The 72089-nt window shown below is 37.4% G+C and overlaps 1 protein-coding gene, 1 long non-coding RNA gene and 1 other non-coding gene across 3 annotated transcripts; all 3 read right to left on the bottom strand.

Moving 5' to 3' along the window:
• Nucleotides 1-5685: 5685 nt before the first annotated feature.
• Nucleotides 5686-5791, bottom strand: LOC148213241 (small nucleolar RNA R71). The gene has a single exon (XR_015793062.1). It is a non-coding gene; the product is annotated as a small nucleolar RNA R71 (small nucleolar RNA).
• Nucleotides 5792-23491: 17700 nt separating this feature from the next.
• LOC148213240 (cyclin-dependent kinase E-1-like) lies at nucleotides 23492-39875 on the bottom strand. Its single transcript, XM_088124664.1, is given in 17 exon segments — nucleotides 23492-24065; nucleotides 25286-25355; nucleotides 25536-25766; nucleotides 33701-33771; nucleotides 33774-33808; nucleotides 33918-33950; nucleotides 34560-34607; nucleotides 36275-36352; nucleotides 36487-36571; nucleotides 36653-36686; nucleotides 36810-36904; nucleotides 37360-37429; nucleotides 38257-38355; nucleotides 38447-38489; nucleotides 38571-38674; nucleotides 38914-39024; nucleotides 39367-39875. Coding segments are annotated over 16 exon segments (1476 nt in total). The 5' UTR covers nucleotides 39637-39875; the 3' UTR covers nucleotides 23492-24065; nucleotide 25286.
• Nucleotides 39876-40351: 476 nt separating this feature from the next.
• On the bottom strand, nucleotides 40352-44960 carry LOC148213239 (uncharacterized). The gene is made up of 3 exons (XR_015789930.1): nucleotides 44526-44960; nucleotides 44296-44426; nucleotides 40352-40611 (listed from the first exon to the last, which is right to left on the bottom strand). It is a non-coding gene; the product is annotated as an uncharacterized LOC148213239 (long non-coding RNA).
• Nucleotides 44961-72089: the final 27129 nt, after the last annotated feature.

Below are 72089 nucleotides of genomic sequence, written 5' to 3'. Positions count from 1 at the left end.
TCGGCCCACTGGTGAAGTAATCCACAGCAACCACAGGGAACTTGGTCTGGCCCTTGCCCAAAGGGAAAGACCAATGATATCTACCCCCCACTGCGCGAATGGCCACGGGCCGAGATGGGGGTGAGCAGCTCGGGAGGTTGGTGATTATGGTTCCGTAGCGTTGGCAATTGTCGCAAGTTCTAACGAACTTCTTGGCGTCCTGGCTGAGGGTCGGCCAATAGTATCCTTGTCGGATCACTTTGGCTGACAGCGACCGGGCGCCTGAGTGATTGCCGCACACTCCTTCGTGGATCTCTCTGAGGACGTACAGGCCCTCTCAGGGGTTAGGCATCTCAACAGAGGCAGGGAAAGCCACGTCGGTACAATGCCCCCATCTCGGACCACGAACCGAGCTGCCCGCCTTGCCAACTTTCTGCGCTCCTGGGGTCTTGTGGTGAGTTGCCCCTAATGAAGTCCGCGATCGGGTCCATCCATGAGGGTTCTGGAGCGCCGATCTCCATCAGATCTGGCTCTAAGATCGAGGATTATCTAGGATCTCGACGGGACCGAACTGCCCAGGTCAGTCCTCGTACGCCGATGCTAACTTGGCCAAGGCGTCAGTATTAGAATTTTCTGCCGCGGAATCCGGCTTACTTCGTAAGTTCGCGAAACTGGCGAGGTATGATCTGACCTTGCCCAAATACTTCTCCATTCGGGTATCTTGGCTTGGTATTCGTCCTTGATCTGGCTCACAACCAGCTGGGAGTCACTGAAGACCTTAACACAAGAGGCCCCCAATGCTTGAGCGACTCGCAGGCCGGCAATAATGCTTCATACTCAGCCTCGTTGTTAGAAGTCCGGAAGCTGAACCGCAAGGCATACTCAAATCGTTCACCCCCTGGTCCGAGCAAGAGGACCCCGGCTCCGCACCCCTTCTCATTGGAGGATCCGTCGACATAGACTGTCCAAGGCAGTCGTACCCGCTCAGCTCGGAAGGTGGTGTGAGCTCGGCTATGAAATCTGCCGCTGCTTGTCCTTTCAAACAACGCAGTTCTTGGTTCGAACTGGATGTCGTACCACTTAGCTCTATTGCCCACTTTCATTAGCGCGTCTGGAAGCTTCCGGCTTGTGGAAGATACTTTTAAGGGGCAAGTTAGTGAGCACCACCACCGTATGGGCTTGGAAGTATGGTCCAAGTCGTCGGACCGAGGTGATCAGCTCGTGGACGCCACAGCCGGGCACGAACTGCTCACTTTCATGGACGCCTCAGATGGAGAAGTTGGCTCTCGCTTTGGTTACCTCGGCCTGACGACTTAGACCATACTTCCAAGCCCATACGGTGGTGGTGCTCACTAACTTGGCCCTTAAAAGTATATTCCACAAGCTGGAAGCTCCGGACGCCTAATGAGTGGGCAATAGAGCTAAGTGAGTACGACATCCAGTTCGAACCAAGAACTGCGTTAAAGGACAAGCAGCGGCAGATTTCATAGCCGAGCTCACACCACCTTCCGAGCTGAGCGGGTCCGACCTGCCTTGGACAGTCTATGTCGACGGATCCTCCAATGAGAAGGGGTGCGGAGCCGTGGTCCTCTTGCTCGGACCAGGGGGTGAACGATTTGAGTATGCCTTGCGGTTCAGCTTCCGGACTTCTAACAACGAGGCTGAGTATGAAGCATTTATTGCCGGCCTGCGAGTCGCTCAAGCATTGGGGGCCTCTTGTGTTAAGGTCTTCAGACTCCCAGCTGGTTGAGCCAGATCAAGGACGAATACCAAGCCAAATACCCGAATGGAGAAGTATTTGGGCAAGGTCAGATCATACCTCGCCCAGTTTCGAACTTACGAGTAAGCCGGATTCCGCGGGCAGAAAATTCTAATGCTGACGCCTTGGCCAAGTTAGCATCGGCGTACGAGACCGACCTAGCCAGGTCGGTCCCCGTCGAGATCCTAGATAATCCCTCGATCTTAGAGCCAGATCTGATGGAGATCGGCGCTCCATAACCCTCATGGATGGACCCGATCGCGGACTTCATTAGGGGCAACTCACCACAAGACCCCAAGGAGCGCAGAAAGTTGGCAAGGCGGGCAGCTCGGTTCGTGGTCCGAGATGGGCATTGTACCGACGTGGCTTTTCCCTGCCTCTGTTGAGATGCCTAACCCCTGAAGAGGGCCTGTACGTCCTCAGAGAGATCCACGAAGGAGTGTGCGGCAATCACTCAGGCGCCCGGTCGCTGTCAGCCAAAGTGATCCGACAAGGATACTATTGGCCGACCTCAGCCAGGACGCCAAGAATTCGTTAGAACTTGCGACAATTGCCAACGCTACGGAACCATAATCCACCAACCCTCCCCGAGCTGCTCACCCCCATCTCGGCCCCGTGGCCATTCGCGCAGTGGGGGGGTAGATATCATTGGTCTTTTCCCTTTGGGCAAGGGCCAGACCAAGTTCCCTGTGGTTGCTGTGGATTACTTCACCAAGTGGGCCGAGGCCGAAGCGCTCTCCCACATAACGGAATCCAGGGTCACGTCCTTCGTATGGACGAATATCATATGTCGCTTTGGTATACCACAGGCCATAGTGACAGACAATGGGAAGCAGTTTGACAACGCCAAGTTCAAAGACTTTTGCAGCAAACTTGGCATAAGTCATCTCAGCTCGTCCCCCGCACATCCGCAAGCAAATGGGCAGTGGAGGCGGTCAACAAGTTCATCAAGCGAGGCATCAAACTTAGACTGGACTCCAAGAAAGGCAGGTGGGCCGAGGAGCTACCAAAGTTCTATGGTCCGTACCGGACCCCCAACGGGGGTCGACGGGTGAGACCCCGTTCTCCCTGGCCTTCGGCTCCGAAGCTGTAGTCGCGGTTGAGATCGACATGCCATCTAACAGAGTAGAGCATTACGAGCCTTCGACAAATGAGGAAGAGCTGCTCCTCAACCTCGACTTGTTGGAAGAAAGAAGAGCAATGGCCCAGCTACGCCTGGCGGAATATCAGGGCAGGATGGCCAGACATTACAATGCCCGCATTCGACCTCGGCCTTTCAGGTCGGACATCTGGTCTTAAGGAGGGTCCAAACGCATGTGGGTGCCCTTGATCCGGCCTGGGAAGGCCCATTGAGATCAAGGGCATAGTCCGACCTGGGACGTACGTATTGGCCGATCTGAAAGAAGATGTCCTCTCGCACCGTGGAACGCGGAACACCTGAAGCGTTATTATCCTTGAAATGCCAAAAGGTTTTCAATGAATTTGTAACGACTGTTCCAAAAGCATTATGATCGGAATAAATGTGATGATTTAATTTCATGCTTCCGAGTTCGACCAGAATTAAATGGGGCCACGACTCTCACGCGATCGCATTCCAGCAGTGGTTCAAATTCAATGCTTCGAAGCCTAAGGATACCAGGAACGATATGAAGAATAGCTACTGATTACGCTTGTTTACATGCGTAAAGAAGGTTTTAGATGCTGTTTTTACAATGTTTCAGCTTTGTTTCGGATTTTTCTCGATCGTTTGAGTTCCAATTCATGCAAAATTCTATGCTATGGTTTGTGGATGGCTTATATTGTATTTATGACATTTTAGGACCATTTGGGAGTGCAAATTAATCAAAGAAGCAAAAGAAGACGAAAAAGTTACATGGGAGGCGCCAGGCGCCTGGGAAGCCTGCAGAACAGGTTTTCTTCCAACTTTGCCCTTAATGAAACGCGTCTTCCAATGCGTTTTGGTGGTTCCAACCGATGCATACGTGTAGAAGAAGTGTTCCACTATCAGTTTGAGCACGATTTGGTCAGTCAAAAGAGTTGGAAATGGGTGATTCACCATCGTTTTAGGACCTACCTAACCAAATCTGCACACTATAAATTCCAGCAACTTCTCCACCACCAAATCATCAAGCCTGCTGCTTCCTTCTCTTGATCATTTTTAGTGTTTCTTTGTTGCTTTCTAAGTACTTTTGAGTTGCTTTCATTAGTTACTTTTGGTTTTTAAATCCCGAGCACTTTACATTCCTTTATTGAGCTTATCTTCCCTTTGCCTTTACTTTATTTTTAGTTAAGAGAGTTGTGTTTTTGGAGGAAAGAGCACGTGACACTCCCCCTTGCTTGAAAGAGAAGGGCGAAGCTCTCAATCCCGATAAAAACTCTCTGTTAGTTAACTTTTGTTTTTCACACATGCATTCCCATTCAACCATTTTACTTGCTGTATTTTTCTTCAATATGTCTTTCTAAATTCCCGTCTCTAGCCCAGTTATGGATAGTTAGCCTTTATGTCTAAAAAGGGTTGCTAAGAAGTAGTGTTTTTGCTTTCCATTCATTGCTCAACATGTTTTCCCAAAAAGTTAGAATTTAGAGAAGGCCACTGTAAGTCTTAACAGTCAATACTGAAAAGGTTGCTTATTTGCATTGTTGAGTGGTTAAACCGAGGAGAGGAGCGCCTTAGACATAAGGGTTTCGCTTAAGTAGCCTAGACATAGGACCTTAACCCGAGGTTGCGACTATTTCCATCCTAAAACTAAGATATCTCTCATAATAGACATATTAGGGAATGTCTTAGGACTTTGAACTTGCTTAGACATAAGTCAAGTGAGAAGCGTAGTCGTTGGTTTCTAAAGTAAAATGCATATTATCCTTAGCATGTCCTTGATTCTTTGTTGGCTAACTTGAAGTAATTCGGGCTAGTTTTATCATTATAAGTACAAATCCCAAATCCAAAACCATTATTTGTGACCACTTCCCATTTTTACAAGAATCACTCATTTCAACAACATTCACTATTTTTAAAACTTTAGAGTTTGGAAATTATTTAGAAGTCCTTGAGGATCGATACTTGGATACTCCATCCATTTTATATTACTCTGACAGGTGTGCGCTTGCATCTATATAATATTACCACGCTTAGTGCGTGCGTTCAGCATAAACTCCCAGTCAAGTTTTTGGCGCCGTTGCCGGGGACTTAGTTTTAAAATTATTTTCAAATTCTTTTAGTTTTTATTTTTGTGAATTGTTGTTGGGTGTAATTTCCATCCACCGTTTTTGTTTTATATTTTTGTCGTTTTTTCACAAGGGTAAGTTAAAGTGCATGAGCACAAGATCTTTTCTTCTACCCCTTGACCCTGAGATTGAGCGGACCCTTCGAAAACTCGAAAGGAGCAAAGACTTCGAAAACAACTAGAAAAGCAAAAAGAGAGAGAAGGTGAAATCAGTCCTGAAAGTGAGGTAGAGAGTACGAGCACATCAATGACAGATATTCCACCTCGTGATCCGTTGATCCACCTGCTGTTAACGGTAATGAGGGATCATGCGAGAAATGATGAATTCAACCATGTCCAGATGGCGGACAACAGAGACGTGGCAATGCGAGAATATGCCGCCACGGCTTTTCAGAACTTTGATTCAGGGATAGTCAACCCTATTCCAGCCCACGCAAACTTTGAGCTTAAACCAATGATGTTCCAAATGTTGCAGACAATTGGACATTTTGGAGGGCAGGAACATGAGGATCCACATGATCATCTGAAATCATTCATTCAAATTGCAAATGCATTTCGATTACCTGGTATAACAGACGATGCTCTGAGACTAACACTTTTTCCATTTTCTTTGAAGGACCAAGCTAGAGCATGGCTCAATGCATTTCCACCGGGATCCATCACCACATGGGGGTCGTTAGTGGAGAAGTTCTTAACAAAATTCTTCCACCTACTCGCCACGCTGATATCAGAGAGGAGATCATCTCCTTTAGACAGTATGATCGTGAACCTGTTCACGAGGCGTGGGAGAGATTTAAAGAACTAATCAGGAATGTCCGAACCATGGCTTGCCGGCATGCATCCAGATAGAACATTTCTTTAGAGGTTTAGATCATCCTACTAAGATGATGCTAAACAATGCTGCCAACGGAGCCTTTACAAAGAAGACATTCAACGAGATAGTTGACATCCTAAATGACTTAGCTTCACACAACGAACTATGGTGTTCGCAAAGATCTAGGGCAGCACCAAAGAAGCAAGATCCAGCTAGAGTTTTGGCTCTGGACATTGCGACCTCGATGCAAAAGAGATGGTTACAAATGAACCAAAGCTAAAAGAGATGGCATTGGGAATAAAAAATCCATTAGCCACGCCGATACAACCTGTGCAGTCGGATTATTGCACTCCTGCCCCTGTTTGCCAAGTCAACGATCTCATTTGTTTCATTTTGCAGTGAAACCATATTTATGATAATTGTCCACATAACCCTGCTTCTGTTTTTTATGTAGGACATGGGAACAATAGGAACTTTAAACCCATATTCGAACACCTACAACCCAGGTTGGAGGCACCACCCTAATTTCTCATGGGGAGGACAAGGAGGTTCGAGCGGTTTTAATCAAAGGCAGAGCCACAGAACAAGCAGCCCTATGTTCCACCTACACAGCAATACATCCCACCACCGCAACAGCAGTACAATCAGAGAACACAGACTCCACCAGTTCAAAATAACAACTCAAATCTTGAGAATATGATGAAGGAGTACATGGCCCGAACCGACGCAGTGATACAATCCCAAGCGGCATCAATGAGGAATTTCGAGACCCAATTGGGACAGCTCGCCAATGAATTGAAGAATAGACCACAAGGTTCTTTTCCAGGCCATACTGAATTACCAAAACGAGAAGGGAAAGAACAGTGCAAAGCTGTCACCCTCAGGAGTGGACTGGCATATGATGGACCACAATGCCAACAACAGATGTACAGATTCCGTCCACTGAACCAATGTAAAGATACCAGAAAATCCAACAACACCAGAAAAGAGAATATTAGAAAAGGTAATGAGGACACCCCGAGTGTTCCTCCACAGGTACACCACGTACAGCCTTCTTTTACTACTCCTACCCCCGTTTCCACAAAGATTAGTTAAGAAAATATATATGATTCCCAGTTTAGAAAATTTTTAGATATTTTTAAACAAACTGCATATAAATATACCATTAGTAGATGCTCTAGAACAGATGCCAAATTATGCTAAGTTTTTGAAAGATATAGTTTCTAGGAAGAAAAAAATAGGCGAGCATGAACTGGTAGCCATGACAAAATGTAGTAGTGAAGCTGTAGGCAGCCCGCTACCCATGAAATGTAATGATCCTGGCAGTTTTACCATTCATGTTCCATAGGAGGAAAAAACTTAGGTAGGGCATTATGTGATCTAGGCGCTAGCATTAATCTTATGCCATTATCAGTTTTCAAATCTTTAGGCATAGGAGAAGCTAGACCTACTACGGTTACCCTCCAACTAGCAGATAGATCTATCATAAGACCTGAGGGAAAGATAGAAGATGTTTTAGTCCAGGTGGAAAATTCATTTTCCCTGCGGACTTTATCATTCTAGATTGCGAGGCAGACTTTGACGTTCCCATTATTTTGGGAAGACCATTTCTAAGCCACTGGGGATACAGTTTTTAATGTAAGGAAGGGAGAAATTACAATGAGGGTAAATAATGAAGAAGTTAAATTTAACGTTCTAGATGCCATGAAATTACCAGGAGACTTTGAAGAGTGCTCTGCTATAAATATAGCTTGAATCCTGTTATGTTTGATGAGTTTATGACTTATTAGTTACAGAGATTGAAGAAGAGCTTGATAAGATAGCAGAAGGACCAGAAGAATTGGCTAATCCTATTGAAAATAACAAAAGAAGAATGCAAGTCGTTACTTTACTTCCGTCCATAGTGGAACCACCCACGTTGGAGCAGAAGCCATTGCCGTCGCATTTGAAATATGCGTATCTAGGGGATAACGACACTTTACCAGTTATTATAGCTTCCAATTTATCACCGACTAATGAATATTCTTTATTGCAGATTTTGGAGAAGCACAAAAAGGCCATTGGATGGACGATAGCAGATATCCGAGGGATAAGCCCAGCCTTTTGCATGCACAAAATTCTATTGGAAGAAGATGCTAAGAACTCTATTGAGAGTCAAAGGCGGTTGAACCCGAAGATGAAAGAGGTTGTAAGGAAAGAAATTCTCAAATGGCTTGACGCCGGTGTTATATACCCAATATCCGACAGCAGCTGGTAAGCCCAGTACAGTGTGTACCAAAGAAAGGGGGGTATACCGTGGTGGCCAACGAGGAGAATGAGCTCATCTCAACCCGAACTGTGAGTGGGTGGAGAGTTTGCATTGATTATCGCAACTCTCAACAAGGTAACAAAGAAAGACCATTTTCCTCTCCCGTTTATTGACCAGATGCTCGACCGTCTGGCAGGTAAGGATTTCTATTGTTTTTTAGATGGATATTCGGGTTATAATCAAATTACTATTGCTCCAGAAGACCAGAGAAGACAACATTTACGTGTCCGTATGGTACGTTCGCTTTTAGGCGAATGCCCTTTGGACTATGCAATGCACCCGCGACTTTTCAGAGGTGTATGATGGCCATCTTCTCTGACATGGTAGAAAATATTCTAGAGGTTTTTATGGATGACTTTTCTGTTTTTGGAAATTCTTTCGACGCTTGTTTAGTTAATTTGGAGAGAGTATTGGAGAGGATGTGAACAAACAAACCTAGTCCTAAATTGGGAGAAGTGTCATTTCATGGTACAAGAGGGTATTGTTTTGGGGTCACAAAATTTCCAAGCAAGGAATAGAGGTAGACCACGCTATAACTCATTTCATTTCAAAGCTACCTCCTCCTACAAATGTCAAAGGGATTAGAAGTTTTTTAGGGCATGGGGGTTTTTACCGCCGCTTTATAAAAGACTTTGCTAAATTTTCTAAACCCTTGTGTCAATTGTTAGAACATGATAAACCATTTGTTTTTGATGATGACTGTTTAAAATCATTTGAAATGTTGAAAGTTGCTCTAAGTTCAGCTCCTATAATTATCGAACCTAATTGGGATTTACCTTTGAGCTCATGTGTGATGCCAGTGATTATGCAATAGGAGCTATGTTAGGACAACGTAAAAACAAGATCTTGCATCCTGTGTATTATGCTAGTAAGACTCTGACCGGTGCACAACTCAATTACACTACTACTGAAAAGGAACTGTTAGCAGTTGTGTTCGCCTTTGATAAGTTTAGGTTTTACTTGATAGGCACAAAGTCATTGTTTTTACTGACCATTCTGCTTTAAAATATTTATTTGCTAAAAAGATGCTAACCACGTTTGATACGGTGGATTTTGTTACTTCAAGAGTTTGATATTGAAGTTAGGGACAGGAAGGGTACTGAAAACCAAGTTGCTGATCACCTGTCTAGATTGGAATCCCCGCTCTGTGATGATGGAACTGTTATACGTGAACAGTTTATTGACGAGCAACTCTGCGAGTTGATTCAGTTCCGTGTATGCCGATATAGCAAATTATTTGGTAAGTCGAATAGTTCCTTATGAGTTCAACAAGCAACAGGTAAAGAAATTTTTAAATGAAGTTCGATGTTATCGTTGGGATGAGCCTTTTTTATATAAGCTAGGACCTGACAATATCTTACGCAGGTGTGTCGCAGAAGAAGCACGAGGCGATATTAGACGCTTGTCATATGTCTCCATATGGAGGACATTTTGCAGGACACAAAACCGCAGCCAAAGTTTTGCAAAGTGGGTTCTTTTGGCCCACTCTGTTCAAAGATGCACATAAGTTTGCCCAGGTTTGTGACAAATGCCAACGGACAGGTGAAGCGAGGAAGTTACAATTGTTGGAATTAGAAAGAACACAGGCACTTTTCTTAGAATGCTAAGTTGTTTAAGGAAAAACTAAACAGTGGCATGATAGGCGTCTCGGCCGAACAACTCTTCAAGAAGGTGATCTGGTTCTGTTATTCAACTCTAGGTTGAAACTTTTCCTGGAAAACTTAAGTCTAGATGGTCTGGTCCTTTCAAATTTTTAAAGTCTACCCATATGGGGCAGTGGATCTAGTTTGACTCTAAGGGAATGTTTTTAAAGTAAATGGGCAGAGACTTAAGCCGTATTTGGAGAACCAGTGGATAGAGGAAAAACCTCTATTCAACTTTCAGGTCAATAAATTTTTGCGAAAAATGTTTTTTCCTTCTTATCCGTTTTTGAAAGAACAAAAGTAAAGGAAGGAAGTCTTTGTATCTTGTATTTTCTCTTTGTTTCATTATAAAGTTTTTCTTATTAAGAGAATGTTTTTGAAAACGTTGAAAAAAAAAAGAAAGAAGAAAAAAAAAAAAAAAAACATTGAAAAAAATTTACGCAGGCGCCTGGCGCCTACCCTTTGCGAAAATAAATCACGCAGGCGCCTGGCGCCTGCCCTGTTTTTCCAGCATTTCGAAAACTCTCAGGTTCAAGAAGTCATGCAACATATCTACAACTTAAGGGCTTCATTGGATTTTGCGGTTTTACCTTCATGGCCTCCAGCGCTAGCTGCTATCCTTGGTCATCCATCTCCCATTACTGACACTGATCCTAGTCCACAACCTCCGACTTCATGAAGGGGAGGTTCCTTCTTTGCTATTTTTTTGTTTTTATCTTTTGGTTAATGACGTAGTTGCATATTCTAGCATTACTAAGCATGTTTTTTTGTGTATTGATTATGTTTCGAGCTCAGTTGAAGCATGAATAATTAGTATCGTTTATCTTGATCACTTAAATTGCCTTCACTTAACCTAGTTAGCTTTTCACATGCCTATTTTTGAAGCATCTGTGCTGTGCATGTGATTTCATGTCGATGATGATTATAAGAGATGGTTGAGTTTTCTGTTCTATGCCTGACTAAGCTTTGAGCTATTTCCCTTTGTTTATGTGATAAACTCATTTTCTTTTATGTCTTTTTGATCTTTACAGACTTTAAGCTTTTTCTTTGGCCCCTATATAGGAAGTCCTTATCCTTTTTACTGTTAAGTTTTTTTTTCATCTGATGCAAAAGTCTTTTCCCAGTGAGGACACTGTCTCTCTTAAGTTTGGGGGGGACAGTCGTTGTGTCAGTCGTTGTTTCAGAAAGATAAGGTGTTATTTATATTTGAAAATCATGCTATTTTCTTTTGAAAGAGTCAGTTGGAAAAACAAATGCTATTAAAAAAGAAAGTGTAGAAAGAAAAGAGTGGTAAAACAATGAGAGTTTAAAGAAAATGTATTTATGATTCCCGAGTCCTACTGTAGACACCCATTTAGTTTTAGGTTGGGTGTTGACTTTGAAAATAGCAGTAAAGATGGTGATAAGTGACTTCGTGTTTCTCATTGTCGTCGTTTTATGACCTAGCTGTTAGTTCAAAGTCTTTATACGAGTAGCTGTGGTTGAAACCGATGTTAGTGTGTGGAAACCTCAGGGGCTAGTAGCCGGTCTTTCAGATGTAAAAGTCTTAGTGTAAGGAGGGAGTGTGCAGATTCCTTAGGGGTATTTGAAAACGTTTCTATTTTTGAAAGAGAAAAAAGATTTTGAAAGAGAAAGTTTTTATCATTTCAAACTTGGTTATAGTGACTAAGTTTACAAAGGCAATAGAATGGTAGGCTTTGACATCTTTTCCCTGAGACAATTTATGATTGAACATCTCGGTTGCTTTTGCTTTTCCTTGTCCATGTGTTAGAAAGCTGATTAAAGTTGCTAAGTTTTTGCTTGAGGACAAGCAAAAAGTTAAGTTTGGGGGTGTGATTACGCTTGTTTACATGCGTAAAAAGAAGGTTTTAGATGCTGTTTTTACAAGTGTTTCAGCTTTGTTTCGGATTTTTCTCGATCGTTTGAGTTCCAATTCATGCAAATTCATATACTATGGTTTGTGGATGGCTTATATTGTATTTATGACATTTTAGGACCATTTGGGAGTGCAAATTAATCAAAAGAAGCAAAAACGAAAAAGTTACATGGGAGGCGCCAGGCGCCTGGGAAGCTGCAGAAAAACAGGTTTTCTTCCACTTTTTGCCCTTAATGAAACGCGTCTTCCAATGCGTTTTGGTGGTTCCAACCGATGCATACGTGTAGAAGAAGTGTTCCACTATCAGTTTTGCACGATTTGGTCAGTCAAAAGAGTTGGAAATGGGTGATTCACCATCGTTTTAGGACCTACCTAACCAATTGCTGCACAGCTATAAATTCCAGCAACTTCTCCACCACCAAATCATCAAGCCTTGCTTCCTTCTCTTGATCATTTTTAGTGTTTCTTTGTTGCTTTCTAAGTACTTTTTGAGTTGCTTTCATTAGTTACTTTTGGTTTTTAAATCCCGAGCACTTTACATTCCTTTATTGAGCTTGTTTTGTTTCCATTTGTACTTAGTCATTTTCTACTTATTCAATATTAAAATCCAGCACTTTGCTTATCTTCCCTTTGCCTTTACTTTATTTTTAGTTAAGAGAGTTGTGTTTTTGAAGGAAAGACACGTGACACTCCCCCTTGCTTGAAAGAGAAGGGCGAAGCTCTCAATCCCGATAAAAACTCTCTGTTAGTTAACTTTTGTTTTTCACACATGCATTCCACATTCAACCATTTTACTTGCTGTATTTTCTTCAATATGTCTTTCTAAATTCCCGTCTCTAGCCCAGTTATGGATAGTTAGCCTTTTATGTCTAAAAAAGGTTGCTAAGAAGTAGTGTTTTTTGCTTTCCATTCATTGCTCAACCATGTTTTCCCAAAAAGTTAGAATTTAGAGAAGGCCACTGTAAGTCTTAACAAGTCAATACTGAAAAGGTTGCTTATTTGCATGTTGAGTGGTTAAACCGAGGAGAGGAGCGCCTTAGACATAAGGGTTTCGCTTAAGTACCTAGACATAGGACCTTAACCCGAGGTTGCGACTATTTTCATCCTAAAACTAAGATATCTCTCATAATAGACATATTAGGGAATGTCTTAGAACTTTGAACTTGCTTAGACATAAGTCAAGTGAGAAGCGTAGTCGTTGGTTTCTAAAGTAAAATGCATATTATCCTTAGCATGTCCTTGATTCTTTGTTTGCTAACTTGAAGTAATTCGGGCTAGGTTTTATCATTATAAGTCCAAATCCCCAATCCAAAACCATTATTTGTGACCACTTCCCATTTTACAAGAATCACCCTCATTTCAACATTCACTATTCTTTAAAACTTTAGAGTTTGGAAATTATTTAGAAGTCCTTGTGGATCGATACTTGGATACTCCATCCATTTTATATTACTCTGACAGGTGTGCGCTTGCATCTATATAATTATTACCACGCTTAGTGCGTGCGTTCAGCATAAACTCCCAGTCAGCTACGGATTTTAGCCTTTTTACCTTTTTAAGTTAAGGGTGAAATGTTAAAAATCCAGAGTTGGTGCAATGTGTTGAACAATAAGAGATTCAAACTCAAACTTTCAAATTATTTTAATTAAAGGCGCGACCTCAAAAGTAAAGAGGTGCGAGGTGACATTAGCTGCAGTTCAAAGGAAAAGCAAAGAAAAAAAAGGTCGCTAACAACAAAGTAGAAGCAAATGGGAGTCTCTTTATTGAATGAAGAGCAGAGCCAAGGTTTATAGACCTTGCAGCTCTGCCCTGACACTTACAAACAACAAAAGGAAAAGGGAGGGAGAACAGCGAAAAGCCTCGTGAAGGGTGGTCGCCTAAGAGCCTGCTGGGGGAGCGCCCTCCTGAGTGGAGTCGACCTGGTCCTCTTCGGGATCGGAGTAGTCAGAGTCCAGATCCCTGACATACTGATCCACCAACGCTTGGGGGCCAGGGGTGCCGCCAGGCCCAGACGCCCACTTCTCGGCATACCTCCTTTCAGACCACTGAAATCGATCTGAAGGTCGGGCATGTCGGAAGCAATGCCCTTCATGAGGAACTTGAAGCCCGCGTCAGAAAAGTCTTTGGCAAATCCATCGAAGTCAGGATGTTGCCTAAACGATTCCTCAGCAGGACTCCATTGCTGAGGCGCTCCTTCGCCGTCTCCAGCTCGGCAGTCGCATGCTCCAACTCCTTATCCTTCGCTTCGAACGCCTGGAGCATGTCGTCTTCTCCTTCAGGAGCTGGAACTTCTCCTCTCCAAGCCCCTGGTGATAGCGTGGGCAGCTCGGAGTTGAGCCTTGCGCCTGTCTCCTCCTTCTTCAGCAGCTCGACCTGAGACTCCACCTCGGCCTTCAAAGTCTCCACATCGGAGTGAGTCTTCAGCAGCTCATCCTTCATGGTGGAGGAAGCAGCCTCCAAGGCAGCGGAGAACTCCTCTTTCTCCCTCGCTGCCAATGCTTCCCTCCCATCCAGCTCGGCCTTTACAACCAGAGCCGATTGAATGGAAGCAACGAACACCTGAGAAATGTTACAAGGAAAAGTTAGATCGAAACTACCTGTTGGGCGAAATCAAGCAAAAATGGGGCACTAGTCTTACCTCGGCGGCGTAGTCGATGGTCCTCTGCAGAACGGACCCAGGGACGCTCACAAATTTGGACGCCCTCCTTAGGCAGCGGTCCAAACTCGCAGCTGAGATGCGGGTCACCTGGTCCCTCACTCCGAGACTTGACGGCTCAATTCTGAACCGCGCCGTCACGTCGGACGTCCGCCTATCCTGGCCGCAGGATCGTCCGATCAGCGAAACTTGCAGCGCAAGACCCTGCAAGCTCGTCCTCGAAGACGAGATCGCTTCTTTTTCTTCCTTCTTCGCTTAGAGGGGCTTCCTCCCTCGCCTCCTCGCCCAAAGGCGGGGCGTCCGTCGCCTCGGTCTGGGCGTCCACCGCCTCGGTCTGATCCCTGGGGCGCTTCTCCCTCGAGGGACCCCCAGAAGACTCCAGCTCGATCACCGGGGCTGGATCTTCCGAGGCAGGCCCTACCACGGCAGGGGTGGGAGGATTCGAACTCTGGCAGCCTCAAGAGCATGGGCTCGGCCCTTAGACTTGCGCTTCACGCCGCTTGCAAATCCGCAAACCATGGCTACAAGATAAAAACAAGGGTCAACACAAGGTTAGAGGAAAAGGGGGAAGACAAGTTCGGCATACCAAGTTCAGAGTTCGGCCTTGAGGATTCGATGGGACGAACTGCAGGGTTGTAATCTAGCAGCCCGGACTCAAGCAGCAGTTCGTCAGTCACCAGGGTTCCGACCTTCCTACCCCTCGGAAAGCGCTCCTTGTAGTATTTCAGAGTATCGAAGGAGGCCTGCGTAAGCTCGGGGATTGGTCGGATTGAAACTGCACGAAGACAAAATCCGAGTTAGACCTGAATGACAGAAGAAAGAAAATTACGAAAGTAAGAACTACTCCGTACCTAGGTTCCCAAACCTAGTGGGGACGTCAAAGAAGGAACGACCTGACTCGTCCTTTGCGAGCCATCCCCCGAAGCGTAGAACCACTTCCTCACCCATCCCTTGATGGAGGTCGGCCCCTTAACTATACCGCCTGCGCCTTTCCTTGCGCACATATAGAACCGACCAGGCTTCTTAGCTATCCTTTTCGTCTCGAAGCACGCGAGGAGCTAGTCTACGTCCAGCAGCTCGGCCTCCTCACTATCCTGAGCTCGAAGCCAAAAAAGGATGGCCAAAGCGAAAATGTCACCCCACCCATTGGGGGCACTTGAGCCGGAGCCAACCCAGTCCGGAAGAGAAATTCTTGGACAAAAGGGTGAAGGGGAAGTCTGAGGTCGTACTCAACATTTTGAAGTAGAGAGTGACCCATCCCTCTGGAGGATGGTCAGCTCTCTCCCCCTCCTCCGGAAGCCTGAGGAGGATGTTCTCAGGGATAGCGAACCCCTACGAAGGGATCCGAGGTAGTGCTCAGGTATCCTAGAAGGGTATTCCAAACCCTGACCTGAAGTGGAGGCGTCGCTATCCTCCCCATCATCAGAGAATCTAAAGTTTTCTATCTCCTCGAGCTCGGACTCTAACCTACGAGCTAAATCGGATCCTAGGTTGCTGCTAATAGAGGACGACATGGCAATTATGTTCGAAAGAGAGAGGGAAGAGACCGACCTATCAAGGGTTCGAGCTGCCTTCAGATCGAACTCCAAGAATTCAAGGAACGTAAGGTATGATCTGAAGGATTGGGGGCATTTATAGCCCGTCGGAAGAATTTCCCCACCGTACACGTGTAATCAACGAGCGGCTGGGATCCTCTCTGAGATCCGAAGCGTCGGAATATTTGAATATTCCGACGATAAATCTTCCGCGACGGTTGTATTTTCCCACGAATAGGAAGTCGCCACGTGTCCAAAGCAAGTCGAATGAACTTCTCTGCCAGGTCGAGATCGGACCAGACAGAGAGGGGGCCAATGTTTGGGGAAGGGAATACTCTGGACACGTGGAAGACCCCTATTGGTGCTCCAAGATGACTCATGAATCATGCCCAGCTCGGAAGGCGAGATGGCCGCCACCAACGCCGACAAATGCCAAGTGTGAGGGCCGAGGTGAGCCTGGCCCAGGTCCGACCCACCGGGGAGCTCGGTATGGGCCGAGATGCGCAACTGTCTGCGGCGTGATTATCGGGCGTAACCGTCGGTCCCGAGATTACCGGATGTAACCGACGGTCCCGAGATTACCGAATGTAACAGTCGCTAGATTAGCGGGACCACCACCCATAAGTAGGGGACCTCACTCCCCGATCAGGTACGATGATTTCTGGCTTCGAACTAGACTTGGAATCCGACCTATACTGACTTGATCGTCGAAGTGCTCACCTTTTTGTGCAGGTCCGCCAAGTGTTCAGGTCGGTCCGGAGGCCGGGTTCGAGCTACAATCAGGAACACACTGTTGTGCACATCTTTGCATAAACAACATTTAATTTAATAAACCATAAACAAACAACATTACGAGATACACCATTTTCTTTGATGTATTCAAGCAAGCCACTATGTTGCTTCTGTAAAATTTAATTTTCAATTTGAAGTCCAAGCAACACCCTTTGTTTCCTTGAAAACATACCTACAATGAAAAAGCTCAACCAAAAGATTTTGGTACCCATTTCTTGGGTCCGAGCATAGATTTTTTAACCAGCCCATTTCAAATTTATTCTAACATTTGTAGCGTTAATTTTTGGCAAATAACAAATATCAAATTTATAACAAATTTTGCCACATGACATGACATTAGATTTCTTAACATGTTGATTTTGCACTCGGGAATTATTTGTTGGAGCATTGTTTAATTTAAAACAATTAGACCTAATATGACCTTTAACTACAAAAATGATCGGTAGGTAACAATTTGACTTTATACATATAATTTGATTTTCCTTGAACATGCTCAGGCACAAATTTTGATTCTACCTGCATATTTGTCTTTTCATAAAAATTAAGAGCTTTAAAATAAAAGTTTATCATAACTTAAAGTCCTGGGCGGTTAATGTCATGTTTGTGCAAACAAAATTTATTAAGGTCAAACCTGGTTAAGGTATGACAGGTAGGAGAGCTTGAGCATCTTTGGCAAGGAAAGACTTGCACAAGAGAGGCAAATACTCCAACGCTTCAAGTCAATTTAAGGCCCGTCTTTAGTAAGGAGTCCAAGATAGAATGTGATACCGGATGCAGAAGTGAGACCCTCTAGTTATAGGTTGGGAGTCTGATAGACCATCCGAGAGGCGGCTATTGGTGTCGTCCTGAAGGTCGAGTTTGTCGGGTGCCTATAGTCAAACTTGAGTTATACCTTCGCTGCTGGAGAATATCACTATAATGTGTGCGTCTAAGTATTGAAGATCAGTTCCTTTGGAGATATGACTCACACACAAACACACACAACGTTAAAATACTACTTTCAAAATGTTTATTTTAGTCCTTATAATTTTAATTTTGGTTCATTTTAATCCCTATATTTTTAAAATGTTCGTTTTGGTCCCTGTACTTTTAAAAATTGATCATTTTGGTCCTTTAATTTTATTTTTAATCTCATTTTTTCAAGTTGGAAGTACGATAACCAAAATGAAGATTTTGAAAGTTAAGTGACCAAAATGAACCAAAGTTGAAAGTATATAGACCAAAATAGTATTTTAACCTACATTTAATGAGGAACTGAGTTTTCATTGAGATAAATGAAAATATATATATCTATATAAAAGACGTACAAAAAATTAACCCAACAAAAGGAATCCCACCTAGAGAAAGAGGCTTCAGTTCTAAAGAATAACATCTCACTAATAATTATAAAAAAAGCCATCGGTAATAGACCATAATCAATAGGGAAGTATTAAATCTAATAAGCTCTCAAACACTCTTTAGATCTCTCGACCTCAGTAAAGAATCTATTGTTTCTCCTGAGCAAAATACGATACACACTCGATTGCAATTAGGTGCTCTTCGACCCATATTTGTTTTAGATACACCCCTTTAATATATCTTTGTTCATAAATACAATAAAAATATATTTGTTTCCTTTAATTACTATGCACGTTGGGTTCTTCATATGGTGGCAGCTCGTAGGGGTTTGCTGATAGCAATAGCTATTGGTTCTCCTTCCAAAAGTTGTCCGAACCATGGTTCTTGGAAATGTTATTCTATTGTGTTAGAATACTTATATCATTATATTTTAAATTATTGTAATGGCCTTTATTATTTTATTTTGTTCTTTATCGTCCTTACATTTCTTACTTTAGCCATCCTGTATATTTTTCTATATATATTTTCCTATAAATGATAATACAATTATCTAATCTCTCTAATCTTAGTCTATGCATAGTATTAGAGCATTAGATATTTTCCTAAGAAATTAGGAGGATTTTTGTGAACGTTAGAGTTTTGAAGTTCGAAACCTTGGGTTTTTATTTTTCCTTTTTTTCATTGGAACCACCACCACTGCCCACTGCCGCCAATGTTGTTGTCATTATTGCGTTAGTCGCAAGACGTGGGTCTCTATTCGTGGTTCTTGAGCCGTGGCTTTTTGTTCTCTGTTTGTGATTTACCATTGCAGTCGTTCCTTGCTGCAACGCCGTCCCCCCGTTGTCGCTGCTTCGCCACGGCCGCTTCGGTTTGTGGTTCGCCAACGTGCATCATGGGTTACTCTTCGTCGTGCAAATCCTTGCTTTGTTTGGAATTCGTCGCCGCTGTCGTGAGATCGTAGTTGACAAGCTTCGCTGCTAGGATTTCTTCAGAAAAGTTTGATTAATTTGGTATGGTTCAACCAGTTCAGTCCTCTGGTTTGATTTTTCTTTTCTTCTAGATTTGGTTTAGTCTGACTCTGTGCAGTTTTTTTTTCTGTGTTCATATTCTTGACATTATGGTTGAGAAAAAATTAATGGTCACGTTTGAGATAATCTCGACGATATCAAAATAACAAAATATAAGTTAAACGAATCCAACTACTACACGTTGGAAACCAGCCTTCATCATTTTCTATGCAGCATTGATATGGACAACCACATAACTGAAGATCTACCTACTGATGAGAACAAGAGAGCTAGTTGTCGAACGATTCAAGAATCATTCTACAAATCAATAATTCGATTGAGAGTAAGATTATTAGCATGGTTAATCACTGTGATTTTGTTCAAGAATTACTTAAATACTTGGAATTCCTTTATTCTGGAAAAGGAAACATCAATCGAACATTTGAAATATGCAACGGCTTCCAACAACCTGGGTTTGGCGAGTTTAATGCATTGCTTCTATTTATTCCTGATGTAGAAGTGCAACTTGCCCAATGTGAACAACTAGCAATTATGAGTTTTTTTGTTGGTTTCCACCAAGATTTGATGTGGCTAAAAACCAATTACTCTCTGGTTTTAAAATCTCATCTTTAGAGGAGGAATATACTAGAGTACTTCGCATTGAGAAGTCACAAACCTGTCCTGTTATTCCTAATCTAGCAGTGCTTTAGTCGAGTACGTACAATGTGTATGAAGAAGTAACAACCACAAAAGAGAATTCTACGAGTTCAAACACCCAATTATGGAATTTAGTACTCAAAAATCCAATTCAAAATATATCATTGTGTGAAATTATTGTCATAAGTTCAGCATACAAAGTGAGAATGTAGAAAGTCTGAACTCAGTTTGCACATGTTGTATCTACTTCTGATGATGCCAACAAGTTAATTACGATTTCTCCAAAAGGGTTTGTTAAGTTCCAACAATATCAAGAATCATTGATAGCATCATCCTTTAATCCAGTTAATGTTATCGCATAGTTAGGTAACACAAGTAAATGAGTCATTAACTCTGGTGCTACAAATTATATGACAGGATCTTATGACGAAAAGGACTATTGGTAAAGGGTGTGAATTCGACGGTCTTGACACATTTATACACAAATCTCTACAGCCATCGTATGCACTAAAGTGCCATATCCTTTAGAAGAACATTGTCGTTTGGGCCATCCATCTCTCTCTGGGTTGAAGAATCTTCGTCCTTAATTTTATAATTTTCATTCTTTAGATTTTGAGTCATTTCAATTTGTTAAGTTTTATTGTCTTGGTTCATATCCTGGAGTCAATAAACGAGCTAGTGCTCTTTTTGAGTTAGTTCATTATGATGTCTGGGATCCTTGTTCTATTGAGTCTAAAACTGGATTTCAGTATTTTGTTACTTTTGTCGATGATTCTTCTCGTGTAACTTAGTTATATTTAACGAAATATCGTTATGAGTTACTTTCTCATTTTCGTAACTTTCATGCTGAGATTCGTACTTAATTTGGTGGATCTCTTAAAGTTCTACGAAGTGATAATGTTAAAGAATACTTATCTAGTATTTTTGGCTCCTATTTAGGTAAACATGGTATTCTTCATCAATCCTTTTGTGTTGATACTCCGACTCAAAATGGAGTTGCATAACGAAAAAATAGACATCTCCTTGAGATAGCAAGGGCCTTAACGTTTTGGTTGATTCTGTTTCGACGACTTGTTTCTTAATTAATCGCATGCCTTCATCAATTTTTAAGGGTGAGATACCTTGTCGTATTTTATGTTCCATAGTCTTTATTTTCTATTAAACCTAAAATATTTGGTTGTACTTACTTCATTCAGAATGTTCGCTCCCAACTCACAAAATTAGACCCCAAGTCTTGAAATGCATTTTCCTTGGTTATTCTCGTGTTAAAAAAGGGTATCGGTGTTATTGCCCTAATCTAAATAGATATCTTATATATCCTAACGTTACTTTCTAAGAAGATACTTCTTTTTCATCATCGTGAAGTAATAGTCGGGGGAAGCATCAAGTGGAAATGATGTTGCTTGTTTATTCCATTGTCTCTTCTTATACGGAAGTGCCCTCTAGTAACACCACCATCTCTGTCTAATCCTCCTCTCCCTCATATGACTCAAGTCTATTCTCGACAACAACCTCCTTCGGTCACATACCATATACCAGCAGCTTCTTCATTATTGGATCCAAGAACAAGCGATGATCTTTATTACTCTTCGTAAAGGTAAACGCAAATGCACTTGTTTATATTTTGTGTCATATAATCATTTGTCTTTTCCTACTTGTCCGTTCATTGCATCTCTTGAGTCTTTATCTGTTCACTGTCCATGAAGTCTTGTCTGATTCTGGCGTGCTGCTATGTTGGAGACATGATTGTCTTAGATACAATGGTACTTGAAATTTAATTTCTGTTCCCATAGGAAAGAAGTCTATCGGTTGTAAATGGGTGATTGCTATTAAAGTTAATCCTGATGAATCTGTCACCCGATTGAAAGCTCGTATTGTTGCTAAAGGCTATGCACAAACTTATAGAGTTGATTATTTTGATACTTTTTCTCCATTCGTTAAATTGACTTCTGTCGGGTTATTTATTTCGTTGGCATCCATCTACTGTTGGCTCTTGCATCAGCTTGATATTAAAAATGCATTCCTACATAATGATTTTCAAGAAGAAGTGTATATGGAGCAACCACCGACTTTTGTTGCTCAAGGGGAGAATGAAAGTTATGTCACATTCTTAAATCCTTGTATGGGTTAAAACAGAGTTCGCAAGCATGGTTTGGAAAATTCAGTTAGGTGATTGAGGACTTTGGAATGAAGAATAAGTCAGATCATTTTATCTTTATTTGAAGCTGGTGTCTTCTTACTAGTTGTATACGTTGATGATATTGTTATTATTGGTAATGAATGATACATTAAGCATCCTATCTCTCAAGACTTTTTTTCATAGTCAATTCCAAACACTAAAGATTTGGGAATGTTGAAATACTTATTGGGAATGGAGGTAATGAGAAGTAAGAATGAAATTCTTTTATCATAGAGAAAATATGTACTTGACTCGTTAACTGAGACATGAGAGTTAGGTGCTAAGCCTCATCGTACCCCGATGATGCCTAATTTACAACTTACAAAAGAATGGGAGTTGCTACAAGATCCTGAGAGGTATAGGAGGTTAGTAGGAAAGTTAAATTATCTTACAGTGACTAGGGTAGACATAGCTTACCTAGTAAGTATCATGAGTCAGTATATGAGTTCTCCTATGGTTGACTATTGTGTCATATTGGAACATATTTTTTGTTATTTGAAAGGTGCTCCTAGACATGGTTATTATAAAAAGATCATGGTCAACTTAATATTGAATGTTTTTTAGATGTTCATTGGGCTGGGTCTAAGGAAGATAGAAGATCAACCTTATGAGATCGTGTATTTATTGGAGGTAATCTTATTTCTTGGAAGAGTAAGAAACAAAATGGGATGTCACGTTCAAGTGCTAAACAGAATATAGAGCAATAACACAATCGGTGTGTGAATTAGTGTGGATATAGCAACTTCTGATTGAATTGAGATTTGATATCACCACTCCAACCAAACTGTGGTGTGATAATCAAGCAACTCTCTATATTGCATCTAAATATGATTTTTCATGAACGGACTAAAACACATTGAAGTTAATTGTCATTATGCATGTGAGAAAAGGCAAGGATTAATATCTACAGGATATACGAAGACTGAAGAGCAGTTAGGAGATATCTTCACTAAAGCATTAAATGGAGCATGAATAGATTATCTCTATAACAAATTGGACATGATTAACATATATATGCTCCAACTTGAGGGGAGTGTTAGAATACTTAAATTCTTATATTTTATATTATTGTAATAGTCTTTATTATTTTATACTTTATCGTTGTTTTACATTATTTATTTAGGTCAACCTTGTATATTTATCTCTGTAAATGATAATAGAATTTCTATAAATGATAATAGAATTATCTTATTCTCTCTAAGATTAAGCTTAATCTCTACATAGTTTAGGGTGGATGATTCCATTGTTTGGGTATTCTCCAATCGGTGTACCAAAGGCTTCTCCTGTTCAATATACATATGTAGCTTTTGCAAATAGAAGTGGTTTTGGTTGTTTCAATTGCCTTAGATAATTAGACATTTTGCTCTTTAATATTTATTCTCTTGGAAATTTGTTATTCATTTGGGTGTTTAATTTTTCCTTCTCCAGAATTTGTATCCTTTAACATTTTTCTCCATTTTCATTAATAATGAAAAGTCGTTTCTCGTTAAAGAAAAATACAATACAATACAAATGTAAAGATCAATCTATAGTGAATAAACAAGATTTCATCTGTCAAACCTTAAAAGGTAAGGTATACTCCTACTCTTAACACCAAATCTTAACTAAAAAAGAAAGTCATTCTTACCACTTTATTTATTTCCAAAAATGTAAATGAAAACTAATCATCAAAGAGTTGCCTAGTTTTGAAGATTATATAACATAATAAGCAAAACAATAAAAAATCTTGTAACTAACAATTTTATTCAAAATAGAAAAACGTAATCATTCTGTGACCAATAAAATACTGGAACTGCAAGTTATTAATGAACTGCACAGAACAGATGAATTTTCTTTTACAGTAACTAATAAGAAAACCTCAGAAAAGGTCCAAATATTGCTATTGAAGGACTGATCTACTCTTTGGGGTGGGGGTGGGAGGGTTCAATAATCCTATATCCTTTTTCCTTTCCCCACTTCTCTAACCTTGTACATAAACACAAAACGGGTTTCGTGTCGACCAAATTAATGCCATTTTACTACTTTGGAGTATATAATACAAGAGGACCTAGTTTCTCCTGGCCAGGTTACCTATATCAAGAAAACTGATGCATGTGAAGCAATTCATGCAATCTGAGATGCCACATTAACATCAGTCAATTCTGTGTCAAGAAACGTGTTTGGTAGTTGAATTCCCGACCGAGTTGGTACACCTCAGCTTGCAAATAAGTCAACAAGCAATCCCCTCAGCTTTGTAAGACGTGCACAGACAAATTTTTGGCTTCTGCCTACAAGTAATCTCAGGTCTTCCTGATACCACTGCAAGAAACCAGATCTCAGAAAAGAAAATTTAGCACCTTTATAGGATAAAAGCAAGTCTGATGACTGTAAAATTTTAGTTCATCACCTTATTGCTAAAGTTTAAGCGAAATTCATGGAGAAAGGAGTAAAACATGATAAATTCATAAGAACATACAAACCTTGGCAAAATCAACACTTGGAAAAGGCTACTGGATGAATGTGAATGTTAGTTTGCTCACTTCATCCATTTTGGCCCTTTTTAAGCCCATGTATGTTCGTCCTCTAAGTTGTAAATAAAATTATTGTCTTGTTTTAAGGTTTTCGACACTTTTTGGAGCTTTTTTTAACAAGGAAACTGAGATTTTCCTCAATTTTGATTTTTGTTCAAATTTTCCTAATGTTTCATTACGTATCCCTACTGACATTCCGTCTCATGAGAAAGATCCCAGCTTAAAGGTCCTTCATAGGTGGATATCTATCAGAAGTGGCCTTTGGACTAACTTGGATTGTCATCAGGAGGAAACACATAATCTAACTCAATTTTAGAAACAAATGGAAAATGGTAGTTAAGAAGATATCCAAGTAGAATACACGTATTTCAAAAGAGAGACACCCTAAAGAGTAGAACCTGGCCCATTTTTGCTTTTTGTTCAAATCTTCCTAATATTTCTGACATCCCGTCTATGAGAGAGATCCCAACTTGAAGGTGTCCTTCATAGGACACTAACAGAAGTGGCCTTTGGACTAACTTGGATTGTCACCAGGAGGAAACGCAACGCAAATCTTGCTCGATTTTAGAAACAAATGGAAAATAGTTGTTGAGAAAATATCCAAGTGGAATAACATGTATTTCAAGAGGGAGACACCCCAAAGAAAAGAAAGCGGACAATTTCTTTACAAGATGTTAATACATATAAGCAAATAAGGGTGGGTGTCAAGATGTCTAGACTAGAGCGCCTCCAACATGGGAAAATTGAAGCTTCTAACTAATGTTTGTGCTCCATGGATTCCACTATTACTATTTTTCAAAGGAAGTACAACTAGAGAAGGCAACTTATTTGGACTGTTTTGCACAGGGTTGACAGTTGAACATGACGTGTCATTTCCACTATATTTCCAGTAAACAAGAACAGCAACCATCCACAACTTATACTGTACTGGCAATTTGAGGGTACGGACCACAATGATCCCCAATTTATAGGTCGTATGTAACAAGTAGAATTGTTGAGATCTATTACCTCAGTAGCGTCTTTGTTGTTTCTGCTGAGGATAACCCGGCATTCCCATTCCTGGATCTTTTCTCCTTAACTATTTGAAATATTGAGAAGGGAGAAAAAAAAAAGAAAAAAACAGGTGAAAAAAGACCATTAATTATATTTATAGATTTATCTAGATCACTACATTTATAGTTGGTGAGATTAATCTACAGATGTAGAAAACAATTTCTAAATTTTAAGAAATGATCAAATTGGATCGTAAATAATCAACCTGTTGCTGATGAGCTTGGGCAGAAACACCTCGCTGCATCGGGATTCCACCAGGATTCATACTGCCACCAGGATTCATACTGCCACCAATCCCAGCCTGAGATGCAAGACCATAAGCAGCCATACCCTGAGGTGGCATCCTTGGCATGCCAACTCCTGCCATTGGCCGGGGGACAGATCTGCCTGCCACCACATGAGCACCTTGCACAGAAACTGCATTTCCAGATGGTACCTGTTGACAATTTAAGATTAGACCAAAGTTTAATGAGAGATATTTTCAGAGATTGTTTAACAGGGTTTTGGATAACTTTCTTATTTTTGTCTATGAAATATTAAAATAATAATAATAATAATAATAAATTGAGGTGTGTGCCTTTCTTCTAGCTAAGAATCCTATTATTGACCAAATCAGAATCCAATTCATTGGCAAATGAAAAATCAACCGTTACTTAAATCAATTAATTCTAGAGTATCGATAATATTCTTAATAACATGCTAAGCCATGGCTCATGGATTATGGAGGCTCTAATGGGACAGTGTTTTAAAGGTAATAGTGTGCAGTAAATTGCTTCATTTGGTTCACTGGGACATTGCCTCCGATCATTTGGGGGTGGAGGCTTGGAGTTGGTGGGCTTTCTGATAAGAACAGTGCCCACCTTGCCAAATGGGGGTGGCGTTTTGGGCAAGAGCCCTCAGCATTATGGCATCAAATGGTGGAAAGTCTCTATGGTTTAAGCAATTTCGGTTGGTTTTCAAAGGAGAAACAGAACGGGTGCGCACGGTGCCCATGGATCAACATCTCCCGTCATTGGAAGAAGGTAGAGCATTTCTCCATCTTTAAATTGGGTTCCGGAGCTCGAATTCTATTTTGGCATCACAGCTGGATTAATGATTCTCCTCTTAAGGATAGATTTCCAAATCTATTCCGTGTTTCTTCATCACCCAATGGATCAATTGCTGAGTTTTGGGACCCTTTGATGAGGAAGCTGAGGAATTTATTGAATTGTTGGAGGCTTTAAATTCCTACACCCCAAACAACACAGCTGATGGTTGGTTTTGGTCTTTGGAGGCTTCGGGTACGTTTTCAGTGGCATTTCTTTGCAAATCCTCTTCTGATCCACCTCTAATCACCATGATTTATATAAGGCATTATGGAAAACAAAGAGCCCAAAGAAAGTTAGCTTATTTGTCTGGATTATCTTAAAAGGAAGATTGAACACTGCTGATGTTTTCCAAAGGAAGCTCTTTGCCTCCTGTTTACAGCCCTCCATTTGTGCATTTTGTCAAGCTAATGGGGAAAACTTGCTCCATATACTTTTCCAATGTCCTTTCGCCCTCCACTGTTGGACTTTGTTATTCAAGGAATTCAACTTATCATGGGTCTTTAGCAATATTTCGGTGGATAATGTTTTTCAGCTACTTCTTGGTCTGAATCTGCCTCCTCAGAGCCGTTAGTTGTGGTTAAATGCAGTCAAAGCTTTGCTCTATGAGCTTTGGTATGAAAGGAACCTCAGAATCTTCAAGGACCGTTGCAAATCCGTACTTGATCGGTTCAGCTTGGCTAAGTTTAAGGCTTCACAGTGGTGTTCCATGTCTTCTTTGTTTGAAAATTATTCTCCTTCACTTATCTGTTTTAATTGGGGAGCTTTTAGTTTATCTCTTAACCTTTGAGTTTATTTTGTTATCTGTTATCTGTTATATTTTCTTTTCCTTTTACTTATTTCACTCTTTCGAGAGTTTGTATATTTTCTTGAAAGAAAGGGTTGATATATGAATTTGATGATCTTCATAGTCTCGAGAATTTTGTGGGTATAGAGCATAAAGGCCTGTTCCCCATGGCCTATATTGGTTGATTGTTGATCTTAGGATATCTATAAATAAGCTACATCAGATTTTATTAAGCTCAAAACAAAGATCTTGAGAGGAGAGGAGTTTATTGACATAGTAGTGAAATTAAGGCCTCTGGCTTCACGGCGTATTTATCTGCTGCCATCAGGGTGTACTCAAGGCTAAGTTCCCTTTAAAAGGGAGGGAATTGATATCAGAGATTCCTTGTGATAACCTCTATATGCCACGTGTTCAATGGGTAGTTCAATTAGACTGGTCGTGTGCCCAATTAGCAAGCTTTAAACTTTTAGTCTAGTTTCTTGTTCCTTGTTTTAGTACAAATAGAAGGGTTTTATGCTAACAGAATGGTGTTTGGAAAATCCTAATAAAGATATCTCCAAGGTCTGGTTTCCTTCTTAGTTCTCTATCAACATGGGAGCATATCAACGTGAAATGAACCATGATTCATGACTCATAAGAGCAGAAGGCAATGTTGTCAAGCGATTCATTTTCCTTTTGAAAATAAAGGTGAATTTTCATTTTGAAAGAAAGTATATTGAGACGTGGGCCATTTTTGGCAAGCAAACCTGTCAACGTGAGATGAACCAAAAGCCAGGTTATGGTGCCTAGATCTACGTGCTAACCTAGATCCTTCAAAGGGTGTTGAAAGATTAAGACAGTAAGATGCTCACATTTAGAAAACAAAAGATAATACAGCCGCCTATGTTAACTGTTGAAAGATTAGGGCAGTGGAAGAGCAGAAATAAAAGCCGAAAAATGAGGAAAATATTAATAGAAAGTTAGCTGGCATGGATCAGTAGACTGGACAAAGTAAATGTATGTTAGACCACCAATTGCATATGCTAGGAGGGGTAGAAAAGGAAATTTAGGGGGAGGCTAGAGGAGGAAGGGTATTTTGGGAAGTTGACTCTAAAGTTAGTTAGAATAGGGTAGTACGGATGGGGGGGGGGGGAGAGTAGTGGAAGGTATGTAAGGGACCCTCGGGATTGGTGAGCGCAGTTTTTTGCTTTGTGTGAAAGGAATAGCTCTAGGCTATTAGGAGAGAACCCTACAATTGCTGGTTTTGTAAGCCCTGGGGCGTTTTGCTTTTGGAATATCAAGGATAGTGAGGAAGATACCTCACAACTTGGTATCAGAGCAAGTTCATCCTGGTAAAGAAGAAAAGAATGGTGCAGACACGACTGGAGGAACGATGTTATGCGACGGAGCAAGAAGTGGTCGGCCTAAAAGAAACGATCAAAGGAGTGCGAGGACAGGTTCAGGCTAACCAGAACATCTTGGAGAAGTTTACGGCTCGGATGGAAGCTCATCAACAGAAGATGGAGCGTTTTATGGCTGAAGTCACCGGCACCAAACGTCGATGACGGAGGTAACAACGGGAGAAGGCTCGACGCTGAAGAGGAAAGCCACCACAAAGATATGAGTCCTAGAAACCGGCAACCGTGGAAACGACCGAAATAAGTTCAAGAAATTGGAGATGCCGATCTTCACAGGACCAAACCCAGATTCATGGCTGTTTTGTGCAGAGAGGATTCATAAACTAAGTGATTCTGAGAAATTGATTGTTGCTGTTATTAGTTTTGAGGGGATAGCTTTAGCTTGGTACCAGTGGAATGATAATCGACAACGGTTCACTGATTGGGATGACCTTAAAAAACGGATGTTTCAACGTTTCCAGCAGTCAAGAAAAGGGAAACAATGTGCGAGACTGTTAGCAATCAAGCAGGAGACGACGATAGAAGAGTATATCCAGCGATTTGAAGCCATGGCAGCACCATTAACGTAGCTCTCCGATGAGGTCTTGGAAGGAGCCTTCCTCAATGGGCTCAGACCGACGATACGGGCCGAAGTACGGGCCATGGAACCTGATGAGCTGGACGAAATTATGAGGAAAGCCCAATTGGTGTAAGATATAGACCTAGCAGCCCAAGAAGGTGAGGAGACACTCGTTGGGGAGGGGGCTAGTAATAATTCCTCCAGTAAACAGTAAGACCTCCATTAAGGGAGCCGACCTAACACCTACCAGGGTAGTCACTCTGTCTACTAAAGGTCAAGGAATGCAGTGCAACAAAACCCGAACAGCAACAGAAGCATCCCTCACAGAGGCTGAATACCAGAAAAGGAAGGAAAAAGGTATGTGTTTCAATTGTGACGAAAAAAATATTCGGTGGGGCGTAAGTGTAAGGAGTTACGCGTGTTTGTTGTGCATAACGATGAACAGACGAAGGACGACACGGAGATGGAAATGGAGTTCGATGAGGAACCGAAGGAAGAAGAAAAGGAAAGGCAGTGGAGTACGTCGCCTTCAACTCCATTGTCAGTCTCACAACTCCAAGAACGATGAAACTAAAAGGTAAGATCCAAGAAAAGGAAGTCGTGGTCCTCATCGACTGCGGGGCTACACACATCTTCATCTCTCAAAAGTTGGCTGATGTACTACAACTAGTGAGGACAGACACACCCAGATATGGGTGATCCCAAACTAGTGAGGACAGAACCCAGCTATGGGGTGATCATGGGATCAGGCACAACCATCAGGGGCGGGGACATCTGCAAAGGGGTGATCAAGATGACCATAATGGAGGATTTCCAGCCACTGGAGTTGGGAAACATAGACGCTGTTTTGGGAATGCAATGGTTGAGAAGGGTGGGAAAACTGCAGGTGGATTGGCCCGCCTTGACCATGACTTTCGAAAAGGACATACAAAAGGTGAAGATACAAGGAGATCCAGCGTTGACGTGTATGGAGGTGTCTTTTAAGAAGCTGGCACGAGCATGGGACAAGAACGACCAAGGGTTCTTGATTGAGTTGCGGGCCTTTTTGACGATGGAAGAAGAACAATCGATGCCACTACAGGTACAACCCCCTCCCCCCCATTACCTTAGGGAATCACATCCTTGCTATTTGATTATGCTTCGATTTTTCAGAAACCAACTGGTCTCCCACCAGCCCGTTGGAAGCCGGAATCATTTAGTCCAATGTTAGTCCCTACTCTAGCCCAGTCATTTTGGTGAAGAAGAAGGATGGAAGCTGGAGGTTTTGCGTCGATTACAGAGCTTTGAACAAAGCAACGGTGCCTGACAAGTTCCCCATCCCCGTGATTGAAGAATTTCTGGATGAGCTGCACGGTTCCACGGTACACTCAAAGATCGACCTTCGATCGGGATACCATCAAATCCGGGTAGCCAAGGGGGGCGTCGCCAAAACCGCTTTTCGAACACACAAAGGCCACTATGAGTTTCTTGTAATGCCATTCGGCCTTACCAATGCACCCTCAACATTCTAGGCCCTCATGAACCAGGTATTCCGCTACTTCTTGAGAAAATTCGTGTTAGTCTTTTTTTTATATACTAGTATATAGCCCCAATATGGATACTCAAATCAAACATTTGGCCATTGTGTTCGATGTGTTGCGAGAAAAACGAATTGCATGCGAATCAAAAGAAGTGCATGTTTGCTCAGGGAAGGATTGAATATTTGGGGCATTGGGTACCAGCTCATGGAGTTGAAGCAGATCCGGAGAAAGTGCGAGTTATGGTACAATGGCCGAAACCCACAAACATAAAAGAGTTGAGAGGCTTCGTAGGGTTAACGGGATATTATCGTCGATTCGTGGCGAATTACGGAACCATCGCCGGCCCCGTAACCCAACTATTGAAGAAAGATGCATTCGTCTGGAACGGGGTAGCCACTCGAGCTTTTGAGGAGTTAAAAAAGGCCATGGTCACCTTGCATGTGTTAGCCTTGCCGGATTTTGCAATCCCGTTTGTGATAGAAACAGATGCCTCTGATTTTGGTCTTGGAGCAATTTTATCTCAGAAAAAAACCCATAGCATATTTCAGCCATACATTGTCGCCCCGCCCAAATGAAATATATGAGAGGGAATTGATGGCTGCGGTCTTGGCAGTTCAACGGTGGAGGCCCTACTTGCTAGGACATTGCTTTATAGTCCAAACAGATCAACAAGCCCTGAAGCACCTATTGGACCAGCGACAAATTCAACTGAGTACCAGAGGTGGATCGCCAAGCTCTTGGGTACGATTTTGAGATACAGTATCGTCCTGGCCAAGAGAACAAAGCCGCTGATAGTTTATCGAGAATGCCGACCACTGGACATCTAGCCATGTTATATGTACCTAAGCTACTGGACATAGAGGTGATAAGGAAGGAGGTGAGCGAAGACCTGTATCTATCATTGATCAAAAAGGTCCTAGAGAATGACCCCGAGGGCAGTCCTAAGTTTCGAATGCAGCAAGGGATGCTCACATATAAGCATAGAATGATGCTATCTAAAAAATCCTCGTTGATCCCCACAATACTCCATATGTATCATGATTCGTCATGGGTGGTCATTCCGGATTCCTCCAGACCTACAAAAGGTTGACTGGCGAGCTCTACTGGCAAGGAATGAAAACAAATGTGAAGGCCTATGTGGACAGTTGCCATGTGTGTCAAAAGAACAAAACCGTGGCTGCCTTTCCCGCAGGATTACTCCAACCTCTCCCCATTCCGAATCGTATCTGGGAGGATGTGGCCATGTATTTTATCGAAGGGCTGCCGAAATCCGAAGGATGCGACACCATTCTGGTGGTGGTTGATAGGTTGAGCAAATACGCTCACTTTGTGGCTCTCTGTCACCCCTTTCATCGCAAAGACTGTGGCTAATACTTTCATTAAAGGAATCGTGCACTTGCATGGGTTTTCGAGATCCATTGTATCGGATTGAGACAAGGTGTTCGTCAGTCACTTCTGGACCGACCTATTTAGAGTACAGGGAACCCAACTACGGAGAAGCACCGCATACCACCCACAAACGGACGATCAATCCGAAATTGTTAATCGTTGTCTTGAGACCTACCTCTGTTGCTATTGCAACAACTCACCTAAGTAGTCGGGACACTGGCTACCATAAGCGGAGTACTGGTATAACACCACGTATCATATAGCACTCGGGGCAACACCCTTTCACTTAGTGTATGGACGACAACCCTCAACAGTGATAAGGTACAACAGTGTTAAAACGAGCAATGGCACTCTTGATCAGCAGTTGGCAGATATGGACATGGCATTGGATAGAATTAAAGAACACCTGAGGAAGGCCCAAGAGCATATGAAGCTGTATGGAGACAAGAAGAGGAGGGACCTAGAATTCGATGAAGGGGAGTGGGTGTACTTGAAGCTGAGAACCTACCATCAGAAGTCAGTGGCCAAGCGTCTAAATAAGAAGCTAGCTCCGAAGTACTTCTTTGAAATAATACAAAGGATAGGGAAGGTTGCCTACAAGCTAAGATTGCCAGCTGAATCAAGCATCCACCCTGTCTTCCATATCTCACAACTCAAGAAGGTTGTGGGCAATTCTACTGTCGCCCAGCAAGTGACTCCATGGGTGTCTGAGATATGGAGTGGATAACGAAACTGGAAGAGGTGTATGCAACGCGCACAAATTAATCAACTGGCAAGGACGAAGCCCTGGTAGCTTGGAAACATTTGCTGGAGGAAGAGTCTACATGGGAAGAGTTGGATACGATTGAACGGCAATTTCCTAGTTCTTTGAACAGAATTTTGACACCCACCTTGGGGACAAGGTGGATTTCGAAGAGGGGAGTGATGTTAGACCACCAATTGTATATACTTATGCTAGGAGGGGTAGAAAAGGAAATTTAGGGGGAGGCTGTAGGAGGAAGGGTATTTTGGGAAGTTGACTCTAAAGTTAGTTAGAATAGGGTAGTACGGATGGGGGGAGTGGTGGAAGGTATGTAAGAGACCCTCGGGATGAGTAAGGGCAGTTTTTTGCTTTGTGTGTAAGGAATAGAGCTAGGCTATTAGGAGAGAACCCAGCCCTCTCGAATTAGCTGGTTTTGTAAGCCTTAGGGCGTTTTGCTTTTGGAATATCAAGGATAGTGAGGAAGATACCTCACAATATACCTATGTACTTGTACACACACAAAACTCATGAATAAGGAAGTCCAGCAAGCAAAGGACTCCTATCTGAAATCATAATCAACACAAGAAACATAGTAGTGCTTAATAACTAACTTACAGCTATCTAAATATAGGAAATTTCATGATGTGAAAATGGAAATGAATCTTTCAAAATAGACTGCCCTTGACCTATTGGATGGCATGGGAACTGAAAAAATAGTTAATGCATAGGTAAACAAATATAATAATTGCAGCCTGGAGCCTCCATGATTATATTTAACAAAAAGCTACACATGGCACCTTATTCATATATGTTTACTTAAATTTTGTAGCTTTAGAGAGAGAGAGAAGGAAAAAGAAGAAGAGAAGGAGAAATTTATAGAATCCAGCTTACCGTTTGTGAGGGTTGAAGGTTAGTTGTTCCCTCAAAGTCCGTTGTTGTGTCCACGGGGCGAGTTGGATATTAATGACCTTCTCTCCAGGTTGGACTGGCACCAGAGTACTAAAATTGTAATACACATGTACCCAAGTCAAGGTGATGAAATCTAAATGCAAAACGTTTCCAACTTTAAGAGGCAATGTCCCACAAAGAAGCAGAAACAAAACCATACTTGTATCCTGGCAGAGGCTCTAAACGAAAATACCTGGGAAACAAGACAAGAGAAAAACTATCTTCAATATTGCATCAACAAATTGATGGAACATCAAATTGTCAAAAATCATGTAAGACTAACATGGCATATGCATCGTGTGATTATCCGTAGTGTACATGCTACCACCTTTATAGATTACAGTCTCAATGTTCTTTTGGCCAATTTGGAAACTTTATTGTAACCTTCTCTGACTTGGGCTTGGCTCTACTCTTTCTTTTTAATATTTCATGCATATTTGTTTCGATTTCAAAAAACCAAAAAGCATTAATATATTAGGAAATTAATCATATTCTCCTTTTTTAAACATTTGAGTATTGGCATTTAATTAAACTTCATTTCTCTGTAGAGTCAAAACAAAACTAAAAATTTCACATGCACTGTATGTGTGTGTTAATGGATTATGACATAACAACGAACAATTATATTTAAGGCAATATAATAAAAATCTAAATAACAACGTTCCATACTACTTGCAGACTTTCAGATGATAGCTGAACAGAGGAAGAAAAGTATATCACGTCAGAAATTCCAACATTATAATAGTCCCAAAAAAGCACACAACTAGAAGGATCAGAAAATGGTTGTGAAGATAAGTCATACTCGTGCTCAAGAGCTTGGGCTGCTGTTATACGTTTTCGAGGATCATACCTGACCAAAAAATTACCCATGATGGGAGATCAAGGAAGTTAGCAAATTGAAATCCCAATGAAGTAAAAGATTTATATGAGGCAATAATTTATCATCATGCATAAAAAGGCTAAAAAAGATAAAATAATTAACAATTTACAGGTAACAGAATCTCAAATAGTAGACATTTCCAAGTTACTAAATTAAAAGATAAAACTGGTAATTCTCAAAGGGTTTAGTTGTAATTTTATGAAGACTCAGTAGGAGTTATGATATTAATCCATAAATTAATGATAACCAAAATGCTGCCTGGATTATTGGTGAAATTCCCAGCAACAAGGGGAGAAAAATAATCACAGTGAATTCTACGGAAAACAGGTACTTTCCTTTACTAGCTAGGACCCATCTCTTCCATGGTCCACATTGAAGGCTGCTCCCAGTTACATAATCATTTTGAAAAAGGAAAAAGAAAGCCTCCATTATTTAGGTCCATCAGAGAATATTAATAATCCACATCTGGATTTCCAATTAATATGATGTTAAACCACTTTTCAATCCGTAGCTCCCTGCCATTCTAAATTTCCAATCAAGTTGATATGATACCAAAAAACAACTTATTTTTATTATTATCTTTTTCAAGAACAACTTATTTTAATCTAATATCTAATTCTATCAGATAATACTAAGACTCCATACCTGGATTTCCAATCAAAGTGATGTTACTAATAACTCTATATCTGGATTTTAAATCAAGATGATGTTGATCAACTTATTTTCAATCTATAGTTCCCTGCTCCATTCTCACACTTCTCTAAAACCCCCCCCCCCCCCCCAATCACCCATACTCCACATGTCAAAAGGAATATTAGTACTAAATCCTTCTATCACAATACAATCCAGAATTTAAAAAGAATGAATATTATAAAGAATCAGCATACCCTCCACGACCCAAGAGAAGGAAATTTTAAGGTGTCAACGTGGCCTCAAGGACTAAAAAGAAGGAACATCCTTATAAACTCTCCTATCAAGTATCACCATGCTCTCCACACGTTAAAGAAGGAATACTATAAAGAATCACCATACTCTTTCCAAGTCAAGAGAAGGAATACTATAAATAATCACCACTCTCCACAAGTCAAAAGAAGGAATATCCTTCCAACCCTCCGATCACCATACTCCCCACAAGTCTAAATAAGGAATATTACTTCTAAACCCTCCCATAACAATACTCTTTATAAGCCAAAAGAAGAAATATTATAAAAAATTACCGTACACTCACGGCAAGTCAAAATAAGTTATATCCTTCTAAACCCTCCTATCACCATACTCTCCACAAGTTAGAAGAAGGAATGTTAGTTCACAACGCTCCTATAAGTTATAACCATGCTCTCCTATAGCCTTGTTAGTTTTTTCATTGCCAGAACTCATTTACCTTTTTATTTTCTCTTTAATTTGAAAAAGAAACAAAAGTTTTCATTGATGATGAACTCATTAATCTTTTAAACCAGCACCACATATGAATACAATTATGTCAACAACATTAACAATGACACGTCAGTCTTTATCTTTAATAGAAATAAAAGATACTAATCTTCAGACCATAAAATAAAAGTCTATTCTGCAATTATACAGACATATTGGTAAGAACTCTATGGTAGAAAATTAAGGTCTGAAAATGGAAGACATACTCGAGCATTTTGGATAGAAGATCATATGCAGGACTTTTTGGAGAAAGGTGGACAACGTTATACAATCCAGCATTGTCACTGTCAGAAACAATAGCCAAGGCAAAACCTGATCATAACATGAACCTAGTATGTTCTAAAGAGGATCTTAAGTAAAAGTTTCACAGCAAAGCCTACTTTTGGTTTCATATGGAAAAGAAAGAAAAAAAGCTTACTATTTATGTCCCTGTATGTGCTGTAGATCTTGTTGCCAATGTGGAAGATTCGCAAGTGTTGGCCACTTCTCTAGTGTGGGATGGCCTAGTAAATTAATGACTTAAGAAACAACATTTTGTTGCATATGCAGGAGAAATGGGGACAAAAGAAGCAATTGAAAAATACCTAAAACCTTAAAAATCTTGTCAAGTTGATCAAGCTGCTCAAGTCATAGGTTTCATTGCATATGCATTACAATGATAGAAACAATATTAGTAAGAGTTTAGTGAGGGGAGAAACACAAAACCAACAGGGCAAATAGCATGCAAGATAACATATATACCTGGAAAGGATTTGGAGTCCCTTTGACTTCTTGCCCTTGAAATAATGGCTTCAATGTCAAAAGCTCAGCAAAAATGCATCCAACAGCCCACATATCTAATTTTCTTTATAAAGGAAGTATCGTCTTCTTTACTGAGGATAAAAATATATCCCAGTCTACTACCTAAAGGTAATATACATTTGAAATAGATACGCAATAAAAATTTCCCTTTGTAAACAACACACATGCAAAGCATCATCCAGACAGTGCATGTATATATTTTCTAGTAATGGTAGCTTCTATAATGACCCCCATTTTCATGTTTCTTCAGTCATTCTCATAGCTATAATTTACTTACGTACAAAAGATGATAGATTGTATATAAAACTCCGGAAAAAACATGTTATGAAGTTGAAGTCAAGTCAGTGAATTCATCCTGACGCACAAATCAAGCAGCAAGGGCATGCAGGTATCAATTTCTCATGTTAGGTTCCCAAGTAAAATGCATCAATCATATAACAGCCAGAAGAGGCTCCACTTAATAGAAACTAAATGATTTTATCATGGATACCAACAGCACTAGTATAGTGCTTTGCTCCAAGGAGAAGCTCAGGTGCACGATACCAAATGGTCACAACAACCTACAAACAAATTGCAAATGGACACATAAAAAACTTAACAATAAACATGTTCATTTTCACATGCAATGGTCTTCCATAGTTTTATTTAATCTTGTAATGAGGCAGATTTATCAGGCAATGAGAATGTTGGTGACGGTAGCTTCTTCCATTTTTCCTTGTGTTTTATCTTTCTATATATATATATATATATATTGGAACTGGGTTAAGGATTGGTCCCCTATTTAGCATTACATTTATTTTCTACTGCATATCTTGCAACTCCAGCCCCAAAACTTAATTAGTTAACTTATAAACTTTCTACAAGATCCCACTTCCCATCGTTTATTTTTTTTTTTGATATATGTGTGTCCGGGCCAGCTTGCACGCACCTCGACTATTCACGGGCCAACCGCCTAGCCCTACTACATTTGGTTGACAAGAAAACTCATAGGATATTATATCCTAGGTAGGTGGCCACCATGGTTTGAACTCATTCCCTCTAAGTCCTTTACTATTTACATTCCACTTGAGTCATCCCATGATGGTTGGTCCTCATCGACCACTTAATCCCACTTTGCATCTTTAAGTGGTAGATTTTTTTCTTGTTTCAACAGAGGTCATTGCTTCCTCTCTTTTACCAAAAGTTCTAATAGTTAAGCATGAAGACTCTTTGTTGTCTTGTCAAAATATTTTTTTACGTTATTTTAGCATTAGAACTCTTAAAAATTAGATTTAACTTGCCCGTTTCCATTTATATTACGTCATCCAAAGAATATTAGTTCAGCCAAAACCAAAAAAATGAAAAAGAAAAAGCCAATTCAAGTGAAAAGGAACCAAGAGATCCATACTCCATTTTCAAATAATGGCTTCAAGGGAGCTTGGTATATTCTTGCAAGTCCAAAATCAGCTATCTTAACCACTCCCTGTTCTTCTCCATCGCCCATAACCTAGTTACAAAATAGACACATAAGCAAAACCTGCATCTACACATTGAGGACACACGCTTATGCAGACAGGTGGGTATCATATATATCATACCAAAATATTTGATGGCTTCAAATCACGATGAATAATCCAATTACTGCAGTAGAATTTGAAACCGTTAGAAGTCTTCTTAAGATAAGAAATTAAATTTAAAAAAGAAAACATACTACAACTTTACCTGTGGAGATAATTCAATCCATTGAACAGTTGCCAGAGCAAGGATTTAACGGTGTACTGATTAATGGGATGGTTAGCCTTGTCCCTATGATGCCTGATGATTTCCTGTACAAAAATACAAAATTTATTATATTAAATAGAGACGACAAGAAGAGTTCATTAGCAAATTAAACGATATATGCTTTTCCTCGATGATCCGAGTGCTATTGGTTCTCTACGCAAAAGGATACAGTTCCATCCAAGTCGAAAATGGCAGTGAACCACTGAATCTTTCAGTCTTAACCAACAAATATCAAATGAAATCAATCCGTTAAACATACTGAATTGAAGCAAGATCAACTTACGTAGAGGTCATGTTCAGCGTAGTCAAAAGCTAGATACAGCGACATATCTGCATGATTAATATGAACATTTACAAGCTTGACGACATTCTCGTGTGAAATTTCCCGCAGTAACTGAACCATAAAAGATATAGAAGATTAATTTATCAGAAATGGCTAATGCAAGATCAACAGCTCCAGCAGAAAAGTAGAATCAAGTTTTCCAAACTCCAGTTGGTTATCAAAATTAAAAATTCAAAAAAAAAAAAAAGAAACCCTAATTGCTTTGTCATGAATTAATAGAAAATGAAACCCAATATATTTCCTGTTTCTAGCGCAGCTGACAATGTGTAATGTAATAATATCAAGATCTATATGTTCTGAACTGTTCCCCTCGTCCTTCCTCCGCCTAAAACCAAATATAATCGAATCAAAGAGAAACGAAAGAACAAGAAAGTGACAGAAATTGGAAGAAACCATAATTTCGCGGATGGCAGTAGGGGAGACTCCATCACCGTCCTTGGATTGCTTGAACTTCTTGATGGCAATGGACTTCCCGCGGCTGGGGGAAGGGGGTTTGATTTTAGCGAGAAATACAAGGCCATAGGTTCCCTCTCCGATCTTCCCAATCAGATCGTACTGCTGCAGCCACTCCGGCTTCTTGTGGTGGCTGCCGCCGTTGTTGGTGTTCCGGTTGGCAGCGTTGGCCGAGATGAGGCCTCTGTTGGTGTTGTTGCCGTCTCCCATGGCTGCCGACTAAGCTATCCCCGCCGCAGCAACCATTCTTCTTGCAAATTCCTCCGCCCCAGATGGAGAGAAGAAAATCATCAGAAGAATGGAGAAGCTAGCGTGTGAACTGCAACAACAACGTAGTACTGCGGGATTCGTATAGATTCGATTTGTTCAACTGAAATTACTCTCCAGAGCTCTCACAGTTGACGCCAGAAAAAAACGTTTCTTATTTCTCTCTTCAATTGAAAATTGAAAAAAATATATATATATATATGACAATAAACTCGTGAGGGAATGAATAAACACCGAAATGGAATTTTTCTATTTTATATAGTCAAAATTTACAAAATTGATCGATTTCTAGATCAAGAAATCGACAACTTCTTGTTAGGTAATGTAACATGTCATTCATACCAAAAAAATTAAAAATTAAAAAAAAAACTATTAAAAGTCATAGATTGTAGGGGTGAGCATGGTAGGCAGAGTAAGTTTTTTTTTTCTTTTGTGATTCCGGTGTTTTTTTGTTTTTGGGTGCTTTTTTTAATACAGCATGTGGAGATGGGAGATTGAATTTACAACCCCTTGGTTGAAAATATATATCAATATGCTCGTTTTGACTTTGAGTGTTCGTTTTAATAATTAAATTTAGACCTAAAGTTATGATATCATTTTGATACCAATTAAACAATTAATTATACTAGTAGTCAATATTATGACAAATCAATTAAGATAATCATCACAAACAAATAGCAGTTTTATTAGAAATTCAAAAGACATATTAGATCCAAATTGAAAATACATAGTATTTCTAAGTTCTAACCCAAATTCAAAGTACATAAGTCCAAACATAGAAAAAAAAAATCATAGTTAATACATAAGTCTAAATATAGAAAATAAATCAACAACTTCTACACAAATATTAAATCCACAACTTTTGCAAAATCTCCAAGGTCTTTAATGTTCTTTTCCTCCTCCATAGTCACTCGAATCCTACAAAATTGGAGTGAAAAAAGAATGAATCCTACAAAATTGGAGTGAAAAAAGAATGAATCCTACAAAATTGGAGTGAAAAAAGAAAGACAACATGGTTAGGATTGAAAAGAAAAAATGTTCAAAAAAATAAAAATTAAAAATAGAACCAATACCTTCTTCCAAAACTATAGCTTCCTCCTAGTGTACATGAAATTCAAGATCTATCGATCAGAATTTAGTTAATTTTGAGTGCATATAATTAGAGCATCCATAGTTTGGAACCAATGAAGAGCGATAGCAGTTAAATTACACGTCCTCCAGTACTGAAAGCTGACTTAGATGCTACATTCGATATCGAAATTGCCAAAATATCTCTACTCATTTGGCTAAGAATCAGAAATCAATAAGCATTCTCATTCCACTAGTGACGTATATTGAAATTAGCTTCCTTTAACTTAACAAGAGCTTCTAATAAATACACATCAATATTTGACTCACTATTAAAAGTTGTAGTCTCTTCATTTGAGAACTCTGGTATTAAATTCTTACCTTCATCAAAATTCATATCTTCATCCATATCCATGGCAGCAACAGTAGTAATGGTACTTGGGTTGGTGGTCTACTATGACTAGTACCACTAGAAGAAGCCAAACTGAAACTACTATAGTGATTAAATAGACTTCTTAAAACAAGCTCCACTTTATCTTTCATAGTTTTAGATACGTCTAGCCCTAACTTTCTTAAATAATATGACAAATACCTCAACTTACATTGGAAAATTGACAAAATAAGCCTTCTGTAAGGTCTTTTACGTTTTTTAATCGTCCTTCCCAAAACACAAGTTTTCTAGTCACTGCTGACATCACCAACTTTGTCAAATGACCTCCACTAATATTTTAGACTTCCCTCCTTATTTCCTATCGTTTTTCATTATTCTCTTTTCCTATTTTCAGCAAAAAAAAAATTTCTCATTCTCCCTAGAATTTTCTTGGAGTTTCTCTTTTCCATCTTCCCTCTTTCTCTATTTTTTCTATTACTATTATTCTCTTTCTTCTTTACTCACTACAAAAAGCAATTTTTTTTCCTCCATGATTCCCGTGACTTTTAGCAATCACTGACGATGGATGCATCAAAGCCAACAAAGGAGGTCGTTCGCCGAAGAAAGAAGATCAGTGGAAGAGGAATGGGGGAGGAGATAAAGAGAGAGAGAGCGAGGGTGAGCGAGAGAGAGAGGTTGAGCGAGAGTGAGCGAGGGTGAGTTAGAGAGAGAGAGGTTGAGCAAGAGGGAGCGAGGGTGAACGAGAATTGAGAGAATCTAAAAATACTATCTCAATATTAATTCAAATTTGTTTTCCGAAATCTATTCTCAATCTCATAAATCTCTCAACGTAGTTTTAATTAGGATTGAATTAAAAACCCCTCATTTTGCTTTCATCTCTTTCATTCCTAATTTAAATTTTAACCAAATGAAAATATCAATTTAAAATCTAATTAAAAAAGATACATTCGATTAAAATTTAAATTAGGAATGAAAGATGGGAAAGCAAAATTGGGGGATTTGAAAAGCAAAATTGGGGGATTTGAAATTCAATTATAATTAAAACTACATTGAGAGATTTAAGGAGATTGATGAGAGATTTGGGAAACAATTTGAATTAATATTGAGATTCCGTTTTTTTCAAAATTAATTTGATTTGATAAACATTAATTCAAAATTAATTTTTAGATACTATCAAAAAAACAATCTTCTCTCGCTCACCCTCGCTCTCTCTCTCGCTCACCCTCGCTCTCTCTCTCGCTCACCTCCCACATTCCTCTTCCACTGAGCTTCTTTCTTCGACGAATGACCTCCTTCGTCGGCTTTGATGCAGCAGTCGTCAGCGAAGTCACGGAAACCATGGAGGCTGCTGGTTTTAAAAATAAAAAAAAAAGCCGAGAGATTTAGGGTTTTTTTTAAAGTAAATTGCTTTTTATGGCCAGTAAAGAATAAAGAGAATAATAGTAATTAGAAAAAATACAGAAAGATGAAAGAAGGAAAAAAGAAACTCCAAGAAAATTTTAGAGAGGATGAGAAAAAAAAAACTTTGTTGAAAGAGGAAAAGAGAATAATGAAAAACGATAAAGAAAAAAAAATCTGTAAAAAGAGGGAGATGGAAGTAGAGAGAGGAAATAAGGAGGGAAGTCTAAAATATTAGTGGAGGGGTAGCGCATTTGGTGTGGAGGTGATGTCAGCAAATGCCTATAAAACTTGTGTTTTGAAAAAGATGATTAAAAAACTTAAAAGGACCCTATAGAATGCTTATTTTGTTAATTTTCCCAACTTACACATCGTGGATCCAACACAATAGCAACATAAAATAATATATTGATCTTCTCACTATCTCCCTGATACTTATTAGAGTTTAGCTTCTATGCTCTTAGTCATAGTACAAATAATTGGATTCCAAATCTTCATATAATTCTTTTGTACGCAATTTTGAACTGTGTTAATATGATGATACATCAAGTTAGAGGCGTAGTATACAAAGATCCTGAAATTTCCAAAGTGATATCATAAGGGAAAAAAAAACTTTCAAGAACTGAACCAACATTCTTAACATTCACCTCAATCTTCTTTACTAGGCCACAAATTAGTCGTGTAAGCAGGTTCTTCATCCTATAATCTCTCAAAAGCCTTTTTGAAGTTTTGTAGTCACATCAAACAACATACATGTAGAGTTCTATCTAATTACAACATCAAGATATGCAAAACTTTTACAAGAAATTTTTTCAATTTCAACACATTTCCTAAATGTCATAGAACGTCCAAGAGAAGACCTCACAAATCTTACAGCATTACGAATATGATCAATGCAATTATAATGATCTTTCAAAGCATCACATATCAGATTCAATATGTGTGCACAACATCTAACATGCAAAAAATGATCATTCCAACAACAATCCATGACTAAATCTTTTGATTAGGTAAGCGACAGTCGTATCATTCGAACTAGCATTGTCAATAGTTAAAGTCATAATTTTTTCAATACCTCAATCCTTCAAACTTTTTTCAACAGTCTTACCAATAGCATCCCCTCTATGATTCTCAATTTGACAAAAAGTAAGGATCCTCTTATGCAATTTCAAATTAGAATCAATAAAATGTGTTGTCAATACCATGTAATTTATGTTCTATCTAGAAGTCCAACAATCGGTAGTGAGAGAAACTTTATATTTCTTTTTCATATAGGTGTTTTTCAATTTTTTTCTCACTAACATATATTTTAATGATGTCCCTAGCTATAGTAAATTGAGATGAAACAACAAACCTAGCTCAAGCAAACCTATTGATTGGTTGATAAATCTCCGAAAATCCTGACCCTCCACAAACTTAAAGGCAATTCATCTAGGATAATAATTTCAGCTAAAGCTGTTCGACAATTATCCAAATCAAATGACTCGTACACAAGTTTTGAACTAAAATCCTCAACACCACCTTCTTGAGGTTTGAAAACCAATTTTGTTTGGGTTGGGTCTATCTTCTTTTGGTACGAATATTTCTTACACTGTCCAAATGATTTTTCATAGTTCCAATACCATTACACTTAGAATGACATGCATCCACATCCCCACAATATTTACGTTTAGCATAGAAATCTTTGGGATCACCTTTCAATTTTTCAAAATGATCTCAAACTATAGGAGTCTTAAGATTCTTACACTTTCTCGGTGGACTTGAAGAAATCGCTTCAACCTGATCAATATTGACGACGACTTTATCCTTTCTGGTGGTAGTGGCCGCCGACATAATTGTAGCATTTGACGATGACTCTGACGTCTTCATATTAACTCTGAAAAATATATACAACTATTATTAAAATAAACAACAAATAACATTAATTTAAATCTAAAATTTTAGAAATCGAAATTAAAATATATAGTATACTTACTCTCCCAATTCTGAATCTAGATTTGAAAGTTGGACGCCTCAAGCCGGTTTTGATGCGCTCGGACGATAATGGAAATGGATTAGGAAAGGGGGTAGAGGAGAAGCCCGAGCAATGAGCTGAGGGATGGAATGACAAAGGAAAGGGGGATGGGGGTTCCACTGCACACAGCACAGAAGGATGAGAAGTGAGGGGGAAGGGGGAGAGTTCCACAACAATGTCTGTCTGATACTGCACGAGGAAAGAACGCGAAAGAAGAGGAAAGAGGGGGTTGTAGTGGGTGGCGCATGAAAGAACATAAACTGAACAATAGATAAGAATGGAGAAACTGAAAAATGGAAAAGTGGGGAGCAGCGCGCTAGTGCAAAATGGGAAGAAGAAAATAGAGAAGGAAGTTTTGAACAAGATAAAGAATTGAAGATGTAGGTGGGCGGTGCACGAAAGAATAGTATCCTAGGGCTACATTCTACAATAAAAATAAAAATAACATGATAATAAAAATTATGTTTTTTTAATAGTATATTATCGTCGGTCTGTCGGCCTTAAAAACCGATTCAATATGCTTCGACTAATCGACTCATCGGTTCTGAAAATTCAAAACCAACCACCGGTCGTAAGATGCTTGAAACCGACTGGTCGTCCCCGATTTGGTCGGTTTTGATTGGTCAGTTCGGTTTTTCAGGTACGTTTGCTCACTCCTAATAGATTTTAGGGTATTTTTAGTGGATAGCAAAAATATTTGTTATATTTTCAAATATAGTAGCAACTTTTTGATTTTGTAAATATAACAAAAAAAAAAATTAACCATATTTTTCATTTTGGTGTTATTCTAATTTCACTTTAGTCTTTTGTAAAAATTGATATATGTAATATTAAGTAGATTAGGGATAGACTTCATATTAGTAGATCAGTTGTATAATTGATATCGAATTTTAAATGTCACTAATATAACCTATATATTTAATATGAAATATATCAATCATACTAAATATATGAATGATATATTTTTATTAGATAAATCATTGAAAATCTTGTATGAGTTGAAGATTTTGATTTAAATAACATTGTCAGATTTCTTATTGATATACCAAATATATAAGTGATATACTTAGTTTTAGGTATAGCAATACGTATGTTACTAACATGTATATCAACTGATATACTTATATATTAGGCATAACAATTATGTCATTGATATACCGAATCTAAAGTATATCATTGATATAATTATATATAATATGGAGTATATTAATCATACCAAATAAATAAATGATATACTTGATATGTTAGTCACATTCAATTTTAGGTTTTTTTTAATTGATATCAAGTATATTAATAGTATACTTTATTTAAGGTATGTTAATGATATAACTGATACATCTAATATGAAATAATAACTTGCCTCTAATATGAAATAATAACTTATATACTTGATGTGAAATATATCACTAATATACTTCATTTACTTGTTATTATATATATCAACATTAAAATTTTTTTGCCCATTTTAAGGCTATAATCGCTTTTTCCTTTAGTTTTTTTCCTTTTTTTTTTTATGTTTTGGATTTAGCCTCCCTTTTTGCTATATTTGCAAATTACAAATGTGGTTGCTATATCTGCAATTTTAATTTTTTTGTTATATTTGCAAGCGTCCCTAGTTCATAGGTGTGTAGAAAATCAATGAAATTAAGAAAACGATTCAAAATGTTGGGTTTGATTTGTTTTTTTTTCCCCCTAAACTTTTGGTTTTCTTGATTTGTTTTTTATCCATGTCATTAGCTCTTTTCCAAGCTCTTTTTTCTTCCCTTTATGTTTCAACCAATATAGAGGTTGTTTTTTATCCATGTCATTAGCTCTTTTCCAAGCTCTTTTTTCTTCCCTTTATGGTTCAACCAATATAGAGGTTGTTTTTTATCCATGTCATTAGCTCTTTTCCAAGCTCTTTTTTCTTCTCTTTTATGGTTCAACCACATATAGAGGTAGGATTCAGATTTTTGACCTTTTAGTTAAACATATATATCTTAGTTAGTTAAATTTTTGTCATTTTATTTAAGACAGTACTACCATCCTAAACATTTCGTCATTGAGTTGCTCTCATTTATAGTTGAGTATACTTTCTAACTATAAATCTATGAAAATAAAGCTTTTTTCAAACGAAAAGTTCAAAATATTGCAATTCACATCGTTATATTCGCAAGTATAGCAACAAAATTATGATTTTACAAATATGACAATTTTTAAGTTTTTCGCACATCATTTAAACATGTTACCTAATTTTCTTTTTACTCTTGTATATTACCCATTAATGTTTTTTAGTCTGTCGGTGATAGATTATATCACTAATAGTCATTTATCAGTGATATCGGTAATGTAGACACCGTATTTGGTCCGGCTCTCTTTTGTTAAATTTATTTATTTATTTATTATCATTATTATTTATTTTATTAAGTTTAATTTTAATTGGTTTGGTTAAAAATAACATACTTTTTATTATTAGTTTTAAAGTAAAGTTTTAATTGAATTAAATTTTAAAAATAGATTTTTTTTTTTTTAAGGAATTTGTTTTTATTTATTTTTAAGTTAAGGAATTTGTTTATAGGTGGGAGACCTTCCCTTTGGTTACTGTTGCCCTCCGTAGTATTTAAGAGGACTGCATAGAGGAGGTGGAGGAGAAAAAAACGCAGAGAGGAAAATTCGTCTTTTTTTTTTTTTTACTTTTTAAGAAAACTCAACATCCATTAAAGTTCACATTTTTTCATTTTCCTTTTATTTCACTCTCTCACTCTGAAAACCATTTTTTCTTCGCCATTCCCCTCTTCCCTCTTTTTCTCACTTTAAGTCCACATTCCCGACCGCATGCACTCTCCGACGACGGCACACGTCCCCCGACGACCACAAGCTCCAACAATCTGCAGCACAGTAGTCCGGTGCAAAGCTCTACAATCCCGACGGACAATAATAATACAACGAACCGGGCTACCCATCTGCAATAGCACGAAATTTCGGCAATCTCTACAACCGATGCACAGATCTCCGGCGACCCGACTCCCACCAGAGCTTAAGTGCTCCTTCACGGCTTCATACTCGCGGGCACACCAAGGAATTCCTCTCTGCAATACTTGTTTTAAAAAAATGCTTTTGGAAATGATTTTTTTTAAATGAGTTTGTTTTAAGATTTCTTTTTTAAATGAGTTTGTTTAAAGATTTCTTTTTTTAAAAATGAGTTGTTTTAAATATTCTTTTTAAAATGAATTTGTTTTAAATATGTTTTTTTTTTAAATAATTTGTTTCAAATATGATTTTTTTGAATAAGTTTGTTTTAAATGTGACTTTTTTAATAAGTTTTAAGGAAGTTTGTTTTATACCGATTTCAAATCTAAAACAAAATAAAGTTTTTTTTTTTTAATTATTGGTTTTAGTTTTTATTTTCTTTTTTTTTTAAACAAAATTTCAAAATAAATACTTGTATTTTAAAAAGGAAATTTAGATTGTATCTTATGGTGTGCATATCTTAGGTTTGAGTCTTTGCTTCCCCAAGTTAAAGTTATTTTATTTTATTTGTTATTTTTATATCATTATTTTTACTAAACAGCTATTTTAAATAAAATGTTTTTTTAATATTTTTTTTCCGTTTTTTTAAAACAAATTTCAAAAAATAAAAGGTTTATATTTTAAAAAGGAAAAAGTAGTATCCTAAGGTGTTGGCATATTGGTAAGATGTTTGAGTGTCAACACTTATGTCACAAGTTAAAGTTTCAATGTGCCCTAAAATAAAATTCGAACCTTCCAATATTCTCGAGGTTATAAAATTTTTTCCAATGGCCTTCGTGCCACTCATACCTATTAATTCATATCTTATAACAAAGTGTGAATTAATCAAACACAAAAATATTTTTTTTCTTGGACCAAATAAAATAATAGGATAATTTATGATAAAATGTGGTACCGTTTTCGAACGGATGTCGTAGGATGCTAACACCTTCCCTATGTTCAGTCGACTCCCGAACCAAAAATCTGTTTTCGCAGACCAAATTTTTAAAATAAGTGATCAATCACACATCGTAGATGATTGGTGGCAACTCTAAATCTTTATCTCGAAAGAGACCCATCAGGGGATGACGTTAACTGCTCAGCGTCGCGACGACGTTGCGATAGCTTGGCGACTCCACTTGGGACCTTTAGAGAGTCAAGCCATTATTTTTGTCATTTATTATCCTATTATATTTCTTTTTTTATCCGCTTTGTTTTTGTTTTAATGTTGTATTATTTTAAATATCCTATTGTATAATGTAATATTATTTGGCATCACATGCATCTCGCACAAATTCACAAGCCTCCTACTCGAGCTTTATCATTAAGATTAGATCGGAGACTGAGTAGTATGACATTCGTGGAATTTTGGTTCCCATGCAGGCGCATGAAATTCTCCACTCAGGTTGACCATACTGCGAAAGCGTATGGAAGATTTGGGGGCCGTTTTCCTCTAGGTTGTCTAGGCATTAACTTTACACTCATCTTAGCCCTAACATAACATTTTGCTATTTATTTATTTGTTTTTGTTTGGGTTGGTGTTAATAAGGTGATGTATAAAAAATGTCTCATTGCATTAAAAATGAGATGTCTCATTGAATAAAAAAAGAGTCTCATTACTTAAAAAAAGGGCCTTAGTGCATTGAAAAGAAGAGTCTTGTTACATTGACATTAACTTTTTCATTTTCATCATTTCATTTTTATTATTATTATGAATTATTTATATATATTTTTTCAAATATTTTTCTAAAAAGTTTGGCAAAATTTTCTTTTTCCCCTTTAAAGTAATTCTCATAAATTGTGCAAACTTTGACCTAAGTCTTAAATCACTAATTTGCAGTAAATTAAAGAATGAGTTATAGTAAAATTCTGACCCAATAATGGGAAGAGGAAGACCAAGAAACTGTCCGCAAATGGTTGAAAAGCAAACATCGTATTCATGGCGATGCCTCATTGAAGAATGTCATAGCACTGTTTCAAAGGACATGAGGAAACTTGTCAATTTGATATCTTAGAAAAAAAATGCTCAAATGACTTGGGGAACAAAGACGAGATCTAGAGCATTGGGGACAATGTTATTGATACGCTGCTTTAATCTATTTTCAATTTAACGATTTAAGCTTTGTGGTTCAAATTTGACCCAATAGTTTGTTTTGTTTCACTCTTGTAATCTTCATTTATTTATAATAAAATCATGAACTTATTTATTTATGGTTTTCTCTCCTTCTATCTTCTATTTTTCTAAAAAAAAAAATACAAAAGGGATTGTTCAAGATAGCTTGCTCACCGGCACTGCATCGCACTTATTGCACCAGACGCAGGGCGAGAATAATAATGGAAGAAAAAAAACCGAGCAGGAGAAAACAAGAAAATATATTGAAGATTTGCGAGAAAAGTTAGATGCCATCCTCCTCGTACTATAAAAAGGCAAGACGGCTACTCATTCTGCTACATCTAACAACCTCGTCCATGAGCCACAAGAAACCCCGCCTTATCCACCTGGGTACGGTCCACCTCTTAGGCATGTAACAGAGGGTTTCATGCCACAACATACAACGTACAACCCTCTGTATGACGTCCCGGTTGGTCAGTATCCACATCCCCTTGTTGAGGGAGCTCAACAAATCCCAGCTAACATCATTTTTCGAGAGCCTGAGCAAATGATGCCACTTCCTATGGTCCTTAATATAGGTGGTCTCCCAGTCAAGACAGACCCAGTCGGACAAAGTGCCCCCAGTAACAAGAAGTTCGAAGTTCTGGAAGAAAGATAAAGAGCAGTAGAGTGGACAAACGTTTTTGGCAATATTGATGTCTCTCAATTGTATTTTGTATCTGGATTAGTCATCCCTCCGAAATTTAAGGTGCCAGAATTCGAGAAATATGATGGTTCTTCTTGTCCTAAGAACCACTTATAATGTACTACAGGAAGATGGTAGCGTACGTCCAAAATGACAAACTGTTGATACACTGCTTTCAAGATAGTCTATCTTGTCCAACTTCTCGTTGGTACATGCAATTAGATAACTCTCATGTCGGTTCGTGGAAGAATCTGACCGACTCCTTCCTAAAGCAATATGAGCTTAACATGGACATGGCTCAAGACCGCTTAGATTTGCAAAGAATGGAGAAGAAGAGTAAAAGAAGCTTTAAGGAATACGCCCAAAGATGGAGGGACACAGCAGCTCAGGTTCAACCTCCTTTAACTGATAAGGAGCTATCTTCTATATTTATCAACACTTTAAAGCAGTCCTTCTATGATCGAATGATAGGAAGTGCTTCCACTAATTTATCTGATATTATGACAATCGGAGAAAGAATCTAGTATGGTGTCAAGCATGGTTAATTAACTAGTATTACTAGTGAGACATCGGCCACGAAAAAGGCAAGTTCTTCAAAGAAGAAGGAGGATAAGGTGCAAATGGTAGGAGCGGACCGACACTCTTGAAAACAACAACCGTATGGTCGGACACCGCGATATGCTTCATATTATTACCCAACGCCATACGGGTATAATCAACCATATGTGAATAATGCAACTTCACATTACTCTCCTTATGCCTCTCAAAATTTTCGACCCTCGGCCTGTCAAAACTTCCAACCTAGGGGTTGGCAGCATAATACATTCTATACTCCTGGGCAGCAGAATAACAAAGAGGCACATAAACAGACTCAGTTAGACCCAATTCCTATAACTTATACTGAACTTCCACCTCAGTTATTTCAAAATAATCAACTGGTACCGGTACCTGCTGATCCGATCCAGCCTCCATACCCAAGATGATATGATGCAAATGCCCGTTGTGACTATCACGTAGGAGCCATATGGCATTCAACAGAGAACTGCACCGCACTTAAATACAGAGTTCAAGCTTTAATCAAGGCATGATGGTTGATCTCTAAAAAAGAAAATGGACCTAATGTCAATAACAATCCTTTGCCGAAGCATCTGAACCAACAAGTAAATGCAGTTACAGCCGTGATAGAAGAAATGGAGTAAACTGGTCCTTTGGTCTTCCCGTGTCTAGATGGTTTTAAGCTGAACAATTAGAGTGTGTTAGAGCTACCGTCTTTTGTAAATAATAAGTCAAAGTAATTGTTTTTTTTTCTTCCCCTCATTTTTTTAATCAATAAATTAATTTTCTATTCCCTGTACATTCTATCCAGACCTATTATTTGTCTATAATTCTCCCATATCAATAAAGTTTAAATTCATTCACTTTGTTCCTTTGCTCTGCTATTTCTCTCCGTGCCAATTTATTCATTTGTTTCTTTTTCTTTCTCCCTTATTATGTCTTAAGCAGTAATACTGAGATTGAATGTGATAATGATTCGAAATACGAGTTTGATACACCTATATACAACGTCGAGTCTGATGAGGAAATGGATGATGAGCCTTTTACCGAGTTATTGAGAATGCTAGAAGATGAAGAAAAGATGTTGGGATCCCATGAGGAATTAACGAAGACAATTAACTTGGGGTCACAAGCCGAGGCTAAAGAGGTAAAAATAGGCACTAATATGTCTTCAGAGAGTCGCTAAAAGTTGATAGAGTTACTCCATGAATATGCTGATGTTTTTGCTTGGTGCTATCAAGATATACCTGGTTTAGATACAGACGTTGTAGTGCACAAATTGCCAATCAACCCAGAGTTCAAGCCGGTGAGGCAGAAGTTATGGAAAATGAGGCCAGATATGTTGATCAAGATAAATGATGAAGTGAGAAAACAAATTGATGCAGGGTTCCTTACGGTATCTAATTACCCTGAGTGGGTGGCGAATATTGTCCTCGTACCAAAGAAAAATGGACAAGTAAGAATGTGTGTAGATTATAGAGTCTTGAATTGTGCAAGCCCAAAAGACAACTTCTCGCTTCCTCATATCGATATGTTGCTTGATAATACTGTTGGATTCTCAACCTTCTCCTTTATGGATGAGTTCTTAGGATACAATCAAATCAAGATGGCACCTGAGAATCGCGAAAAAACCACATTCATTATGCTATGAGGAATTTTCTGCTACAAAGTTATGCGGTTCGAGCTAAAAAATGTTGGGGCAACCTACCAACGTGTCATGGTTACCCTCTTTCATGACTTGATGCACAAAGAAATTGAAGTTTACGTGGATGATATGATTGCTAAGTCAAAACAGGGCGATGAAGCACACAACTATTTTAAGGAAGCTATTTGATCGATTAAGGAAGTTCAAATTGAAACTTAATCCCAACAAATGCATATTTGGGGCAACCACTGGAAAACTTTTGGTGTTTGCAGTAAGCCAAGAAGGCATTAAAGTTGACCCAGATAAAGTCAAAGCAATCTTAGAGATGCCGCCTCCACGGACGCAGAAAGACGTTAGAGGGTTCCTAGGACGACTCAATTACATCGCAAGGTTCATATCTCACTTAACAGCAACTTGTGAACCCATCCTTAAATTGCTCCACAAGAACAACGATTGTGTATGGAGTGAAGATTGTCAAACAACATTTGATAAGATTAAACAATATTTGCAGGACCCTCAAGTTCTTATGCCACCAACTCCAGGATGACCCCTTATTTTATATCTCACAAGGACTGAAAACTCAATGAGATGTGTACTATGGCAGCATGATGACTCAGGCAGAAAAGATCAAGCCATATATTATTTGAGTAAGAAGTTTACCGATTGCGAGACAAAATACTCTCAAGTAGAAAAAACTTGTTGTGCTCTAGCTTGGGCTACCCAACATTTAAGACAATACATGTTGTATTATACCACATGGCTCATTTCAAAGATGGACCCCATAAAGTACATTTTTGAAAAGCCATCTCTCTCAAGTCGAATTGCAAGGTGGCAGGTTCTCTTGTCCAAATACGATATTGTCTATGTGACTCAAAAGACTATTAAAAGGAGTGCTCTAGCAGAATACCTAGCTCAACAACCTATAAATGACTACGTACCGGTAAAGTTCGACTTTCCAGATGAGTATATCTCCACGATAACCGCAGTTGAGGAAAGTTTAGACTCACAAACTTAGACCATGATGTTTGATGGTGCCTCTAACAAGCTAGGTCATGGCATAAGGGCTATTTTGATATCACCTAAAGAGGATCTATACCCTCTTACCGCCAGGTTATGTTTTGACTGCACATATAATATGGCCGAGTACGAAGCATGCTCGATGGGCGTCCAAGCTGCTATTGGTATGAAGGTTAAGAAACTTAAAGTTTTGGGAGTCTATGCTAGTAATTCATCAGCTAAGAGGAGATTTGGAAATAAGAGGCGCTAAGTTGTTGCCTTACAAATGACTCATAACGGAATTGTCACAAGAATTTGATGAAATCTCATTTGATTATTTGCCGAGAGAAAATAATCAAATAGCATATGCATTGGCCACAATAGCAGTGATGTTCAGTTTATAACTCAGTAAGGAGGTTCGTCCGATGAAAGTTAGGAGGAGAGATGTCTCAGCTTCTTTTATGAGCATTGAGGAAGAACCCGACGACAACCCCTGGTTTCATGACATCAAGCAATATATCAAGAGTAAGGAATATCCACCCAATTCTTCAGAAAATGATAAGTGTACCCTCTGCAAGTTGGTAATGAAGTTTTTCTTAAACGGAGAGAGATTGTACAAGAGAAACCATGACATGGTTCTCCTAAGGTGCGTTGGAGGAAAATAGGCCAATAAGATTATGGAGGAAATCCATGAAAGAGTTTGTGACACTCATGCAAATGGGCACATGATGGCTAGACAAATTTTAAGAGCTGGTTATTATTGGCTGACTATGGAGATAGATTGTATAAAATATGCAAGAAAATGTCACAAATGTCAAATTTACTCAGACAAAACTCATGCTCCTACTTCTCATTTGCATACTTTGACAGCTCCTTGGCTCTTCTCTATGTGGGGCATGGACGTGATAGGACCTATCGAACCTAAAGCATCAAATAAGCATCGATTTATTTTGGTAGCCATAGATTATTTTACCAAGTGGGTAGAAGCATCTTCTTACCGAGATGTGACAAAAGGAGTTGCAGTCAAATTCATCAAGAAAGAAATTATTTGTCGTTATGGTCTTCCTGAAACCATAATTTCTAATAATGCAAGGAATTTGAACAACAAATTGATGAGCAAGCAGTTTAAGATCAAGCATCTCAACTCAACCCCTTATCGACCCTAGATGAATGATGCAGCGCCAACAAAAACATAAAAAGAATTGTTGAAAAGATGACTGTAACTTACAAGGGCTGGCATGAAATGCTTCCGTTCGCCTGACATGGTTATCGCACCTTAGTGCGTACTTCAACTGAGGCAACGCTATTTTCATTAGTTTATGGTATGGAAGCTATTCTCCCCATTGAAGTAGAAATTCCATCATTAAAAGTTATCATAGAAGTTAGGTTACAAGAAGCTGAATGGGTCCAAAGGCGTTATGAGCAGTTAAATTTTGTAGAAGAAAAGAAGTCGACGACATTATACAGAGGACAACTTTACCAAAGAAGAAGAAGGTGCGCCCAAGAAGGTTTAGAGAGGAAGATTGGATTCTAAAAAGAATCCTCCCATTGTAGAAAGATCATCGAGACAAATGGACCCTGAATTATGAAGGACCATTTGTGGTGAAAAAGATTTTTTCTAGAGGAGCACTAGTTCTGGCCAGCATGGATGGTAGCAAGTTTTTAAATCCAACCAATTGAGATCATGTTCGAAAGTATTATACATAATTTCCCGTGTATCTCGGAAAATTTCACTTTGATTCAGTATTTTACTTCAAAGACATTTTGTGCATCCATTCTCTATTATAACCTACAAATTCGAACAACATTTTTGAGATATGTGTCCTTTGTCATAATTGGAAATATCATTTATAAAGTTTGTTCTCTATTTGTCTCTTCCTATTTATGAATGCCAGTAGTTGCTTACATTCACGTTCTTCAAGGTCACTTGTTACTCGAAATCAAACATAAGGGCACAGGAAGCCTAAAAGATAATGATATTTGTTCTCTAGAATCATTGAGGCAAATATGACATTACAAAGTTATCAGGGACAAATTCGTCATCCCGTTTAAGAAGTGTTTTGCCAAGTCTCAGTTTGTTTGTGTACTCTCGATCCAGTTAAATGGGTTTTGAAGGAAAGCAAAATGCGGTGATTGAGCTATCTGGACAATTTGAGGTTTATATTATAAAAGCAAGTGATTTCACTCTATTTTTTCACATCCATGATAAAATTTCCTGTTATCATCATGCGTCAAACACATTTCATGCATTGTCTACATTTTTCTTGAAGAAGTCTCCAAAAAGCCCTAGGGCAGGAAGTTTCGTGACATCTCATTTTGCTCAAGCAAGCGTGTTCAATTTATTTGTTGGTTAAATCGAAATCGATTAAAGATCGTGGTCGAAACCTGTGTCAAGCTAGGTCCGTCGCCTTTTAATTTCCCGTTGGTTAAATCGAATCCGATCAAAGATCGTGGTCAAAGCCTGTGTCAAGCCAGGTCCGTCGCCTTTTAATTTCCGGTTGGTTAAATCGAACCCGATCTAAGATCGTGGTCGATAGCCTGTGTCAAGCCAGGTCCATTGCCTTTTATTTTTATTATTGGTTAAATCGAACCTGATTTAAGATCGTGGTCGAAGCCTATGTCAAGCTAGATCCGTTGCCTTTTATTTTTATTGTTGGTTAAATCGAACTCGATTAAAGATCGTGGTCGAAGCTTGTGTCAAGCCAAGTCCGTTGCCTTTTATTTTCCCGTTTGTTAAATCGAACCCGATCAAAGATCGTGGTCGAAGCCTATGTCAAGCCAGGTCCGTCGCCTTTTAATTTGCCGTTGGTTAAATCGAACCTGATCAAGGATCGTGGTCAAAGCCTGGGTCAAGCCAGGTCCGTTACCTTTTATTTTTTCCGTTGGTTAAATCGAACCCGATCAAAGATCATGGTCGAAGCGCCTGTCAAGCAAGGTCCGTCATTCTAGCCTTCTTTAAATAAAATTTCGCCTTCCCAATACTTTGTGTTTTTGTCTTTGTCTACCCTTTTAGTTCTACAAGGATACAAAAGGGGGCAAGCCAAATTAAATTTATTTATTAGTTTATTATCATTATTATCATCATTATTTATTTTATTAAGTTTAATTTTAATTGTTTTGGTTAAAAATAACATAATTTACTTTAAAAATAGATTTTGTTATTTAAAAAAAAAGGAATTTGTTTCTATTTCTTTTTAAGTTAAGGTTTTTATTTAGATTTTTTTTTTAACAAACAGATTAAGAAGCAGTTCTTCTTATGCTTTTTCTTTATCAAAGTTTACAGGTGGCTTCTCGCCCTCATATTTCTCCTTTTTTTTCTCTTTCCCTTTTTGACATTCCCCTTCGTTACCATTGCCCTCTGTAGTATTTAAGAGGACGCATAGAGGAAGGGAGGAGGAAAAATACAGAAAATTTATTTTTTTTACGCTTTAGAAAAACCAAACATCCATTAAAGTTCACATTTTTTCGTTTTCCTTTTATTTCAATCTCTCTCTCCAAAAACCATTTTTCCTTCGCCTTTCTCCTCTTCCTCCATCTCCCTTTTTCCCCTCTTCTTCTCACTTTAAGTCCACATTCCCGGCTGCATACATCCTCTGGTGACGATACTCCGACATCACATGTCCCCCGGCAACCACAAGCTCTGACAACCTGCAACACAATAGTCCAGCGCAAAGCTCTACAATCCCGACGGACAACAATAATACAACGAATCGGGCTACCCATCTGCAATAGCACGAAATTTCGATAATCTCTACAACCGACGCACAGATCTCCGGCGATCCGACTTCCACCATAGCTCAAGTGCTCCTTCACGGCTTCAGACTCGCGGGCACACCAAGAAATTCCTCTCTGCAGTACGTGTTTTAAAAAAAATGCTTTTGGAAATGATTTTTTTAAATGAGTTTGTTTACAGAGTTGTTTTCTTAATAAGTTTGTTTTAAACATTCTTTTTAAAATTAGTTTGTTTTAAATATGATTTTTTTAAATAAATTTGTTTTAAATATGATTTTTTAAAACAATTTGTTTTAAATGGGATATTTTTAATAAGTTTTAAGGAAGTTTGTTTTATACGATTTCAAATCTAAAAAAAAATAAAGTTTTTTTTTTATTTTTTGGTTTTAGTTTTTATTTTACTTTACTTTTTTAAAACAAAATTTGAAAATAAAGACTGTATTCTAAACAGGAAATATGGATTGTATTTTGTGGTGTTAGCATAGTGGTAGCTTTTTTAGGGATAAATTTGCATGTCTCAACTTCGAGTGTTTGCTTCCCCAAATTAAAGTTATTTTATTTTTTATTTTTATATCATTGTTTTTACTAAACATCTATTTTAAATAAAATGTTTTTTTATAAATAAATAAAAAAATCTTTTCGTTTTTTTAAACAAATTTCAAAAATAAAACATTTATATTTTAAAAAAGAAATTAAGTTGTATCATAAGGTATTGGCATAGTGGCAAGAACTTTGGATATTAACATTTATAATCCAAGTTCTAGCTTTTTTATGCACCTTTTTTTATTATTATTTTATCATTGTTTTTTAAGAATTATTTCGAAAACTCCAATGATAAAAATTGGAACCTTTCAATATTCTCGAGGTGATAAATTTTTCTAATGGCATTCATGCCACTCATACCTATTAACTCATATCTTATAACAAAGTGTGAATTAATATAATGTGATACATTTCAATCAAAACACAATTTGTTTCTTCTTTTATTTAGACCAAATAATATAATAGGATAATTTATGATAAAGCACGGTACCGTTTTCGAACAGGTGTCGTAGGGTGCTAACACTTTCCCTACGCTCAGTCGACTCCTAAACCAAATTTCTGTTTTCGTAGACCAAAATTTCTTTTTAGGTGACCAATCACACCTCGTAGATGATTGGTGGCGACTTCAAACTCTTATCTCGAAAGAGACCCTTTAAGGGATGACGTTGCGACAACTAATATAATATATACTGATATACTATATCATTGATATAATCACTACTAGAATTTTGTTGCTATATATGTAATTAATTGGGCTTGTTTTACCATATGCAAGGGATAACCACATAAATAGACTATTTATAGATCTTGTTTTCACAAGTTTCTATTTTAACGTCAAATTGAGCCTAGCTCAGCTAGTTAAGGCATGTATCTCCTGATGGGAAGGATAAAGTCAAAATTGGAACGACCAAGAAAAGAATTGTTGTGTTGTGGATGGAACCACTGTCCTGAAAGCAAAATCGGCACGACCGCGGTACTAAATCGTTATATTGCCAGAATGCTCCCCAAGGTTAACACAACCTACGATACAAACGTGCACTCGTTAGAACGGAGTGGAATCAAATCGTGCTCAGAAAAATCTTTTTAAAAGATGGAAAGGAGAGGAGAAAGAAGTGAAAGATAGGATGTGTAAAATGAGAAGGGAAGTGACAATTTATAGTCACTAGGTAAATCACTCTAAGTGCGCCACACAGTTTTGACAAGATCAAAACCTAGGAAAAGAAAACGTTCCAAAAAACATAGCTTCACGCCTAAGCTAGTCGGACAGTGACTTAACACGTGTGGATCAAGACTTGGGCTTACCTCTCACCATATTTATAAGCCTACTACATGGTTTTGGCTTATAAACCAACTTTCCAAATGATAATCTTTCCATGTGGGACAAAATGAATTAGTTTACCTTTGTCATTCCTAACAATCCCCACGAATGACAAAGAGTAAAACAGAAGAAGAAAGATAAGAACAAATTTTTCTGAGTAAATGATAGACAACTTAAATATTAATATCTTTCGATTTGAATTAATGTATTAGTAAAGTAGGGCAACAACCTAAGTAGTGAAAGTGAGTTACCTCTTGAACTTCTAGTAATTATAGTTGAGACCCCCACAATACGTTTAAATCCTTGATATTGATTCCGAGATGGTTATCAAGTGCTATTCATTGCCATGCACATAGAACCTTTAGGCCATCGTGACAGCTCTAGAAAGAGACTCTGACTCTTTCATAGAAGGCGGCCTAACGTTCACGGTCACGTTGTTGTTTCATCAAGTCTATCATCACCACTTAAAATTGGGCCATGAAGACTTTGAACATTATCCATCAAGTCCTTACAAGAATCACCCAAAATAGGACTATGGATTCACAATGTGATTTATTACATCCATCAAGTCCATACTTGGACCACCCAAAAGAAGAGGTATGGATTCACATTGTGTTTTATTACATCCATCAAGTCCATACCTAGACCACCCAAAATAAGAGCTATGGATTCACAAATGAGAAACATCAAATGCTGAGTCCCATACAACTTAAGGACTCTACAATTACCCTCCTTGTTTGGCCTTTGGTGAGAGGATCTGCCATAATGTCATTTTTCAGCAACTGTTTCACAGCTCCATATCTTAGACGTATGTGGCGTCTCTTGCCATTGTGCACACTGTTTTTGGCAATCCTTATGGCAGCCTGTGAGTCACAATGAAAGGATACAAGTACAGATTTCCCCCACAACAACACATCTCCAAAAAGACTTCTTACCCATTCAGTCTCTTGTCCTGCTAATTCAAGTGCTATGAACTCGAATTCCATAGTGGAACGTGCGATGCAAGTCTGTTTTGCTGACTTCCAAGAGATAGCTCCTCCACCTAAAGAAACAGATATCCGTTAGTAGAGCTCACCTCATCGTTATCTATAACTCAGTTTGCGTCACAGTACCCTTCTAACACAGCAGGAAACTTGTTATAATGCAAATAGTAATCCATGGTGCCTTTTAGATATCTCAACAAACGATGAAGAGCGGTTCAATGTTCTTTACTAGGATTATGTGTATATCTACTCAATCTACTTACATCATATGCAATATCAGGTCTAGTATAGTTCATTAAAAATATAACACTACCTATGATATTTGCATATTCAGATTGAGATATAGTATCACCTTTATTTTTCTTTAGACTAATGCTAGCATCATAAGATGTTCTTACAGGTGGATTATCAAAATAGTTGAATTTCTTGAACATTTTTTCTATATAGTGTAACTGACATGAGGAGAATTGATTATCATTTTTTCTTATTTTAACACCAAGTATTACATAAGCTTCTCCTAGATCTTTCATATCAAAATGTGAAGATAACAATAACTTGGTATCATTAATGACATGTAAGTTTGTACCAAAAATAAGCATGTCATCAACATATAAACATATGATCACACACTCAACTCCAAATAACTTTGAGTAAGCACACATACCAGAACAATTTACTTTATAACCATTGTTTACTAAAGTGCTATTGAATTTCTCATACCATTGTTTAGGAGCTTGTTTAAGACCATAGAGAGATTTTCTAAGCTAGCAGACTTTATTTTCTTGACCAACAATTAGAAAACCTTTATCATATAGATCTCTTCCTCTAAATCTCCATTAAGAAATGATGTTTTTACATCCATTTGATGTATTAATAGGTCATAAATGGCAGCAAGAGCAATTAGAGCTGTAATGGTGGCTATTTTAATTACAGGAGAATATATATCAAAATAGTCAATCCATATTTCTGTGTGTAACCTACAACCACTAATCTAGCATTGTATTTTTCAATTGATCCATCTGGTCTAATTTTCTTTTTAAAGATCCATTTGCTTTTAATAGGTTTATTTCCTATAGGAAGATCTACCAAGTCCCAAGTTTGATTTATAACTATAGAGTCTAGTTCATTTTTAATTGCTTCTTTCCATAAGCTAGAATCTAGAAAACTAATAGCCTCTTGGCAGGTTTTAGGATCTCCATCTATTAGATACATGCAAGCAAATTGATTATCTATTTTATCCGATTTTTCAACTAAAAAGGTAGTTAAAAAGTTAGGTCCAAAACGTTTGCTAATCTTTTACCTTTTACTTCTCCTAAGTTCTGGATGTTTTATAACCTTACCACTACTTTCAGAATCCAACTCATCACTAGAAATTGAGGGTAAAGTTTGTTTTGGAGTTACACATGATTCACTCAAATTCTTGACGAACGGGAAAATATTTTCAAAGAATACAACATCTCTATATTCACAAATTTTATCATTCCTTAAGCACATGAATCTATACGCTGAATTATTTTGAGCATAACCAATAAAGACACAGTCAAAGGTTTTAGATCCTACCGTAGGTTTTTTGAATTCTGGATATGCCACTTTTGATACACACCCCCACACTCTCAAGTAGCTTAGGTTAGGTGAATATCCTTTCCAAAGTTCTTACGACATCTTATTCAGCTTTTTGTGAGGGACCCTGTTAAGAACAAAACATACAGAGAGCGCAGCTTCCCCCCACATATTATCAGATAAACCAGAGCTCAATAACATAGCATTCATCATTTCCTTTAACGTTCTATTTTTACGTTCAACTATTCCATTTTGTTGTGGTGAATAAGGAGCAGTGACTTCATGTATGACACCATTCATTTCACAAAATTTTTTAAGGAAATTATCACTATATTCGCCTCCCCTATCAGATCTTTAGTCTTTTTATCTTTCTATCCAATTGGTTTTCTACTTCAGTTTTGAATTTAAAAAATATACTACTAGCTTCATCTTTATATTTTAGTAGATAAATTTTTGTATATCTATAAAAATCATCAACAAATGTAATATAGTAATGTTTTCCACCTCTACTAGTAGTGTTCTCGAAATCAGCTAAGTCATAATGAATTAAATCAAGTAGCTCAGTACTTCTAGTTGTTATAGGTCTTGTAGACACCGTATTTGGTTTGGCTTGCTTTCGTTTTTTTAAAAAAATTTATTACTGATTTATTTATTATTTATTTATGTTTATTTAGTTTAAAATAACATAATTTACTTTATTATAAAATTTAATGTAAAGTTTTAACTAAATCAAAATTAAGTTTTAAAATTAGATTTTATTTGAAAATAATTGGTTTTTTTAAATTGATTTTAAGATTTAAAAAAAACAAACAGTTTTTTTTCTCCCTTTGATTTTTTCCTTCATACGTGTATCCCCTCCGCTTCTTCTCCTCCCTCTTTTTCTCTCTTCTCTTGCCTCTTTTTCTTTTTTATCGTTATTTTTAGGTGTATTTAAGGGGGGCTGCGGTGGGGAGGAGAAGACAGACAGAACACCCATACAGAGAAGAATTCACTTCCTTCTTTCTCTCTACCATCACCTTGTCTTCTTCTTCACCCAGGCCGGAGACCCCGACGATACACAGACCGCACACGTTCCCCGGTGATCACAAGTTCAGACAACCTGCACCACAGTAGTCCGGCGCAAAGCTCTATAATCCCGACGGACAACAATAATATAACGAACAACTTCTACAACCAACGCACGGATCACCGACCACCTGACTTCACGGTTTCAGACCCGCGGGCACACCCAGAATTTCCTCACTGCAGTACGTGGTATAGAAAAAAGTTGTTTTAGAAATAATTTGATTTTTTTATTTGTTTTAAATAAGCTTGTTTTAAATTTGATATATATTTTTAAAATAAATTTGTTTAAATATGATTTGATATATTTTAAAATAAATTTGTTTAAATATGATTTGATTATTTGTAAAATAAATTTGTTTTAAATATGATTTAATTATTTTTAAAATAACTTTGTTTTAAATATGATTTGATTATTTTTAAAATAAGTTTGTTTTAAATATGATTTATTATTATTATTATTATTATTATTTTCGGTTTTAGTTTTATTTTCTTTATTTTTATTTATTTTAAACAATTTTGTTTAAAATAAAGATTTGTATGATAAGAATTAAAACCTAGTTGTGTCATGTAGTGTTGGCATAGTGGTAGGTTACTTAGGAGTAATTCACATGTTTTAGGTTCGAGTCTTTGCTTGCTTAAATTAATGTTTTTTTATATCATTATTTTACGAAACAGCTATTTTAGATAAAATATTTTTTTAATATAAAAAAAAACTTTCGTTTTTATAAGATTTCAAATCTTAAACCATTTTTATAAAATATTAAGTAATGTCTTAGGATGTTGGCACATTGGTAAGAAGTTTGTATATACTCTCATATCACAAGTTTAAGTCTTGATGGCCCCTACACTAATATTATTTTTTATTTATTAATTTTTCTTTTCTGCTAAATAATTATTTCGAAAATCCCAATGACAGAAATTGGATCTTTCCAATATTCTCGAGGTGATAATTTGTTTTTCTAATGGTCTTTGTGCCACTCATGCTTGTTGGTTCATATTTTATGGTAAAATATGAACTAATAAATTTGGGACATTTAAAAATCAAACACAAAAATAGTTTTCTTTTTGGACCAAAGTATAATAGGATAATTTTTGAAAAAATATGGTACCGTTTTCAAACGGGTGTCGTAGGGTGCTAACACCTTCCCTACGCTCAGTCGACTCCCGAACCAAAATTTGTTTTTCGTGGACCAAGTTTTTAAAATAGGTGACCAATCACACCTCATAGATGATTGGTGGCGACTCCAAATCCTAATCTAAAAAAAAACCCGTTAAGGGATGACGTCGGCTGCTCCGCGTCGCGATGACGTTGCGACGTTGTGAAACTTTGCCTCTACGCATACATGAGATTTCTGGGTTTCATGCAACTCATAAGTATCAATTAGATTTAGAGCTTTGAGCCTTTAATTGATGCAATATTCACGTGTCCTAGTCTACCATGCCACACATCAATAGACTCCACTATATAAGCACAATGTGTATCAATTTCATTAATAGAAACAGTGTTAAGGACAAACAAAACATCTGCTAAATATCACTTACCAACAAAGTCACCATTTTTGGTGAGGATAACCTTGTCGATCTCAAACACAATCCTAAGTCCAGCTCGATTCAGCAAACCTCCAAACACCAAATTCCTATGTAGGGAAGGAACATACAGTACATTACTTAAAGATAAAGTTTTGTCAGAAGTGAGTTTTTAGAGTATCTTCCCTTTCCCAAGTACTCCAGTTGTGGTAGAGTTCCCCATAAAGACACATTTGCCCTTGGTGGAGTCCTGGAAGTCGTGGAAGAGCTCACGGTTTGAGCATAAGTGTCTAGAAGCTCCGGTGTCTAGGATCCAGTTAGACTTGTTCTCTACCACATTTGCCTCAATGACCACGACGACAATGATATCATCTGTCTCTGTGAGATTCGCTTGTGGAGTACGCCGTTTGTCTTTTCTCTGGATGCATTGATAGGATTTGTGTCCTAGTTTTCTACAGACATAACAAACCAGTTTGGCTTTCTCAAATTTTCCTTCAGCATTTTTGAGTTGGAATCCCTTCTTATTTTGTACTCTATCATTAAAACCCTGTTTCCCTTTGTTTTTGAACCTGTCTTTGAAAGCATTAGAAGATTCAACTAAGTTAGCTTTAACTGAATTTAAAGATTGGGAAGAGAGCTTATCCTTTTATTTGTTGGCTTCCTCTGTATGCATGTGACTGATAAGTTCTTGCAGGATCGACTCTTTTTTCTTGTATTTCAGGTGGTTTCGATAATCACTCCATGAGGGAGGGAATTTCTCAAGCAGTGAATTCGCCTGAAAAACCTCACAAATCTTCATGCCTTCTAAGAGCACATTTGCCACCAGGTTTTCGTACTCATGAACTTGATCCATTATTGGTTTTTCATCCGTCATCTGGAATTGAAATAATTTACCGACGACGTACTTTTTCCTGCCTGCATCATCCCCACCATATCTAGATTCTAAATTGTCCCAAATAATCTTTGCAGATTTTTGGACTACGAAGAGATAAAAGAGAGAATCCTTCATATGGTTGAGTAGATGCCCACGAACAATCTTGTTGTCTTTCTCAAATTTGTCAGTACCATCGATAGCAACAGTGGACGTTCCAGAATCAGCAGTCATAGCTGAAGCAGTGGCCGCAGACTGGTCAGTAATGGTGGTTGCGGCGACGGCGGGGAGCTAAGCAGCAGTGAGGATATAGTCGATCTCCAACTGCTCAAAGAAAATAAGTAGCTCTAGGACCAGCGGCGATAATTGGATTCGTCAGAGGTTCCAATTTTGACAAGTCTGCTAGGATATTCTCGGATTCGATAATAGCCATGTAGTTGTGCTTTCAGATTGATGGGAAGGATAAGGTCAAAATTGGAACGACTAAGAAAATAATTGTTGTGTCGTGAGTGGAACCACTGGCCTGAAAGCAAAATCGGCACGACCGTAGTGCTAAATCGTTATATTGCCAAAATGCTCTCTAAGATTAACGCAACCTCCATTACAAACGTGAACTCATTAGAACGGAGTTGAATCAAATCGTGCTTAGAAAAATCTTTCTAAAAGATGGAAAGGAGAGGAGAAGGAAGTGAAAGATGAGATGTGTTAAATGAGAGGGGAAGTGACAATTTATAGTCACTAAGTTGCTAAAAAAAAAGAAATTAGATTTAAAAAAAAACATAAAAGAAAAATTTACACCCACCACATGTTGGTTCTTTTACTAAGCAACCCATTATGTTAGGGCTTAGCACAAATCACTCTAAGTGCTCCACGCAATTTTGACAAGATCAAAACCTAGGAAAAGAAAACGTTCCAAACAAGATAGCTTCACGCCAAAGCTAGTCGAACGATGACAGAACACGTGTGGATCAAGACTTGGACTTACCTCTCACCATATTTATAAGCTCACTACATGGTTTTGGCTTATAAACTAACTTTCCAAATGATAATCTTTCCATCTGGGACAAAATGAATTAGTTTACCTTTGTCATTCCCAACATCTCCGACCAAAAAGTCGTGTGTTCGAACCCTATCCCCACATGTTTTTGTACTAAAAAAAACACAAGTGTCTATTTTAACAAAGATTTTCACAAATGTATGAAGGTGACCCCATTTAAAACCTAAGCCTAACTGCAAATCACATATATGCCCATAAGTAGCTATATAATATTTAAAGAAAAAGAAAAAAATCAAAAAATGAATGAGATATATTTGGGCACGATTTTCTTCAACTTTTTTATGTAGCAATTGGGTACTTATGAATCTAGGGTAAAATATTTTTGAGGAATTGTCTTTCGTGGGTCAAAACATGAACTATATTTCACAAAGAACCTTCATTTTTAATTTTTACATATTTAGATTTTGAGATTTGAATTTTTTTATTTATTTCAAATTTGCCAAAAATTATTATTGTTTTATTTAATTGGATTTTCGTCTAAATGATTAGCTTTATTAGCTTTGATTTCTAATTAAAAGATTCAAAATTTGAATTCTCGTATTAAATATGATATATTCAAATTTTCAAAAATGTGCCTCATTCGATTTATTCCCCTATTTTTCTCCGTTCAATAATAATCATTAAATCCTTCTATTTATACTTCCTAAAAAAATCATTCTATTTATAGCAAAAAATTCTTCCGGTTTCTCAATATTAATCATTGACAGAGTCCGTTTTAACTGCCATTTTCATTATTTGTAATCACATATTTTTCCTAGCATCAACCGGAACATCCATGTAAGTACTATTTTTATTTTTTCCTTAGCTCTTTTTTTTTCTTTCTTTATGCCTACTATTCTTTCCTTCTTAATTTTTTCTTCTTAGATTAATTTATATTTCCCCTTTTTCAATGGCTATTGTTTTTTTCGTCCAAAATATTCCAGTTAGCAATTCAAATTTTTGACAAGTTTAGTTTAGTTTGACCACAAATTCAGCATCTCAAATTTCGGATGCAAAAATTTTATTTGAATATTCAAATCATTATGATTGTTTAAATGTTATCTCTCTCTCTATATTTTTTTTATTTCTTAACAATTCTGTAAATTTTATGTTGATTCATCTCATGTTATGTAATCTTCATTTTTAGGTTATAATAAACAGTATTATTAGTGATCTTATTTAAATACAATATACACATACCTATACTAGGTTATAAAATATATACCATGCATTTTTATACAATTAACTATTACATTATATTATATTTACCTATCTAACATATGAACTAATCTTATTATACAAAACTATTATGCATATCCATTCAATATATCTCAAACGAGTTTCTTATAAATATCATACAGGTAGCATTTCTATTCCTGTGCGTATGCTTCATACTAGATTTCAGAACGACAAAAATAATTACGTGGAATATAAAGTTTTGAAACTAATATAGCATCAAGGAATGTCATACGTTAATTTGATTGGAAGAGATAATGGAGCAATTTGGATTGCTAGGCAGTTCTGATTATCCTGATGTATTTGCATGCATAAGATCTACTCGGTTGGTTAAGAAGGACATGAAAATATCAGATGACAAGATGCGCTATGGTTGTACAACATCATTGGTAATGGTGTTGTTGAATGTTGTTTCTTTAGTTATTGATCGTAGAAATTGTCTTTTTAACATATTGAATTGTATATCTCTTATTGCTTCAAGTTCCATAGACATTGGTATACAGTCAATTTGTCAATTTCATCACTCAATGTGAATATTTCTTCTGCTTTCCACATTGATGTGAATGACAAGTTTTGCAAAAAGCGTTATTTACTGAATGTCTTGCTATCTATCAGTATAAGAGATAATTTTCAATTCAAGACTGTTAAATCGAATGATAAATTACAGATCGTAGGTTGCTTTGTTGGCAACTGCCAATGTTCCTTCGTGCTTCCCAGTTTGGAGATAAAGAGAGTGAGATTTGGGTCATAAATAAATTTGTCCAAGATCATATATATTCTATTGAAATAGTACTTAATGATCATAGGTAAGCAACATTTTTTGTTATTAAGAAATGTATCAAGGATAAGATTAACATAGCAAGCACTGATTTAGACATGCACAAGAATATAGTCAAATCAGCTGAAAAGATTTTCCCTAAGGCTTGCCACTATATATGAGCGTTCTATGTTTTTTAGAATTTGAAACTAAAGTACAAGGACAAAGTGTTTGATAAGTTATTCCTCCCATGTGCCAAAGCATATAATGTTGAGAATTTTGAATATAATTTACACTCATTAGAGAATACTATATGAGGCATACATGAGAGAGTTATCTTCTATAGGTTTTTCTAAATGGTCATATGATTATTCACCTTGTACAATATATAATTTCAAACAACAAATATTTATGAAATTTAAATGCTGTCATGAAATATGTAAGATAATTACCAATAACTTTTATGTTGGAAGTTTTGAGGACGATGTTGTAGAGATGGTTCTATGAGCATAAAAACGATGCAAATATCGTTAAAATACCTTATTCTCATGCATGCCTCATATTAACATAAAAATAGTTACGTACCAAAGGTCACGTCTTCCCATATTATTCCAACAAGTATATGTTTTACTCACAGTGAATGTATCTATCCATATCAGGTCACCAGTAAAGTTAGAATATTCTAGAAATACATTGAAATATTCCATCTCCATGTTTTTTTTAATGCAATTAATACATTATTGTACTTTCATTATATTGTCATTAACATTTGTTAATTTAATACTTTATTTCTTGTTTGAAAGCATTACATTTGTTTACTTTATGTTTTATTTATCATTTATCAAATTTTATTACCTCAGAATATATTTATATATTATAATTGCTATTTATGATATATATACCTTTGAAAAAAATATATATATATATGCATACTATTTATAAATACTTTTTTACATATTATTCTTTTGATTTCAATATATAGCTACAATTTATATATACTATCATACAAAAACAATAAAAATAAAATGTACTCTTTAAACCATGCATTCATATAAAAAGTCATATAACCCATTAATTATTTATCATATATTGCTTGTTGTTATACATTGTGCTCTTAATCGTGCATTCATTCTAACCTACAAAAAGTTCAAATTTTACACAATATATTCCAAAAAATAATAGTGTTCACACGAGATTTTTGGAAAATTATATTTCGTTGAGTTGAATTTCGATTTTTGTTGTATGTATTGAGTAGTAGATTCAATCTCTAGTATTTATCTACTTATTATTTCTCTCGAACTTGATGTAAAGATAGATATACTTGTTCTTGAATTTTGATCGTAGTTTTATACGCTTCAAAGTCTTCAAATCTTCAAATCTCCAAGTCTTCAGAGATGGAGAGTCTTCAATTTACTGTCTGAATTCTCCCACTTCTGAACTCTTTAAAATAATCAGTGGGCTTAAGTGACCGATCTGTTTATAGAGTTTTTCGTAAGCTTTAGTGGGCTTCGAGCTTGGGTGATTTTAGAAACTCATCGATTTGAGCTTTTATTTGGGTCGTGGACCCAATTTAACTTTAAGAGGTTTAGGTTTGGGTGATTTTGAACCCAGTCCTAAACTTGAGCTTGAGTGATTTTGAACATAGTCCTGAACTTGGGCTTGAGTGATTGAGACCCAATTCAATTTTTTAAGTGAATTTAGACTTAGTAGTAAGAAACACGTATGGTGCAACTGAAATTTCATAATTTCTATTTCAATGTTTAAAAATATAAAAATTAATTAAATAGTTAAAATTTATAATATAATTTGTTCTTTTTTATCTCTAAATGTTTACCTCACCAAGTTTTTTCATATTTTCCATATTTATCTCATAAAATCAACACTGATGTGGTTAGTGTGACTAAAAGTATTATTCTTCAATTACTTAAATTGTTTTTTCTAAAAAAAATACATATTCATTTATTTTTCCCTAAACAGAACAATACATAAAAGTAAATAAAACTTTGTTTCGATTTCTTATTTGAGTCATTAAAAAATAAAATGACAAAAAAAAATATTGAGAGATAGAGATGCGTTCAGGGCCGTCTTTCTTTCCCATGTTTGAGTTCCAGTCCAATTCCTTGCCCTAGCTCGCCAGGAATGCTAATCGCAGCCATGTTCCGATGGATTGCTCTGGCTATTTTCATCACACAATGATCACCTTACCAATGAGGAGGTCATTGAAGGAGTTCTTGCGGTTATCAAGTACCATCCCAAAGTGGATCCGTCCAAGGTGATTCGATCTTATCACTCATTTTCCCTTTCCTTTTTCCAGTTGATTGAGTCGTTTGGAAAAAAAAATAACTAAAAAATTTGACGATCAAACAATCTAACTAAATATAAAAAAACACAAGATAGTGACCAAATGAGAAAATTAACATACCGAAAGAGAAAAGAAACTCAGGTTTTGATGAAGAAAAAGTTGGGAGAAAGAGTAAGAAAAAACTCTTTATATAGTTGTATAAAATAAAAAATTATGAAACTTTTGAAATTCCTTACTAATTATAATTCAAAATAAGTTATAATTTTTTAATTAATTCATAGAAATAAAGAGACAAAACCCTCAATATTCTAACTCTTTATATTCTAACCTTTAGGGAGAATTTATTAGAAAGAAAAAATTAATTTGAGAAAAGTAAAATTTTGTATTGATGGAAAATAAATATTTTAAAAGAAATGAAAAAAAAGGGAAAAGTGGCATGGGAGGGAGACAAAGGGGGAGTGAGAGAGAAAAATTATATTTGAAGGACAAAATTGCCCTCAAAATATCTATGGGAATGCTGAAATTAAAAGAGCAAAATAGGGAGAAACTTTTCTCCCCTATAGCCCCATTTATATATATTATAGATTCAAATTTAATAAACTGTATTATAAATCTACTATAATAGTGATCTTACGGTATTGAGAAATTAGGGTTTTTGACCCCATTTTATAATTAATTAAAATGTTTGACCCCTAAAAAAAAATTATTTGTGACTCCTCCCCTTCTAATTTTTAATCCATTTTTACTTTTTCCTTTGTAAAATTACCAAAATATCTATATTTTTAAAAAAGTAAAATTCTCCCGGGCTCTTGGTTCCCTCTCAAATTCTCTTTTTAGTTTGAATCTAATATGGAAAAAATCTCAACTGTTTAATTTGAAGAATCAATTACGAATCGAAAAAAAACATTACCATTCTAAAATGAAGAATCATTACAAATATAATATGGAAAAAATTCTATAAAAATGGTTTAAATTAAATAATGGAATGATTAAATATTTAATCGTTTAATTAGGAAAATAAAATTTGCATAATCGTAGCCCAATATTGCATAAATGCCCAGATTTAATTAAAAAAAAACCAAGATTCCATGATTCTTGGAACAAGATTGCATAAATGTTCAGGATTTAATTTAAAATGATGGCCAAAATTGCATAAATACCAAAGATAATTAAAAAAACAAAATTGCATAAATCTCAGCCTAAGATAGCACAATCTCCAACAGGATAACATAATCCCAGGTCGGGACAACATTTTTTACTAATTCGATCTAGGATTATGCAATTCTGATCAGAGTTACATAATCCTAGTCTAGGACTATGCTATCCTGGGCTGGGATTCATGCAATTTCGTTTTTTTTTTTTTATAATTATCTTGGGCATTTATGAAATCTTGGCTTGAGAATCATGGAATCTAGGTTTATTTTAATTGAATCCCGGAAATTTATGCAAATTTGGCCAAAGATTATACAAATTCAATTTTCCAATCTTCATAAGATTAAAAAATTGAGATTTTTTCCACTTTGTAATTGATTATTCAAATTAATAAGTTAGATTATAAATTGAGATTTTTCCGATTCGTAATTGATTATTCAAATTAAAATGTTAGATTTTTT

This window comes from Momordica charantia (assembly GCF_013281855.1).
Source record: "Momordica charantia cultivar OHB3-1 chromosome 1 unlocalized genomic scaffold, Mcharantia_2.0 BLBB01000001.1, whole genome shotgun sequence".
Classification (NCBI taxonomy): Eukaryota; Viridiplantae; Streptophyta; class Magnoliopsida; order Cucurbitales; family Cucurbitaceae; genus Momordica; species Momordica charantia.
Note: the sequence above shows the minus strand (reverse complement) of the source record. Positions and strands in the feature narration are given on the sequence as shown.